Source organism: Platalea leucorodia, assembly GCF_965183815.1.
Source record: "Platalea leucorodia genome assembly, chromosome: 1".
In the NCBI taxonomy this organism is placed as follows: domain Eukaryota; kingdom Metazoa; phylum Chordata; class Aves; order Pelecaniformes; family Threskiornithidae; genus Platalea; species Platalea leucorodia.
The window spans coordinates 52,789,185-52,853,949 of NC_138823.1; the positions used below are offsets into that span (position 1 = coordinate 52,789,185).

General features: G+C 42.0%; 2 protein-coding genes across 5 annotated transcripts; one reads left to right on the forward strand and one right to left on the reverse strand.

Moving 5' to 3' along the window:
* The first annotated feature begins 3,115 nt into the window (after window positions 1-3,115).
* Window positions 3,116-24,367, forward strand: USP14 (ubiquitin specific peptidase 14). Of its 3 annotated transcripts, none has more exons than XM_082326233.1 (17): window positions 3,116-3,345; window positions 5,946-6,091; window positions 6,766-6,798; window positions 8,682-8,786; window positions 10,478-10,581; window positions 12,911-12,969; window positions 14,871-15,001; window positions 15,307-15,393; window positions 16,181-16,260; window positions 17,780-17,894; window positions 19,256-19,321; window positions 19,648-19,740; window positions 20,701-20,829; window positions 21,923-21,983; window positions 23,105-23,212; window positions 23,346-23,523; window positions 24,280-24,367. In XM_082326233.1, exons 1-16 carry the CDS (start codon window positions 3,330-3,332, stop codon window positions 23,495-23,497), a joined length of 1,485 nt encoding a protein of 494 aa, XP_082182359.1. In that variant the 5' UTR covers window positions 3,116-3,329; the 3' UTR covers window positions 23,498-23,523; window positions 24,280-24,367. The 3 variants fall into 3 exon arrangements, 2 of the variants coding, with proteins under 2 accessions (XP_082182359.1, XP_082182360.1); XM_082326234.1 differs by having other exon boundaries at window positions 15,307-15,387; XR_014229686.1 differs by lacking the exons at window positions 21,923-21,983; window positions 24,280-24,367 and having other exon boundaries at window positions 23,346-23,475.
* A 2,715-nt stretch (window positions 24,368-27,082) lies between these two features.
* THOC1 (THO complex subunit 1) lies at window positions 27,083-50,615 on the reverse strand (the record flags this gene model as incomplete). 2 transcript variants are annotated; one of them, XM_082326210.1, is made up of 21 exons in its annotated part: window positions 50,488-50,615; window positions 49,481-49,554; window positions 49,314-49,374; window positions 48,536-48,602; window positions 47,343-47,461; window positions 45,373-45,421; window positions 44,768-44,863; window positions 44,402-44,484; window positions 43,839-43,912; window positions 43,112-43,220; window positions 41,715-41,846; window positions 40,309-40,409; window positions 38,797-38,863; window positions 38,576-38,626; window positions 37,873-37,943; window positions 36,454-36,549; window positions 35,485-35,550; window positions 31,381-31,464; window positions 31,005-31,152; window positions 29,426-29,504; window positions 27,083-27,378 (listed from the first exon to the last, which is right to left on the reverse strand). In XM_082326210.1, exons 1-21 carry the CDS (start codon window positions 50,578-50,580, stop codon window positions 27,083-27,085), a joined length of 2,016 nt encoding a protein of 671 aa, XP_082182336.1. In that variant the 5' UTR covers window positions 50,581-50,615. The 2 variants fall into 2 exon arrangements, with proteins under 2 accessions (XP_082182336.1, XP_082182337.1); XM_082326211.1 differs by lacking the exon at window positions 29,426-29,504 and having other exon boundaries at window positions 27,219-27,378.
* Between the last annotated feature and the right edge of the window lie 14,150 nt (window positions 50,616-64,765).

Genomic DNA, 64,765 nt, shown 5'->3' on the forward strand with positions numbered 1-64,765 from the left:
AGCGCCGGGCCCCCGCGCTGGCTCTAGGAGCCGCTGCCGCCCAGGGCACCACGGGGACCCCCCGGGCCTCGCTCAGCCCCGCGCTGCTGGGAGGGTCGCGCACGCCAGAGCTTTGGTCGAGTATCCCGTTCCTGTTCCTCGTTTCCTGGGAGCTCATTTGGAGACAGCCAAGGTTTGCAGTGCAGGAAAGCGCAATGCTTACCTCTATCACGAAAAAGAACTTCACTTTAAATGTGTAAAGCACTGCAACGTATCAGGACACTGGAAAGTCAGATCTAAAGCACTTAAAACTAGGATTATTTTGAGTTTAATATGCATGGCAATCAGCTGTAAGACCGGAGTGTGATTTGATCCTACTTGTGCTGTTAATGCAGGGTCATTAAAACGTTTAAAGCCTGAAGACACGTAGAAAGGTTCCCAAGAACATTATGTTTCCCATAGAAAATAAAATGTAGGTGAATAAATCACCTGTCAATATATCGGATAACACATCTTCCCCTTTAAAGAAACAGGAAATGTAAATGCAGTATTTTAATTCCTGAGACTGAATATTTAAAATGAAGACTACCTTCTTTGTTCTATCGCAAGCATCACAAAGGTGCCTAAAGCATGCCTGGCAAAGGGCCTGCCTTGCTTCCCCACGCCTTCTGCTGTATCGCAGCACCTGCTTGTACCGTCTGAGGGCACGCTCACTACTTGTGCTCCTCAGAACTGGGCCACGGCAGACTTCACAGAGTAAAAGCCTTTGGCAAACACATCTGGACTCGCTCTGCCCCACCTTTCCGCACCATTCATACGTTCTGCCAGGCCTACTGGCCTGCACGCGGCGCTGTGCTAACGCCACAGCCCCAGCTTTTGCATCCGAGCTGGCTCGCGTCCGGCCAGCTGAGGATGGGAAGCAGCCGTGCTCGGGCGGCCCAGCAAAAGGCCACAGAGATCCAGCCGGGGCAGGCAGTTCCGCTGTCCCCGTGCCCCCCGCGACCCAGCCCAGGGTTCCCTCAGGGCTTGTCTTCGCTAAGAAAAAAGATGCACTTGATAACGTTCAACCAATCTTTTTTACAATTTTAACGTCAAGGTAATCTGTGCTTAATATTTATGCATCAGGTTGCACTCTCTGTCTCTACGCTCCTTATGTGAGTTTGCGTACCATTCAAGGAAACCCCCATCTGTTGATCCCCTCCTTACGGACAAAGGCACAAAGCTGTTACGGCAGGAAGAGGCCTACACCATCCCGGAGGAAAGAAGAGGGAGGTAGTGGTTCTTCACCTTGCGGAGCTCGGGAAGAGTTTTCCCACAGATACAAACCCCGATTCTTCTCTTTCGGCACAGCACCCTCTAGTGCCTTTGCCAGATCCTGGAAACGAATGGTCTGCGATTGCCCAAGAGCCGATCCTCTAAGGGTTAGTCTAAAGGGGAGAATGTATTCGGTGCGGCTTCAGGCTGTAGAGCATTCAGTTTTCATTGAGGAGTCACGAATAAACGGCCTCTATATAGGTCACTGTTGGCATGAAGAGCAAATGGCTGGACTGGAGATACCCTGCACATAGGCTCACGGGCAGACGGCGGCGATCTGCTCTCACTTGAATAGGTCTGAAGGATCTCACCCTAGACCTGGATTAAAGCTTTTCTAGAAAGCTCCTTTAAGCAAGTCAAAGTAACAGAAGATTCATCACCCTTGCTGGTAAGCTTTAAAAACACTTAAATTGCCTTAGTAGTTGGAAACTCCATCTTAATTCAAGACTTAGCTTTGTTTCAGCATATCACCCCTTGGAGCTTCTCTGTGAAGCGTAATCCTTGTTCCCAAAAACTTCCTTTTCACATCTAGGAGCCTACACTAGACAATAAAATCAACTTTTGTTCTTCTTCTCCATGACAAACTGAAAAGACCAAAATTTCTAAACCTTCCATCTTAAGGCTTACTTTCAAGCCCTGGATTATTTTTATAGCCATTTTGTATATCCTTCTTCGACTGTTTGGAATTGAAAATCACATTTGGCGAGCAGCATGTTTATCAAGGAAAGATCCTTCTTGTTTTGGGTATCACTTCTACAGCAAAAGGAGGGCCAGAAGGGCAAATGCAGACAACTAAATGGCAGCAGAAGCTCTTGCAGCTGCAGCTGCCAGAGGAACCAGTGAAGTGGTGGTACCGGGTTTCTAGAGGTGGTAGCTAGGAGGGGTCTGAGGAAGGGATGTTTCTTTCTGGCATTCTCTTCCTTTTTGTATGTTTAAACACTGCTTTAGTTTGTTTAATCACAGCCTAATACCGAGAGCTTTTGTAGAAGTAGCTGAGACTCATGTCTCCGTGTCTACTCTTTTTAGTATCTTTAAAAATGTTTGTTATTGTCCTGAAGGCTCCTGGCCATTGCCATCACACTCATCCTTCAGCACTCCTTATCTGATATTTATCAGCGAGTCTTAAACTAATTGCTGGTAGATTAGTCAGCCCCTCTCCCCTCACTAAAGTTCTCCTGTTGATCATTTTCTCTCTTACTCCACACTCTCCTATAACCCAAATGTATTTCATCCATAACAGCCTGTTCTTTTTTTCTTCCCCCCCATCTCCGTGCCATCGCAGCCTTTGGGCAAACCACCAGAGCGCCTACGGACCCCCCTCAGCTCTGCAGCACCTCGCCCTCTGCACCGGTATTCCCTGCCCCCGGCACCAACAGCGGCTGCCGCCCGTCCTGAGGACCAGGCCCTTCCCGGACCCCACCCCGGGCACCGTAACGCCGCCGGCTCTGCGCCCGGTTTGCACGCAAGCAGGTTTACTCGCACCTGCCACCTAGCCAGCCGCTCACTTTAGGTCGGTTGTATGCTCCCGGGTGAGGGAGAAGTCCGGTATTCAGTCACGCTTTCTCCTGCGCCGCTCTCTCCCGAGAAACTACCGTTGCCCGGGGACAGCCCGCAGCCGGAGCGGTTTCTCTCTCCGGTCTGAGGGGCAGCGCCTACCTCCTTTACCTCCCTCCCCGGGGGCCCCTGCCCTGCCCTGCCCCAGTGCCGGCCGCTGCAGCCGTTCCTCCGCCCAGCAGCCGTTACCGGCCGCCCCGCGCGGGCACCGCCCCCGCCCCGCCCTTCCGGCGCTGCGCGCGCAGCTCGCCCCGCTTCCGTAGAGCGGGCCCCGCTTGCAGCGTCATCCTGAGGGGCCGGTTTGAATGAGACCCTGAGGGAGGGAGGGACGCGCCGCCGCCATCGCCCGCCCGCCCGCTCGCTCCCTCCCCGCTGACGCCGCTCCCCGCCACCGCCGCTCCCCGCCGCTTCCCGCCGCCCTTTCGCTTCCCCGCCGCCACCGCGCCCTCCCAGGACACGGCGCGCCGCCCGCCCCCTCCGCCATGCCGCTCTTCTCAGGTGAGCCGGCCCCGCCGCCCGCGCCCGCCCCGGCCCGCGCCCCTCCGCAGCGTGGGGCGGGGGGGTGGGGGGTGCAGCGGCTGCGGCGGCGGGTGCTGTTGCTTCGGCGACGAGCCCTCCTCGGCGGCCCCGCCGCCCCGGGCCAGGCCCTTCCCGCCGCCGCCGCGCGGGGGGAGGCGGGCGGCGCCTCCCGAGGGGCAGCGGGAGGCTCCTCCGGCGGCCCCGCTGTTCTGCCGCCGGCCTTCCGCACCGCGCCGCCGAGCCCGGCCGCGGACGGCGACGGGAGCTCCCCGGGACGTGCGGCCCGGCCCGGCCCGGCCCGGCCCGGCCCGGTGGCCTGAGGAGGAAGTGTTGGCCTGGCCCGACCGGGGCGAGGGGCGAGGGCGGCGGGTGGCCGGGAGGCCCCTTTGGGCAAGGCTCGGCGTGCGAACGGGTAGCAGCACGCGTATCGCCTGCCATCGTGCCCCAGTGTTGCCCGTTCTTGGTTTATTTCTGCTTTGTACGGAGATGAGTGTTGCTTTCTGTCAACTGAGCCATAATTCTGCGTCCGTGCCTCCAAATTTATTTAGGTGCATGTGCCGCCGCTCTTTTAAATCCATTATTTCCTAGTTGAAACCAGAGGAATTACATTTTTCTTCAATTGCATCACATCCCTCTCACCTACCTTGCAGTGAAGGAAAGTTTCTGGTGAAGACTACCAGAGCAAAACCTCTGACACTTCTAGGACCAGTTACTGACTTGTTTATGTTTCACAGGTCTGGCCTCTTGGGGCTTTTTAGTATGTGAGGAACAGATTGCAGAAGGCCTCAATACACAGTTGTGTCCCTGTTTCTCTGCTGTTTAATTGTGGTTGGCAAACTGGGATCCTGATGTTAGTATAACAGGACTTTTCCTGAACTCTATCACATCTGTATGAGCTGTGTTTTCTGTTCAGTGAGGCAAACATGTCCTTCTTTCTTCGTTTCCATTGTGTTCAAATTAACAGTTTTCTCCTTTAGTTTGGAAACTTTTGGTGGAAATTTCGTTTGTGATCTCTGAAGAAAAGACACTCGTGCTCTTCTGTTTCCTCTTGAGTGCTGAGTTGTCAAAACCAGTGACACTATGGATTAATAATTGCAAACTGTTCTGCATATTTAGCGGTGGATGCATGACGGTTCAAAAATGGAAAACTTAAAAGACTGTGTGGAGCTGACTTGTTCAGTGACTGAGTGGGTTGTCTTCCTGTTAAAATGGGAAAAGACTTGTGCTTGGTAGGTCTTAAATATGCAAAATAATAAATATGTTTTAAAAAAGAGTCAGAAGGTTGGGCAAAAATCAGAAGGTATTTTCTGGTAGAAATACTGAAAAGCCCATCATTTGAGTTGTTTTGTAGGCTAATTTAGACTAGATTGTTCTTCCTTATTGCCCATCACAAGCACTGCATACATCTGAAATCTTAACCTTCTTGGAAGGTTTTTTTTAAATCACGAGAACCTAGAGTTGCTGTAGTATATTTACTTAAAACTGAAGCACAGGTAGAAGGAAGGATATGGCTTTCTTAAGGTATGGTGTTTCAGCCACTTACTGTGCACCTAGGATGTTACTGTGTGCTACGTTTTGCAGATTTTCAGCAGAACTGCAGCTTGCTAAGGTAGCCTTGTGTACCTACGATAGTGATTGGAAGTGATCAAAGATGTGTAACCATTCTTTAGAAACACACTGTTTATTCCAGGCATTCCTGTCTGCTCTTGGTACTAGCTTTACCAAAGTTAATTTAACATGCCTTTGTGTTGTTTTGCCTAACGTTCCTGCTGGTGATCCCATTTCCAGCGTTGAGAGCTACAATTTGCCTGACCAAATTTCACTTCACTTAATTCCAGCCCTGCACCTTTACTGGGATCAGGGCTTCTGGAGCTGCAACCTGTGCTAGGCTGTTGTCCGTATTTACATGCAGGTATATTGTCTGTGTGAACACTGTCAAAACTGAGGAGGGTGGCAGTGATGGTGTTGTAAATGGCGCTGTGAGGGTAACCTTCTGTTGAAAAGAAGCAGAGGTATGCTATTTTATGGGGCTTGTCTTGACACGTGCTGACCTCCTCACGTGGCTCCATGTGAACGATACTGGTAGCCAAAACTATGGCTGTCAAACAGTTGCTTTGCTTTTAAAGAACATGGTATTGTTTGCCGTTGAAGGAGAATGGAAATGCTATGGAAAACTGAACTGGAATTGCATGTCTGAACTTCCTTCAGAAATTTGTTTGCAATGAGCAGTGCCAAGAGATTGGGAGAGTTGCTTTCAAGCTGCTTTTGTGAAGATTTGCCCAGAGAATTTCTGACGCTGTTATACACATTTATTACTTGCAAAGTTTCTCAGTATGTGTGTTGCTTACAATTGTTTTGTAGGATATTTTTAGACTTGTTGGAAATAATATGTTCTGATGGCTGAGACACCTTGTAGAAAAGGTGTCCCTTAGCTTGATTATTGACAAGTTTTAGACTGGATGTTTAACTGAATGTTTTGAGATGGTATAAAGTCTGGAGTTTGAAATACTGGGTTCATCTTGGTAATTACATTCTTGTATATTAGGAAATAATTTAGTTTCAAAACATTTTGTTTGCAGTTAACGTGAAATGGGGAAAAGAGAAATTCGATGGCGTGGAGCTTAACACTGATGAACCTCCAATGGTCTTCAAAGCCCAGTTGTTTGCACTGACCGGAGTTCAGCCAGCTAGACAGAAGGTTATGGTTAAAGGAGGAACTCTGAAGGTAGAAATCCATGGGTTTTTTATATTATTTCTAACTTTATTACATTGTAACATAATGAGCAATGACCATATATCCAAGTGTTCCTTCAGAAGATCTTTCATTGCATGTATTAAACTGACTACACTTTTCAGAAATAATTCTGTATGCTTCGTTGCCTACTACTAGAAAACACCGGCAAAAAGTTTGTTGCTAAATGGTTCCGAGGTACACAGCTGGTTGAAAACACTTCTTCACTCTTTTATACCAAACACTATTCTGCTTGGTGTTGGTGGTTTTTTTTTGGTGTTTTCTTTTGTTTTGTTTTGTTTTCTGTTCCTTTTTAGTGTGCAGAATCTGAATACAACTTTTTGCTTTTTAGCTTGTTTAAGAAAAGCTTCTCTGGCACTTCTTTGCTGGAGACTTATTGGTGTAATGTGATATAGGCAGCTTTCCTACAAAAAGTTGTTTAGATCTAAGCAGTGTTGAACAACAGATGAAGAACCTTATTGAAAAGTCAACTTGGCTGCTTTTTATTTTATTCAGACAAGACTTGATGATGTGTTAATAGTTAATATTGTGGAATCTTGAATGAAACACAATTGTATATTTAGAGATATGTAGTTAATATTAATGAAAATAGTTCCTTGTCTTGCTGAAAGATAATTAACTTGTCTTTTATTTTATTTCAAATACAGGATGATGACTGGGGGAACCTAAAAATAAAGAATGTAAGTTCTGAGGAATAACTAAATTTTACTAAGTTGATTTTTATTTTGGCATTTAAAGAAAGATTTAAAGTTCTTGCTGTTTCTGTTTGAATGGGTAGCTCTTTCTTAAAAATCAGACCTTGATGAAAAATAATTTTATAGTTGTCGTATCTAAGCATTCTTACAAAGTTCTCACCATTGATTTGTAAAAAAAACTTTTATGGCATCAGTAGGGAAATTACGCCATCTTCCTGAAGTACTTGGGAGCATAGATTTCTTTCTTACAAGAAAAGTTCTGGGTCAGACCAGTGGTCCTTCTGTGTTCTATGTCTGTGACTATAATACTAAGCGATGTTATTTAGAGAGAGCTTGTGGACCTGGGCGCTGTCTGTGGTCCGTTGTGCTTGTACATCCTCAGCATGGAAAACCATTGCGTTACAAATGCTGAAGTTACAGCACTGCCTATTTCCTTTTTTATCAACCTGCTGAAATTTGTCGTCTTGTACTAAGTAGCTGCTGTTTAAAAACAAAGCCATTAGTTGTGGTTATTCATACCTTCGACTAGTTCAAAAAGAAAACAGAAAGTGAATGTATTTGTGTTTCTTACCTATATAATATTGTAACAGGGAATCCCAAAGATTTTAGTTGGGGTTTTTTTGGTCATTTCATTTCTGTAGGTATCTTGTAACATCTGTTTGGTACAGGTTTTAATCCAGTTCTTCACTGAGCATATTGAATTAGGTAGCATTACTCTTGCCCTTGTAATTAGTTCACGAGCATCTATTAGCAGCCTGTAGCTGCAGCTATTGTAGCAAAGTCATTCAGCAAAACCCCAGTACATAATATTCTTGTCCTTTTCTGCATACTGTTATGCTAATAGCTGCCTTTATTAATGTTAATAATGTTATATACAAGTTCTAGGGATTTATTTACACTGTCAAAGCAGTTTCTTTCCATTCTGTTGTCCATCCTTTTCCTTAGTGTTGTATTTTTCAAGGCCCCAGATAGCCATTTTCTCCCCCTTTGATAGATCTTATTGTGTAGATGTACTCCTGTTGAATGCTGAAAAACTCCTTTTCCTTATGCTAGTCCAGCAAGCATGGTAACTTGATTGCTTTTTTTTCCCCCCTTGAGTGTTAGTCCTCATGCCTAAACTGACAGGGTCATTTTGGTTATTTTTCACTTTTCGATTAGTTTAATGTCCTCAGAACTTGCCAGACCAAAGGATGGCACTTCCCTTTCCAGATTGCTTTTCAGGTGGAAAAAAACAATTCCAAACTCAGAGCTGTGGTCCTCATTATTACCCACATTTGTCTGAAGTGTTTCCCTAGATTCTAGGCTAAAGTTTAGGGATGTTTTTGTTGTTGTTTAGAGAATTCTGAATTTGAGAACTTGAGACTCTGTCAATTGAGAAGCTCAAATGTTGCAGCTTCTTTCAAATCAGAATTTAGCTGCTCAGTTATCCTTGGTTCCAAGGTTTTTTCTAAGACTTAAGGGAAAAAGGGGTGTTTGCACTGAAGTGTTGAAGATGCTTGATCCCTAGTGGTCCACCAGGAAGGGAGCTTTTCTGAACACTTCGCATTGGGGTATTCCATGAATGTTAAATTTAGTCCCGATTGGAATCTTGCGTTGTCAGCTGCTGGCAAGCTCACCAGGCTCAGTGGAAACGTCTAGCACGGATAATGCAGTGGAATTGTTCTCAATAAGTACTTTGTAGATAACGAGAAAGTTATGCTATACCTATAAGATCTTAACAACAGTGCGGTATCAGTTCTGTAAACTAAGAGAAAGGTTGTGTTCATTTTTGGGGAAATAGCTGAAATATGTCAAGAGATTAACGATTTTTTTTTTAAGCGGAAATAACTGCCCTTAAATACTTATTACTATTTTTACTGTGTTTCAAGGGGATGACCTTATTAATGATGGGTTCCGCAGATGCGCTTCCGGAAGAGCCGATTGCTCGACCCATCTTTGTAGAAGACATGACAGAGGAGCAGTTGGCTTCAGCTGTAAGCATATTTCAAACTTTTGTTTCTTGTAAATCTTTGAATAATGGCAAGTTTTTAAATACTTGCAGTTGCTTAAAGGTGGATTTTGAAACTGTAATATCTCTTTAGCATTTATAACTTCTCAAAGAAATGCAAATTTACCTTGATGACCCAACTGGTAGCAGTGATGAGAAGTCTGGAATTTAATTTAAAAGTCATATAACTAGTGCTGTTTTTTCTTTAAGCAAGCAGCTTAGTAAATTTTCTAAAAATAGCATTGCTGATGTTTTTAAAGAAAAAGCTGTATTGCCCTTGCTGTATCAGTGTCCTGAACTTTGCCTGAATAAGGGTTTTTAGATGTGCAGAATTGTTTCCTGCCTCCTTCATATCTGTGAAGGGAAACTAGGGTTTGTTTGGGGTGGGGTGTGTTTGGGGTTTTGTTTGTCCTTGTTAGTAGTATTAGGTAAACTTTTCTTCCTGAAAAATGAAAATAAGTTTGACATTAGTGGCATAGATTATGTGTTTTCCTTTGTGGGAGTAAAGTCTGGAAGAGTATAATTAATCTGATTTTTTTAATGAAGTAACTTCTGTTTGAGTTTGTTTCCGTTTTTACAATTTGAAAGGCTTAATTTTCTCATCAGTCGTTTGAACTAGGAGCTCTTCGTCACGTTTAAAACAGTTGCATGACTGTTGTCAACTGCGCGTGCAGCATGGGAATACTTTTATGCATGTCCATATGAAAATGGATCTGTAGTTTAGGCCTGCGTTTGTGCTTCAGTGTTTAATGCTTTCCACAGCACCATGCAGTGAAGGATATTTATGTATTTTTGAGACTAACCCTATACACAGACTTTGAGATAACTGAGAGGCAAACAAGGAGATGATTCAGTGTCGTACATTTTGAAAAAGTTGGTCACGTTGCATTTCTCTGATTCAAATTTTGTTATACATCAAAATTCAATTGACTGTACTGCATGTATTCATTAAAAATGGAATACACAGCTAAATGAATTCTCTCTTCCTGAAATCATTAAGTGGTAGTGGTATGCAGTACTACTTCAGTTTCATTTAAACTATGTGCTTTTCCCTGACGACGACTCAAATATGCAGGATTTAAAAAAAATACTATTGTAATTTATAGTTGTTTCTGAAACTGGTTAGTTTAATTATTAGTTGGCCTTCACATTTGTCAAAACTTTAGAAATTCACAAGTTGTCTGAAAGGATCAAATTAATGTTCTGTTGCAGACTTCTGGAGAGGAGTTTGAATAATGCTTTTGTTTCTAACTATGAACTTCATCACATTCAGAGTTTTACTGAAAACTGATTTTAATTAAAACATTAGTGTTTTGTACAAATGTATTCATCTGGAAATTGCATGGAAATAGAATTTTAAGGTCAAAACTTGAATGAGGTTATAATTGAACTTTCTGAATGACTGCCTGCTTGAAGAATATGTTCATTAAACTAAACATGCACAGAAAAAACGCCAGAGCATTCCTGAATGTCCTCTAAAAGCACCAAATGGTGAAATGATTAATATAATCAGAAAATGAATCTGGAAAACTCCATAAAGTTTGACAGAATATTCCAGGTTTTACGCATCTCTGATCATTCCTTTTCTTAGAAGTTGATGTCAAATTATAGCGTTTATACAAAGATGGTTGCATATATCTCTCAGACCTTCAAGCATCCTTGTAAATTTTTTGGTAGATGGAATTACCATGTGGATTGACAAACCTTGGCAACACTTGCTACATGAACGCTACGGTTCAGTGTATCCGCTCAGTGCCAGAAGTGAAAGAGGCCCTTAAAAGGTAGGATTCAGTACAAAAATACCATGACTAAAATGTTTTGTTTAGCTTATGAAATAGATATTTTGTGGAACAGTCGTCTTAATACTGGTGTGGACTATCATAACAATCTGTTATTTTTTAAACCTATTCAAGATTAACATAGTGATCAATTAAAGTTTATCCTGTGGCTGTGCTAGTCTGTACTTTTTAAAGAACTTAAGACTATATATTTGTTGGAACTGGCTTTTAGTGGAGAGAAGGTGTTTTGGCTAGCTAAAAAATAGTTCTTACCAAGACTTGTTTAAAATGCTTAAACAAGCTACTGAACTCCTAACGCTGTTTTCTGGTGTTAGTTTGTATGGTCTTGTTCTGTATAAAAGAATCGTATGGGAGTCCTTTTCCTTTGAGGAATGTTTTTTTCAATGGCTTTATTTCACAATGTATTTTCAGCTATGAAATTCTGACGTTACCAACATTTGGTACTTAGAGGTACAGCAGGAAGCTCTGAGATAGGACGATGGATCTTACTGTGGCGGCAAACTGGAATAAGTTGGAGTTACTGTCGTGTGGATGCATAGGGAATGGAAGGCATGCCCTTATGGAATTTGTTTCATTTGTTCTGATTGTAGAATAACTTCTCTGATTTTGTTGTTGTTGTTGTTGTTGTTATTCTGGACTGAAATGTAAAAACAGCCATTTTTTTTGTGAGAAACTGATGAGAAACTTGAAAATTATGAAGGTTGGAGATAAAAAGAATACATGGCAATGTGAATCTGAATTTGTCCTCCAGATGAATTATAATGAGAAAACCATCAGTATTTAATAAACATGAGGATTAGGTAGAGCATTGCCATCTTAGGGTTAATTCCTTTAAAATACACTGCTTTTTTGATACCTCGGTACCCAACTGGATATTCTAGGTTACTGTAAACACTAGTTATTTAAGTACTTATAATTTTTTTCTTCATTCTCTTAGCAGATGAATGTTAATTATTTAGCCCTGAGAACTATTTGCGAAGTACAGAAACTCTGTTTTAAAGCTTTTTATTGTTTTTCAGTGTTGTCATTTTAGGAAAGTCTGTTTATTTCCATGTAAAGGACTCTGAGTTACTGCACTGAATCAGAGTATTTGACAAACTTAACATACCAAATGTCAAAATGTACCCTATAAAACTGGCAGACTGCAATACAAGATGTGGCCTTATTGTCTGTGGGAAGTCGGATTCACAGGCAGCCTTTATTTGGCCTTCCCTGCTTGACGACAGCACGGAAGGGTATATGGCAGTGGGGCAGAGGTGAAAGGACTCGCATGGGAAAGCTTACTGTTACGGCTTCGTTTCTCACCAGCTGCTCCACTGATCTCTGCAAGGGTACTCTCTGTTTTGTAGCATGTCAGGAGAAAGTTTCCTGCTCATCGTCTAGCAATGGACAGGAAGTTCTCTCTGATTAAAGAATGCATGAGACCCTCCTTTTGCTTGAAGGCTTATCATAGAATCGTAGAATCGTTAAGGTTGGAAAAGACCCTTAAGATCATCGAGTCCAACCGTTAACCTAGCACTGCCAAGTCCACCACTAAACCATGTCCTCAAGCACCACGTCTACCCGTCTTTTAAATACCTCCAGCGATGGGGACTCAACCGCTTCCCTGGGCAGCCTGTTCCAGTGTCTGACTACCCTTTTGGTGAAGAAATTTTTCCTAATATCCAACCTAAACTTCCCCTGGCTTATATGCTTTGAGGAGGCCATGTGTTCCTCATGCAGCTGGTAAATTAAGAAATCATTCAAAGAAGAGTGGTAAGTCCTAGTAATATGGGTGGACTCCCATACTTTTTCAGTGTAGGAAGTATCTCCCCAAGAAAAATGTCTCACCTCTCACTTTTTGCTTCTGCTGTGGAGGGAGGAAGCAAGCCTGCCCTCCATCTCTGCGCATTTTATCTGCCATCTATCCTTGAAGGTGTTTTTTCCCATGTATCTGAAGAAGCTGTGGCAAATGTTTCGGAAATGGGGTAGCTTCTATTCAGACTTTCTCTCAGTTTCTTTAAAAATAGATTGAGTCTTTGAGGCAAATGGATTAGGGAAGCAGCAGTGATGTATCCCATCTTCTCGGTCTGCATTTATTTATTGTGTCAAGGATGCTGGTTTTCCTTTGCTTCCTTGCAGTGCTTGCAAAATAGCTGAGACTTTGAGGTGAGTGTGAGTAAATCTTATCTTCAGTTACTTCTGTTTTGGTGATGGATTTCTTTTGATACATTTAAATAAATGTAGCTGCTGCCTGCTTTATGATTTAAAAACCTGCCTGTTGTTCTTGATTGTGTGTAATTGCATACAAATTCTTTTTCTTCTCTTTTAGGTATGGTGGTGCCTTAAGAGCTTCCGGAGAAATGGCCTCTGCTCAATACATTACTGCAGGTTGGTGTTTAGAGTAGAACACAGGGTTTTACGCTAGTGTGTGATTTCCTGCTAACTGCAGATGAAAATTGCGGTTAGAGCTCTGCTTATTTTTTCTTTAGTGCATATGCCTTAGGAGTTTCAGATCTGCTAGCACTGGAGGATTCATTTTGCTCTGTCGTTAATATCTGACCGTGGCTGCAAAGCATACATCTCTGCATATTGCCTAGCTGCACGCTAGGAAAAATATATTCAAATGTGATCTAGGCTTAGATAGAAATCATTTGTATGTCTTAACCATTTTGCATGTAGGCATAAAGTAATTGGAACTTCCTAAAGCAGACTCCATCTGTCTGTTGATTTGATCATTTTGTGTAGAAATATTTTAGTGTAGTGTTCTTTGTTACACTTAATGGTAGGATAGCACCGTAATCCAAGAATATGTATTTCGTTGGTATTTTTTTATATGATTTATTGGCTGAGCATTATTGTTAAGGTGGTAGCTGATGCTTTATCAGTGGTCTTAGCCTTTACCCTAGAGATCCAGATTTCATAACTGAAATAGAAAGTAGTGTCTTCAAAAGGAAAATTACTCTTTGTTGTGGTGATCTGGGTGCTCACAATGTGGGAGCTCACGATGGCCCCGTATCTCCAAGTTCTAACTAGAATTCTAGTTAGACCCCTTACACTTGAACCAGGGTACTACTTGTCCACTTTTTCTTTTTTTTACTCTATTTCATTGCCCCACTAAGATGCTGGGCCAGGACACTGGGATTTCTACCAGTCCATTTAAGGAAAAACAAAACAATATAAGGAAGGAAAGGTCCAGTTTGTGGGTATGCCTGCTGATCGAATTTTGGGGTGGTAAGTTCAATGGTTACTCTATACAGCCATGCCTGCCCCTCCCCTTTTCACTGCCTTTACTTTGTGTCCCTTGTTTTATTTTTAAGGTGACAGCTCTGCTTTTTAGGAATCTTAGTAGTTTAAGTAATTCGTAGTTAATTCTTTGGTGCTGAGCTGATTAGGAACTCCTGCATGACACTTTGGCATTTTTTTTAATTGCTGTGTCATATCAGTTGTCCCTCTTGTCAAGGTCAGTGAGATATTTCTTAAAGAGAGGAAGCAACTGACCTTGGTTCCTTGTAATCTTGCCTATTCACTTATTCAAGAGTATCATTCATTAGTCTCTCCACTTGTAAATTAGTGACCATGTAGACTGTTGCCTACCTCACAGGGTTGTTGTGAGGATTAACCCATGTCTCTGAAGTGATTTGTGGATTTAAAATACTGTAACCTGGGTAGATAAGACATATATAGTAGTGTGTCTGGAGCAAAAAAGAAAGCCATGTGCATTGTCGTGCAATCAGTAGTGTTCATTGAATTGCACATAGTTATGAACTGTCTGCACGTATGCATACACATACTTGTTTTCCTGGGTCTTAAATTAAGCATGAGTATTTTCTAGATATTTCACTTGGGAAAATGAAAGTTTTTTCCCAGTAGTTGGTGAAACTTAAGCTGCTCTAGCGGATAGATTGTGAATGCCTTCTGGTTTCTCTAGGTGTAGTCCTCTTGTGAAAACCTTATTCCTCAGATGTGTTTCAAATGAAATCTTAACTGCTAAAAAATGTTGTGTTTTTTTTTTTTTTTTTCTTCTGTTAGGAGCCAGGAAAGACAAGGCACTATGTGCCAAACTCTCAGAATTGTCGTCTTTATGTTTGCAAAGTCATGTTCACAAATGAGATCTTAGGTGCACCTGTTATGCCACCTGGAAAATTTGGTTCGGCTTTGGAAAGATCAAGTTAGACACTTAAATGATCAGTTTTTGAATGTTGCTGCTGTTTTACTGTTCTTTTTAAACTTCCTGCCATCTCTGAATTGTTTTTCCCCTTCTCAAAGCATTCACTTACTTTTTCTTCAAGCTCTTAGAGACTTGTTTGATTCCATGGATAAAACTTCCTCCAGTATCCCACCTATCATTCTCCTGCAGTTTTTACATATGGCCTTCCCACAGTTTGCAGAGAAAGGCGATCAAGGCCAGTACCTTCAACAGGTAAAGACCGATTATTAGCTTATTGTTTGAAAATTCTGTAGTGTGCTGGAAATTGAGAACAAGAATATTTTAAAACTGCCCTTCTCCTGTGAAAATAATTTATCCCAGTAAAGTGTGTGCTTTTCTATTGTGTAGAAGAGTTGAATGTAATATCAAGTGCTAGCTCTGAAAATGTATGGTGGAATAGGGAGAAATTCTTAGTTAAGGAATCCTTACATTTAGTTGTATAGTGTAAAGAGTGATGGGTTTAATATTACGTAATCATATTGCTACTAGTAAGATTTAATGTCCTGTTCCCTTCCTAGGATGCAAATGAGTGCTGGGTGCAGATGATGAGGGTACTACAGCAGAAGCTGGAAGGCATAGAAGGTGATACAGTTATGGAGGTAATTGTAGTCTTACTCTAACCAGAGTTAGGATTTATAATGTTGTACCTGTGATTCACATATTTTTTGCTAAGGTTTATCTGGTTTGTGAGTTCTTTATCATGTGCCTGCAGTCCAGTAAGTGAAACTGCTCTCTGATGTACCTGATCAGCATAATGCTGCCTATATCACGTCAGCTATGCTATGGAGTGTACTATAGGAATACTTTCCCATTGGGCTTTGTAAGGCATGTGTTGGACCAGGGTGGTGGTGACTGTGAGTATGCAGCAGCTGGCCCTCATAACCTGTGAATTTAGCACATAAGAAATTTTTTTTCTGAAAAAAACCCCATCCTTGTGCTAGAGCATTCTTGGCTACAAGAATGGTATTTCAAACAGACAGCTAACTTCATCAACCTGATAAGAAATACTTAAAGTTTTTCCCAAGACTTTACCAGACTGACTCTTCTTTCTCTGTAAACTGTTTTCTGGAGAGTCTTGGCAGTGGCAAAAATCTGATAGACTACTCTAAAATTTCAGACAGATTGAAGTTGGGGGGCAGGGAGGTGTGACTTTTTGATTGAAATGTTGCTTGCTGATGTGCTTTGAGGTGGCTTTAACAGCATGTTATAAATGCATTTGTCTCGAAGCTTTTATACAGTGTAAGGAGAATGACTGACTAGGAGAAAATGCACCTATAGAAAGGTGAAGGAATAGGCTTCAAAGAACTTAAATAAATGGGGTTATTTTGTCTGTAAAGAAGACTGTCTTTACATGCTATTTAAAGTTACAACATAAGAAAATTTGTTTTACAGACAGACTCTGGAGCTACAGCAGCAGCTTCTAAAAAGAAGAGTTTAATCGATCAGTTCTTCAGCATTGAATTTGAAACAGCGTATCCTAAAGACTAAGGCAAGACATAAAGAATGATAATTTCACACATAGCAGTTGAGTGCAGGGAGGATGAAAAGCATCGTCCAGAATAGTATAGAAAATAAAGGTGTGTGTTGGGGAAGAGAGGGAATGATGTATTGCAGGAGTACACAGAAGTTAAAGTTAAGATTGGATATACTTTGAGAGAGAGGATGGCATGGGGAGGAAGAATGGTAATGGAAATTTACAGAAAAACCCACTGAATTTAAATTCCAGGTTTCCTTCCCAGAGAAGATTGCCATTTACCTACTTCAAGGATGCTGAGATGTTTTATCCAAATGAAAGTAATTATCTTCCTAAATAGCCTCTTTTTGGCTTGTAAGGGAGTGTTGCTGATAGACGTGGCATACTAAACATGGACAAAAGATATCTTGATTGATTTCTTAAGAAATAGATTGGATGCACACTGTTAGATGAGTAAGAAACTAAGGCAGCTGACAACTTTCTAGTAGCTTTTTTAATAGCAAGAACAAAAAGACCACATGGGGCACACATCTCATGCCAAGTATTACTGTTTTCCCACTTCTCCACCCCAAAGTCCTGTCTGTCATTAAACTGGTCACCACTTTCAGAGAGAATTATACTGGGCTTTTTGCTCGTGTGAAATAAGGAAACATCCCCTTAGATGAGGTACTGTATCTCATAGCTTGGTAGTAATGAAGACTAAAGGCCTTTTTTAAGGTAAGAGTCATGCATCTCTCTCCCTGTACTGTGATGTTTGTTATCCCTGAAATATTTGGGAGGAGCAGTATGAGTAGCTAAGAGGAATAATGCATAGGCTAATGGCAGGAGGAAGAGACTTGGTAGAAAAATCATCTTGCAAGCCTTTGAAGTGTGATTATGGCAGCATTTGTAGAATAGATGCATTCAGAGCAGTCAGAAAAGTACCTCATTAGAAGGAAGCGGATGAGAGAAAAGGATTGGTGGCAGAAGTATGAAAAAGAGAGGTTGGACAGAATGTTTAGAAGAATGTGTAGAAAATAATGAAGAAATTGACTTCATTTCAGCCAAGAGGACAGATACAAGGCAGGGAAAGGAGGCTCTGCGTGTTGAAAGAAACAGGAAGTCCAGCCAGCAGCAGGAATAGAAGAACTTTATTAATTGTGAACAATAACGGAGCATAGTGTTGCAGGACGGCTTCAAGACTTGGTATTGGCAGCCAGTTAGTGTGGTCTGTGTCCTGGGGGGCGTGAGGAGGGAAAAAAGAACAGAGGAGGCCTGACAGGCTTAAATGGTTGTTAAAAATTTACTTTACTTTTCTTCGTATGCTGTCTGCCTCGGCTACCACTTGTCATTAGACACGAAGGAACAGATTGGTTAGAAGGAAGAGCTGTTTCAAATCTTCATTTTTATACTACAAGAAGTACTATTGATGCACAAGCACAGGATTATCTTAGGTTGCCGTGCTGTTCAGCATGTTCTTTTCACTAGAGCAATAGTTCAGCTCTTGGTGCATGATGGTTTTCCTTAATTTTGTGAAGCATGAAATGTACAGAAGCTGAAGAAGAGGAAGTAACTAAAGGAAAGGAGAATCTGCTTCAGCTTAGCTGCTTTATCAATCAAGAAGTGAAATATCTGTTTACAGGACTAAAATTGGTAAGCCATTACAACTTTTTTTTTTATTTAATTGCGATTCTAAATGACCTGTGTTTTTTAATCTGTGACTTGGAATTGACATCTGCTGTGCAAGCTTTACAAAGTTCCAAGGTTTTTTGGGGGTGTTCAATGGGAAGATGGAAGTGAAAATGAATTGTGTGATAATGTAAAGCAGACTTTAACAAAGCGTTTTCTTGACGCTGATGTGGTCTTCCCCATACAGGTAACCAAGTGCAAGCCAATTTGTTACTTGTAATTTGAAACTGTCTGTTGGACTTTCACTTCAGATTGAGTAGTATCATGATTTAAGCATGCCGCAAACGGTTCCCAAAAAGTCCAAAAGTCAGTGTCAGAATAGGGTAGCTTTTTGGTTGCTATGTTCTAATTAAAAAAACAAATGATAAAACACTTAAGCTTAAATTTGATTTTGCAGATTTGAAGGAGGTGCTAAGTCTTGCATGACACATCATCATCTTTAAACTGTTTATTTAAGTACGACTTCTTAAAGTAGTCTGTGCTTTTTATATACACATTTCCAAGTTTTCAGGGTTTTTTGGGGAATCTGAAGGAGCAAGTAGAGGAGCTACTACAAAAATCTCGTTGTAGTAACTGCTCCTGCAGAGTATTGCTGTAAGAGCAGGGATGGAAGCAGAGATATGGTTCGTACAGGACTGGACCAAGTTGCATGGTTCTCAGATAATCTGTGTTTCTGCTTTTTCTGTTTTGACAGAATTTAGAATGAAAAGTAAGATAAAATAGTTAATGCTCACAAATTATAAAGATTATGAAAAAAGAAACCTCACTTTCAGGCCAGAAAGGGCCTTCTAGAACTCTTACGCTGGATTGCCTGTAGCAAGAGAGTCACAACACTAACAACCAGGTCAGTCTTTCCCTGAATTTGGAAAGGTCCCTGGAAGCAGAATATCACCACCTGGCTCCTTATATACGGCTCTGCTTTAGACTGAGAGTTGAGAAACATGCAAATATTCCTGTTACAAGAAACTTGAGATTTTTTTTTTTTTTTTTTTTTCCCACTTATGTTCCAGCCATGACATGACGCATTCGTAACCAAATCCAGATATTTTAAGTTGCAAGTTCTACTCTTGTAGAATAAAATTTTCTGCAGAGAGAAACTTAGCGTTTTCAGGGCTCAGGAATGAGCGTGGAGCTGAACAAGTGAATGGGCATAGCCTTTCTGCCAAGGAATTTCAAAATTCTTTGTGTGTTGTAATGGCTGATAGCAACAGAAGAGATGGGCAAAACAAGATATAGTTGATGGCTTGTTTATCCATGTTGTGCTTTTCTTTGAGCTGTGTTTTATGATGAACGTACGTGTTACTACCTTTTATTTTTTTAAACAGCGTCTTCAAGAGGAAATCACCAAACTCTCTCCAACACTGCAGAGAAATGCACTCTATATCAAATCTGTGAGTGACACTTTTGTTGCTGTCTTTATGATTCTTTTAACTGTTGTCAGTTTTCTGTCCCAAAACACAAAGTTATTGCTCCGACAGCATGTGATTTATATTTATAAAGCATCTGAATATCCACTACCAAGATATTTAACACCAGTTGAAAATTATTTGAGTACACTACTATACAGAGCTTCAAAATAGGAGGCCTTGTTATATTCCTACGTGTTTGTGCACAAACATGTTTCCAGAATAGCCTGTAGTTTAGGATGAGCAGTGTTTAAGGTATAAAAGACATGTGAATATCTAGAGTAATAGCTTTTTATAATTTTTTTTTACAGTCTAAAATTAGTCGCTTGCCAGCGTACCTGACTATTCAGATGGTTAGATTTTTTTACAAAGAGAAAGAATCTGTGAATGCCAAAGTTCTTAAGGTGAGTAAGTTTTCTGCATATTGAAGTTTAATTCGTCTTTATGCTTTTCAATGAGTTTTTATTATAGGTAGACAACTAATACTTGAAGGCTATTTACTAAATTGTTTGCTTTTAAATTGCATTTAAAAACATTAACAATGCAGTTTCTTTGCTTAAGTACAAAGTAGCTTTGTTCTGAGTTGTGATGATGTGTGGCAAACTATGCTACCAAAATAGACTGGGGAAGGAGGTAAGGAACAGAAGTGAATTTGCTCCAATACTGTTAGGATGTTTTTTGGTTTCTGTTCACCAGTGGTTCAGAGGAGAATGTTTAATTGAGGAGAGGGCCATGCTTTCAGAGACTCGACAGTGTTCTAAAGTTGATGAGAAATGTGTATGCTAACAAACACTTCCTGTATTAGTTATTTTGGCTGGCTTTCTAATTGACCAATGCAAGAACGAGCTGCAAACAGCTAAATGTTCCAGTTTTGCTTTCTGTTGGCCTTGGCTGATGGACCTCCTAGGCTGCCCAGGAAGCATCATCATAGATGATGCCTGTTCCTTACAAGAGAAGCAAGGGAATAAAGATTGAAGGCACATGTTGACTATTTTAGAAGATTGTTTGGGTAACACAAATTGACATTTTTGCAAGTGAACAGTCATTCTACATGCATTTTTTTTCCTTAGGCCTGCATAGGTATTTCCAGAGTATAAAAGTATGACAGCTAATAATAAAGAATCTAAGTGTTTATACTGAAAGTGGTAATTTATGACAGTTTGTTTATACTGAATCAGACATTCTTCTGTGAAAGTATTGTAGCCCTTTAGGTAAGTACTGTGAGCAACATTTCAGTAGATCAAGTTGTCATAAATGCAATGAGAATTGCATTTAATTGGACTTAGTGTCATCTTCCCATGGGAGAATGCTTTCATGTGGCGTACCAAATAACGCTAACAATTTTTATGCTTTTTACTTCCTAGGATGTTAAGTTTCCTCTTATGTTGGATGTGTATGAGCTGTGTACGCCAGACCTTCAGGAAAAAATGGTTTCTTATCGATCAAAATTTAAAGATCTAGAAGACAAAAAAGTAAATCAACAGCCAAAGAATGTAAGTCTTCTGGCAATTTCATGGACGTTTTTATTGAATAAGTCATACATCTGAAATTGGGGTACCAATAAGGACTAGAGAAAACTTCCTTAAATATGTTGTTTTCTTATTTAGCATTCAAACTCGTTGGTATTGAGCTTTAGATCTTCTTTGTGTATTTTCATGAAAATACAATATCTGCTTTGGTATGACTGCTTGATGAGAAATGTTAAATGCTGTAGACAAACATGTTGCTTACATTTTTATTTCTAAATGTGTTAAAATGTAGTGCTTCTGCTTCCCAGTGTTATGCCTAGAGGTTTTCTGTGAGTTACACAAAATTATTCTCTTCAAACATTATTGCTTGCTGGCAGGTCACTTGTTCAGTGAACTATAGGTAGCCATTTCCTGCTCACCAACTCGAAAGAGTTGTACAATGGAGTGCTATGTGTCTGACTCATAAAATTTAGAATATACATACTAGTGAGCTAAAAGACTGTACTCTAAAAACTTGATAAATGGCTTCATCTCCTACCCTGTCTACATATTCTAAAACTGACTTCCCTTTCTTCAATGAAGAAAAAAAGTAAATGAGCTAAAACTGTAGCATTTTAGCCTTTTTTTTTAAAGTTTGCTAGTCTTTTCCTGGCCTAACTCCTGGCAGTTTCATTTAAACATTTGAATAAGGCTTGCATCTCTTTTTACACAGTTAGGAGCAAGGAAAGAATGCTATTTTAAAACAGAATGTATTGGCACTTAGAGCCTGTCTCTGGTATTTTCTTGTTGCCGCTTCTGCTGCTAGCAAGTCCCTAACAAGGAATTAAACCTTCAGTTGCAGAATTGTTTTTGTGCTCCAAGCCTGTAAATCTGGTGGGTAAACAGTTTAGGCAATATGTGCCAAAATGGTTATATATTTGCTTTAAAAAGTCGTCTTGTTTAGATTAGGCTTTTGGGTGTCCAGCTAGAAATATGGTAATGGAGCTTGTTTCAAGTTGAACAAAAAATGTTTAGGCTTAGAAACATCTTTAAATGAATGGAGAGTTTGTATGTGATACAATGTGCTAAAGCTTTCTCAAAACCATTCCACATTAATTCAGCATATTCTGTTCTTTAGTCTAGTAAAAGTGATGGTGCACAGAAAGAAGTTAAATATGAGCCATTTTCTTTTCCTGATGGTGAGTACAGGGAAGTAAATCTATTTTAAAGTAACTTTCTGTTTACTCATGTTTAAGTGGACCTGATGGTAGGAGTATTTTGAGAACCCTGGTTATTTTTAATGCCTTTGAAAATTAAGCTTCAGAAACTGACAGAAATTTAAGGACTGGAAAGATTGGGCAAGTCAAAATGCTGTTGAGATAGTCAAAGACATAATTGTCATCCATCTGTCACGTTGATGATACACAGAAGACATGCACATCAAAAGACATTTGCATGTAATGTGCAGTTTTGTACACTTCCTTGTCAGTGGGTGGTAGAAAGCTGAAATCAAAACAAAACTTAAATCGGGCTTTTAAAACTGCTGTGGTGGTGCTAGTGTTGCCTGAATCTGGGGGGCTTGGAGCTTGAATGTCCTAAGCGTTCCCCCTCATGTTGAGGACACTGTGCAGAAATTATTTTGGAGGTCTTGTTTATCCAAACTGTTACCGTTCAGTGCTTCCTGAGGTTTCTGTGTGATGCCCTACATGGGGGGGGGGGGCGTTGACCAGCTCAAGAGCACAGTGAAAACAGGGTATTCCGGAGTGCTGAGAAATGCAGTCAAGACGCGTTGGGGACTGTAACACCCTTCTCGGTACGTTTGCGATTAGCCAGTCTTTTCCATGGAAAAATTGCGTAGCGTAATTGAGCTGACTGCAGAGTGCGTTGATGTACTGTACCGGCGTACTCCCAGCAGCGTTGCTGTACGGCCTGCGCTCAGCCCGTCAGTCCCGGCAGTTTCATGGCTCGCCCCGAATGCAGACACAGCTGATGTTTGATGGAAGTATTGGCCGAACCTGTCCGGAAAGTTTACTTGACCATACGTCATCTTTTTAATGCCTTAAGCTTACTGCACTTGCATTACACCCAGGATACATATGTATGTCATGAAAATCGACAGCATTCCCAGTTTCCTGAGGGGCTGTCCTGGCTGAAAGCTGCTGCTTTTGGTTCACAATGACTTGGAACCACGCTGTAAATGGGGTTTTACACAGCTACGGTGCTGCAGTATGGCTAACGCGTCTTTGGTCTGTGTGCTGTTAAAAACATTAAAACTGTTCATTGAAGACTCGTATAACTTTTTTTTTCCTTCTTCCTTCAGATATTGGTTCTAATAATTGCGGCTATTATGACCTGCAGGCAGTGCTAACACATCAAGGCAGATCAAGTTCCTCTGGGCATTATGTGTCTTGGGTTAAAAGGAAACAAGGTAAAAAAAAAAAAACAAACCACCCTAAAGCACTGTTAACCACCCTTCACAGCTTCTTTCATTTAAGGGGCTGTTAGGCACACTTAGATTTGATGTACCTAAATTACAAATAATCCTCTTGTTTTTCTTGCAGATGAATGGATTAAATTTGATGATGACAAAGTCAGCATTGTTACACCTGAAGATATTTTGAGGTTATCTGGGGGTGGAGACTGGCATATAGCTTATGTTCTACTCTACGGGCCTCGCAGAATCGAAGTAATTGAAGACGAAGCTGAACAGTAGTCTTCGGTCTTAGTCATTCTGCCTAGGTGTGAAATAAATGTTGATTACTGATCACTTCTTTAACCCCAGAGCTTTAGCAAGTGGATAAATAATCTGTTCAAACCTTTTCATATGAAGAGGGGTATTGTTTCAAAACTGATCCATGTACCAATTAGTCACTGCTGGACTGGACTGCCCACTGTGGTGGCGACAATACTTAAAATAGCTTTAATGTCTTGCAGAAGATAATTTTTTTTAAATAAGCCTGTCGTCCCATCCCCCTCCCGCCCCCCCGATGTCATCAAGTATTTATTACACACCTATTCTCACATTTGTTACTCTTGCATGGTTTATACCACAGTTCAATAGCTGTCCATCCTTTGCCTTACCTGGCGGTTTTGTTAGGAAGGTAGAAGAGGAACTGTTGCCTTGTTGCGTAACTCAGTGCTGCTGCCCATAGCCAACAGCCATGGCTACAATCAAGTATTTGTCCAGCCTGACCTGCTGACTCAGTCTGTTCTGTTGCTGGCATCTCATGACTTCAAAATAAATTGTGATCAACAATGTGTCTCCATTAAAAAAAAAGTTCCTGTCTGTCTCGGTAGCGTAGTTAGTATGTGTTTGTTTTCACTTCCTGGGCCACCACTGATGAATGTCTTGAAGAGGCCATGTAATAAAGCCACTTTCCTTTTAAGCTGTAGGGATTTATCTCCTGTCCTGTTACTCTTCACTCAGTAGTCTAGTATGGTGGCTGCAAAACTGGGCTTTGCTTACTCACAGTGACTTCTGTTCCTTCCCTGCAGGAGTACAGCAGCTGTATGCTAGCGGGAAGCTGCAGTAAGAAAGTATTTGTCTTGCCTACGGCCAGAAAAAGCACTAGGCCAGGAACAGAACTCAGCCTCTGGGTAGAGGATCTGATTTTTAATGTGTCCCAGTCCCTCCTGGGAGAGCTGTACTGGTGCTAGTCCATGTTCCTATGAAATACCTTCAGTTGTGTCTGTGACCGTGTGGTGAGTTTAACCGTGCCTCGCTTGCTCAGAAGGGACCCCCCCTCCCCTCCCCTCCCTTGGGGGCACCGGCTTCACCCGTGACCTTCCCAGGTAGTTCGCCGGCCTTACAGCCTGTGGTGCCGGTTATTGCACAGCTTCCCCTGGGAGCACGCCTAAGGGTGTATTTTAAAAAAGTTGGCTGATGCTTAAAGGCAAGTTGCAGCCGTTAAGGAAGCCCCAGTGCAGCACTGGCTCTGGTCCCGTCTACTGCACAGGAAGAGTACAGGCTCCTCTGTTTTTAAAGGCTTGTTCGGTCTCGCGGTAAGGAGAAGAGAGACCGTGCCAGGGCCTGGTTACTGCTGTGTGGAACCGCCTCCTCCCAGTTGTGGTCCTATGGTCAGTGTTTCCTCTCCTGAAGCTGCTGTTGGCAGTTGAAAAGAGCCTTCTGCTCTGAACAATTGCAGAACCCTACACCTGTGAAATAATTAATCTTTTATTACTGCTCACAGCCTGAGAGGTATGAAAAAAGGGTAACTGTTTTTCCTTTCCACAAAGGGTTCCACCCCGTTTCTCTGCTCTTCTTGCTTTTTCCTAATTTTGAGAGGCGTGCATCTGTCACATCTGACAGCTGTACAACAGGTTGTCTCGCTGGGACGAGATGCACTTAATGAATGCTTGGGACACTGAAAACGCTGTAGGAGCAGCAGCAGTTCGGACGTGGGTCTGCGAGCCTGCCATCGCCCGTCCCAGCGGAGGTCCTGCTAGGTCCATCAAATCGCACCCTTTGGTCAGCCCAAGGGCTGGGGGCTGGAGTTGGTGATTGGGATCCTCACTGTCAGGATTTCTCCCCAGGTGGGGTCTAAACTCAAGCCTGTTTGAGGGCCAGAGCAGTGCTGTCACATTTTGATGAGGTCATACTTGTCAGATGATGATGCAGAAAATGCACAAAATGACAGACTGCACTGCGGCTGGGCTGTGAGCTACTTCGGGGGGACAGCTGAGTGCCCAAGTCTCTGGCCTTGAACGCGAGCACGGGGATGATGGCTCGTGACGGAAGCAGCGAGACTGTAACTCACCGGGCACCTTCCCTCGTGGCCGTCCTCACCCCCAGCACCGAGGTGGCAGGAGGCCGCGCTCACTTCACTGCAGCTGCAGCACAGGGTTCTCGTTTTCCCCTTTCGCACAGAAACGGCAAACACCGCTCCCACGCTGTAAGTGCAAACCGCTGTTACGGACGGTGTAAGCTGGTGTTGGTGGCCGCGTTCCCAACAGCAGCAACACCCCTCTCCTCAGAAGAGCTGCTGGTCGTCCCCACACCCCTCAGGTCACAATCTGCTCAAGTCCCTTAATCAACTGTGATCATTACGTCTCCTACCTTCTACCAAATTGTACAGGTAAGACCGAGGCTGTGTTATTTCCAACGGCGCTCCCATACATCGGCCCCTACCAGCTCTCACTGAAGCGCCCAATAACCAAATCCCTCATACAGTTAAACCCAAGGTGGGGGAGCAGGCACAACGCTCTCGTTGGCCGCTCTGCAGGCAGGAACTCGCCTCCCAGCCGGTCGCTAACCAACCGCCCTGGAAGCGCACCCGTACGATGCAATAACCGAAACACCGCTCTGCAGCGTTCTGTGGTATGTCGTTTTCCAAACACTCGGCAATTAGAGAGATTTTACTGAATGACATAAATTCGCCAAGAAATAGCCACAAAACAGGTTGTAGCTAGCTACACCCCTGCAAAAATCTCTCTTGCTGTTTGAGGGAAAATGGATCCAGCTACGTGCAACAGCTCGTACCCACCACTAGAGCCATATCCTTAAAAGGAAACCAGTTATCAATCACCTCACAGTGAACTGGGACAAAAAAATTACCATGTTTATCATGACTCAGGGTTGTTCCCATGTAGCCAAACATATGCAGTGCCTAAAGTTAATAACTACTAATAAAAACAAGCATAAAACGCCCCTGATTATTGACTGTCAGTGTACAGAGAGAAGCCGTTCCTCAGCAGGAGAGCAGGCTGAGCGCAGCACCCCTCCGCGGGCACCGGTTCTTCACTGAAAATGGATGCTCTGCCTTGGGCCTCCGTCACAGCCCTAGCATCTTCTCCAAGTTGCATCGCTCTCAGACAGGTACGTTGTGATGGTCTACAGCTCCCCGCCGCCCCAAACGGTGCCTTCCACGTCCTTCACACCTCCCCTGCTCTGAGAAACCACATGGAGACAGCGGGCGGTTACAGAGACTAGCGCCCGCTCCGGCCAACTGAGCTCTGCCGGCGCCAGACCCTCCTGCTGCAGCCCGCACAGACAGCTGCCTCCGCTCTCCGGCCTCCCTTTTACCTTCCCACCACCCAGACGAAGCTTCCCGTTTCTGCGTCGGGATCACTAATCCTTTTCTCAGAAAATCTGGACAACTGAACAAGATTATTATTAAAAAGTTTTATCATTTATTGAACATAAAATACCTATTAAAAATCTGTTACCTAGCAAGAATAGTAACAATTAACAACAAACGAAACAGTCACAATTAGCAATGGCAACAACAGCCAGAACAGTCACAATTAACAACAACCACCACCGCCACAACCAAACAAGTTCGTTAGCACCTGAAGGGAGTTAGCTGCCGCTTTCAGTGTCATTGGTCAGGCTCTCCGCAAGGTCGCTCAGCCCAGCTTTGGTCAGTGCAGCAATCAGGTTCTCAGGGGTTGCGTGGGCGCCCTCCTGATCCTGCCAGGCAACCAGCAGCTGCTTGGCCCTCATCTTCATGTCCTCACTGTCCGACTCGATCTGCCGTATATCGGAATCCTTCATTTCCAAGTAGGGGGCCAAGGCCTTCCACTGCTCCCCCAGCCTGATGGCAAACGACTCGATTTGTTCGCCCGTCATGGCTTTGTCCCGTTGTACCTCTGGACCTGGGCGGGGGGGAGAAAGAAAGAATCACAGTGAGGCGCCGAGAATGTCTCCGGATACTGCACACGCATCTTCCCTGATCTGCCCCATTTTAAACCTCCTCTTTATTTACTAACAGACTGGCTTACACCTTGCCTTTAGTTGTGAAAACGTACTCAAGAGCGCCGAGAACAGATGGATTTTTACAGATGCATTACCTGGGTTTCAAGAGGACTGTCCCTTATTGCCCATGATAAAGGAAATCTTGGGGTTTACGTATCTCCCGTTTGACTGAGAGAATTGCTAAAGCCTAAAGTACATCAGAACTGCCTCCTCTAAATGAAAACAAGGATTTTGACAGGTAGCCTGCAATTTTAAATACATGAGTCAACTATAACATTAAAATACAGAGTGATCTTTAACATTTAATTTAGTGACTGACTTTAGTCACTTTACATGGAGTTAACCCAGGTAAAAAAATAGTTTGCTTCCCTTTTACTGAGTTACTAAAGCCTCACGTTCCTATGAGCAGCAGGACTGTGAACAGGATAGTAACTTTAATATGTAGTCAGTACTTGAAGGAATTTTCTGTCATTCTGTCATCAAAAAAAAACCCCATAAAAAAAAAATACTATGCTCTGCTGAGAAGCCAAGTGCTGCAGTGATTACACAGGTGGGTTTGGTTGAGCTTATCATGGTCTACAATCTATGGCTTGCCACCTATGTTTAGTGCACACTGTTTTAAAGAAAAAGACCTAAAGACTGCATTACTTATGCACAGAAATTTATCATATTCTTAATTTTTAATAAATATCTCGCCATCATGCCAGAGGCTCTTCTCACCTGAAGAGCCAGCTGGCATGGAGCAGAAGCTCCAACTCTCTCCAGTGCCCATCAGTCACACTCATTTACCTGAACTAAACCCGCTACATCGAGGGGAAAGAATGGGAGATCACAACCAAAACAACAAAAGGACCCAGATCACTTCCCCTGTTTCTAAGCAGAAGGGTGTACAGCGGACCACAGCTCTCCCATCTTTGCTTTAAGACAAGATTTAAAGAAAGATGGAAATTCAACCCCGTGAAGCTCCGAAGGCTGCTTCAGGCAGTGTTAAGCTGAAGAGGAGAGAATTTCTCCACTATTGGCAAGGAGACTGTGGAAAAGGTCAGGTGCTGGATGAAAAGGGGAACAGAAGAGAGATTCACGGAGGCCCCCAGGCGGCTTTCCACTAACAGAAAAGTCTTTCGACAAAATCACGAAGTCCACAGGTAACCCGCAGCACTCAGCGTGCGAGTTCCGCACCCTGCACACCCCATCTGCCCGTGCTGGATCCAAGAGCTCGCCTACAGAGACACGACACGCAAGGGAGGAGGCGCTGTGAGATGAAGGCATGAGTGAGGATGGAAGAAGGCAGATGCACAGACACGGGAGACGGGGAAGGACACTCAGGAGCACGACATGCCAGGGTGACAGGCAAGAGACAAAAATGGAAGGACCGGTTCATGGAGAAGAACAAAGAGATGACATTTGTCAGGGAGGTCGCTCTTCTCACAGAGCAGCTTTTGCCTTTACGATATTTTAAATGAAGAGGAAGTAAAGATCTCAGAGCTGGAACAGATCCATTGCTGAAAGTCCCGTAACGACCCACCCCAGCAGGGGCTAGAGAGGGGCACTGGCCCGTGGCAATTAAAGGGCAGAAAGAACAGGAAAGCGGGGCAAGGAACACTCAGGTAGGTTTTTACACAGCAATGCTGGCGTTTTAGCTATAAACACCTACTAACACTGTAAACATGTGCTATGCAGCGGAAAACGTGGAAGAGGCTCCTAATGAAAGTGCTAACCCAGCTTCACCAAGTTGGACGCTTTCAGCACTGCAGGCCACGAGACCGAGAGGTTGCCACTGGTGCCCTGCGTCCTGAAAAGGCTGCGCTTCTTGGTACGAACGCCGGTTCAAGTTAGAAGCAGTGGGGTAACCAGGACTGGTGACCCTCAGCAGAAACTATGATGAAACACAGCTGCTACAGTACACATCAAGAGAAACTGAAAAGACTGAGAACATGCAAACCTTACTTTCATTGTTTTCTTTTAATAAAGCATCATTATCTTCCTCATCTTCATCTTCACCTGTTTTTATTTCTTCAGAAGGAGGCTACAATGAGAGAACTAAACATCACTGGATGAATTTTGTGTTTAAAGAGAAATTTTACAGCTCTGTGATGGTCCCTGGAATGTGTGTTAGCATGGAAACATCTGACATGATCCCATATGAGAATTAAAAATCCCCCCCTGTCTCTTGTATCCAAAACACCAGTGTTTTAATAAAACATAGCATTAACTAAAAAAACCTAATGAAAGTATCCACTGACTTCCCAGGATTCTCTCCCATTCTTTTCACAATAACTACAACTAAGCATTACATACATAGCTGTAATACTTTTAAAAAAAAAAACAACCAACCCACCCAAACCAAACCCAACTTGTTTAAGACTACACTACTAATGAACATTTTTTTAAAAAAATAATTATTATTCCTCACTAATTTTATTCCTCACTCAGGAATTCCTCAGTCTTCTGTACTTTCAAACTTCTCTGTACACTAGTTAAAGGTAGCAAACAAATAAGCAAAGAACAAACTTGTCACTTTCTGATTTAGCTATTGATCAGCCAAGATGAACAAAAGGCTGCTTCTTTTCCTACGTTTCAATCACAGGCCTTACCTACGTATTTCTTTCTTGCCCTAACATTTGGTACCTGACAGTAGCACCACCAGGAATACTGCATACAGTGATACCGTAATATATTAAACAGCTTTCCCCTCCCAGTATTTTTCCTAAAATTGCTATTAGCATCTAGTTAACTCTGAGGGCTGAACAAACAAAAAAGCTATATATTACGATCCAACCTTGACACCTCAGTGGTTTCACGTTACAGACAAGGAAGGTCTCAAATACAGAAGCATGGGTTCATATCCACAAGAAATTGCTGGGTTGTGCGCTAACTCAAAGGTTTAGAAAATGCTCCCTTCCCCAGCCGTTAGTCTCTCATCCTTGCGTGCAAAGTGATCTGAAAGACCCCTCCCTGGCCTCAAATCTGTACTGTTGAACATGCAAAGGGTTAATGCCTTAGATTTAGAGTTCCATAAAGTCTATTTTTCTTCCCATATTTTAGAAGTCAGGGGGCTGACAGAAGAGCTCTGGTAAATCTTGCTGTAAAGCTCTGGTAACGCTTCAGCTGCATACCCTGCCCCTTTACTACGGGGCTGCCATCCCAGCAGCCACAGCCACCGATAGCCTAACACCAGCTTACACCTTCAATAAAAGCTGTTTGCGCTGCAGCAGGGAACCCAAATCGCTGGGTACAAACATATTCCTGTCTACCCACCCAGCAGAAAAACTTGGCATTGCCACAGCTGCTCGCTCACAGACTACGAGGCAGAGCTCAGCAGTTACTTGGTTAGTCAACGTTATTCACGGTTTAGTGTTACTGGGATCTTCATCGATTAGACTAATTTTACTTGCAATTTTTACTTCACAAGCTTCCCCCCCCGCCCCCCGCGATTTTTTTTGCCCCCTCCCTCCCCATGTACCAAATGGACTGCAGAGAGACAAGCAGGAAGTCAAATGAATTCAGCATTTATTATATTACTTACAGGTAGCTCCTTGGCTAATTTGATTACCATGTTTTCTAGATATTCAGGTAAACTCTTGAATTGTTGGTTTGTTGGCTGGAAGAAGTGGGGACTTCTGCGAGCTAGAAGTCTCAATGCTCTCCAGCCATAGTTAGAATTGTTCACAGCCCTATAAGAAAACACAAGTTTGGTTGGTAATAGCCCGTCATCTATAAAAGCACAGAAGAAGATCTGAGTCATTTCCTAATTAATATTATTCTGTCCAAACTTATAAGTTTCTTGTACATTACGGGAGTCCTGCACAGATACTAGGAATACAGAGAACAGTCTGTTTTCTTTAACAATCCAAACATGAAAGAGATCAAAATAAAGTGAAACACAACAAAGATTGACGTACTTATACTTATTTTCAACCATGTTTTCAGGATCTGCTTGTTCAATAGCTTCTTCAAAGAATTCCTCCAACGTTGGCATATATTCCCTAAAAAATAAAATAAGGAGCTTAATACTCCTCAAAATCTGCTCTAAAATAGCTGGCTTTCAGGTCCTTCATACACATCTCAAGCTTATCCACAGAAGAAAATAATCCCAAAAAACAAACTACTCAAATTTAACAACTGCAAATAAGCAAAGAATCTTTGGCACTACAAATTGCTATAGTGCTAAAGTTGCTATAAAATTTTTTACTACATAACCACTGAGGCGTACCAGTAGTCACTAGCACTGCCTATTATATGTATTTAAACCTTTGGCCATACCGAAAGGCGACATGAACGTCTGCCAATAGCCTTCAGTGAAAAAAGGACTATGGGACCTAAGACAAGGATTCTGGCAAGAAGGAAATAAGACTTTCATAAAAATACCCGTAACAGCTGACTGGCTGTGTTAGAAACATGCTGCCACTTGCACAGCTCACAAGCGCTCGGGCGCCTAAAATGGTTGTCAGGTTTGCGCAGTTTGACAGGGTAAGTAAAACGTGGCTTCTTTACCCCCCCACCTTCCCCATTTCAGTTTCATCTGCTACCAGGGAAAGCATACTATTACTCCCCAATATCAATTATTTATGATCACTAATTTTAGAGGGCAAAAAATATTAGGCAGCTTCACGTTGTACTTAATGATCCCATCTCAGTGGCTCCCCAACTTGCTCAAACACACTGATTTCACCCCCGATGGTGATCCCTGTACCTTCTGCTGAAGGTACTTCAGTTAAAGTACATTCAATACAGGTTTAAGTCTACAGTCGTCAGGAAAATTGATTTATCTGAAGTGGACTGAAAAGCATCTGAACTCCTGGACTCAAAGAGATGCGATCAGTGGCACCAAGTCCAGCTGGAGGCGTGCCACTAGTGCATGCCAGGGCTTGATGCTGGGGCCAGTACTATTTAGCACCTTCATTACTGACCTATTGATGATGGGACAGAGTGCACCCTCAGCAAGCTTGCACACAATGTAAAACTGGGAGGAGTGGCTGATAGACCACTGCCGTTGTTGTGCTGCCGTTCAGAGGGACCTCGACAGACCAGAGGAATTGGCTGACAGGAACCTCACGAAGTTCAGAAAAGGGAAACGCGAAGTCCTGCCCCTCGGGAGGAACAACCCCAGGCACCGGTACATGCTGGGGACTGACTGGCTGGAGAGCAGCTTTGCAGGAAAGGTCTCGGTGGACACCACCACGAACGTGAGCCAGCAATGCACCCTCCTGGCAAAGGCGGCCAGCAGCATCCTGGGCTGCATTCGGAAGAGGGCTGCCAACAGGCAAAGGGAAATGATCCCTCCCTTCTTTTATTCAGCACTGGCGAGATACACCTGGAGTGCTGGGTCCAGTTCCGGGCTTCCCAGCACAAGAGCCACGGGTCCATGCAAAAGGCTGTGCACGGACAGGAACACCCGACATCCAAGGAGGGGCTGAGGGAGCGAGGACTGTTTACCCTGGAGAAGGGAAGGCTCGGGGGCAGTGACGAAGAAAGAAAGAGTCAGACTTGATGCTACTCAGTGAAAGTACAAGCGGCAGCTAGCACAAATTGAAATACTGGAAATTTGACTCAATCATCAGAAAAAAAACCCAAACAAATAGTTTTCTGTGAGGGTGGTCAAACACTGGAACAGGTTGTCCAGGAAGGCTGTGGAGCTTTCACTCTTGGAGAAACATTCAAAGCCCGACTGGAAAAAATCCTAGGCAAATTGCTCTACTTGACCCTGCTTGGAGCAAGGGGGTGGACTAAGCGATCTCTAGAGGTCCCTTCCAACCTCAGCTCTTCTGTGATTTAAAAGACAATATTTGTGGTTCACAGGGGACATATTAAAAAGGCGACTGATATTTCTGTTCTCAGAACAGCTAGTGGTTGCTTCTGAAAGGTATTCAAACCAGTACGTAAGGAACCATAACCTAAAAATATACCAGAAATACTCAAAATGACCGGGACAGTTTGCTGCTTTGAAGATTACAAGCAAGAAATACAGATTACTTAAGAGCTGTAGGTTACTGTGAGCCAAGATTATCAGTGGTGCAAAGCAAGCTCATAATGATCTGTATTTCTCCTACCTAATGTCTGACAGAGACACATCTGCTTCTACAAGGGAACCAGTGATCAGTCGGGGCAGGGAGGAAGCGCACTGGTCTATAAATTCACTTTAGTTTTGTTCTGAAACACATTTTGTCCAGGAAAGCAGTGCCCCATGCATGTTTAAGGGATAATACTAATCACTGACTACTGGAACCAAAGCCAGCATCTTGAAAACCCATCTGATTTGGATCCTGCTATACTTAGCACTATGCAACAACTTAAAAGACAGATTTCATCCCAAGAACAGCTATCTAAAAAGACGACAGGTAAGGCAGTATTACCCCATTTGAACAAAGACACGAGGAATCAAAGCAAAAAGTTACAGTCCCTTGACCACGTTTAGTCACGAAGTCTATAATAAAACTTGGAACGGAATCCAAATCCTCCAGGATCTTCTCTTTCCTGTTTACCATGGCATGCATTTTCTTGGTTTATCTCCATTTGTTTGTTTCAGGTTTGTTTTGTGTGTGTGGTTTTTTTTTTTATTTTTATTTTTTTTTATTCACAGAAGTTGCAGCACAATACAATCATGCAGTGTCGTGGTTTAACCCCAGTCAGCAACTAAGCACCACACAGCCACTCGCTCACCCTCCCCCCCTCAGTGGGATGGGGGAGAGAATTGGGAAAAAAGTAAAACCCGCAGGTTGAGATAAAGACAGTTTTAACAGGACAGCAGAGGAAGAAGTAATAATGACAATAATAATGATAATAATAATAACAACAACAACAACTATACAAAACAAGTGATGCACAATGCAATCGCTCACCACCTGCTAACTGATGCAGCGGTCCCTCCCTCCTGGCCATCTCCCCCATTTATATACTGAGCATGACGCCATATGGTATGGAACAGCCCTGTGGCCAGTCGGGGTCAGCTGTCCTGGCTGTGCCCCCTCCCAGCCTCTTGTGCACCTGGCAGAGCATGGGAAGCTGAAAAGTCCTTGCCTGGTGTAAGTACTGCTCAGCAATAACTAAAACATGAGTGTGTTATCAACATTATTCTCATCCTAAATCCAAAACACAGCACTATACCTGCTACTAGGAAGAAAATTAACTCTATCCCAGCTGAAACCAGGACACACAGGGAATCAAAAGCCTTGGTTCCAAACACAACTCCACCTCTAGCCCTTGGCCTAGTAAAGGCAAGTGTCCTGCACGTCCCAGCCTCACAAGAAAGGAAAGGCACTCCTCTGCAGAGCTCTCAACCTCTGGAAAAGCAATTCCTCCACTCAGGACATCTGCACAGCCAGGACCTCTCCCCAAGCATCCAGCCTTTGCAACCACTACTAGTAAAGTTCTCTTTGGGAACTGTCCCACTCTTTTTCCAAGTTTTCATACTAGGTACCACATCTGCACAAAAGGGGATTACGCTATCTTTAACAAACAGAAAGTTAGGTAGCAAAGTACATTTTCAGTATTTCCTACAATTGTTCAAGCAGCAGCAGCAGAATAACCGATAATTGTATTTTTCTACATCTGCACCACTAGTAGATCCGGTATGCACTGAAACAACGCCTGCTAGCCGATTTCCTCTTATCTGGTATTGTTCAAAGCACATGCCTGCTTGAAAATCATAGCCAAACAGCATGCTAACTTCGTTAGAGCCAGACTTGGCAATCTTCCTTTATTATATAAGGTACTTAATTATACAGTCACACTCTACAAAATGGGAATTTCCATCTGGTTTTTAGCTTAGATTTTACTTCACTAAGCAACAAAAATTACTGACGGCATAAACACTAGTGAAGAAAACTGTAAGATTTTAGACAAAGATTCATACAACCAACTTCTCTCAAGAGAAAAAGTGAAATGGCATACCATGTAAGATCACCTTATATACTTTCCTTATGCCAATATTGTAATAACTGTAATTTTGTGTGCAATTAGAGTGCCAAAAGTTAGCTTTAGACAATGATGCACTATCTTTTACCTACCTACTCTCAGATTTACAGGCTTCCATGTTATCAGGACATAAATTCCAAAGGCGGGTCAGTTCCTCACTGAAAAGAGAAGCATAAACACATATTAAATTCCACTTTCATCATTCTATCATTCCATGCTCCGTCATTCACCAAAGACAGACACAGGAAACAACGCTCCAGAAATTCTGACTCCAGAGCCTTTATAATAAAGCATACTATACAAACTTTGTGATACATACATACACACTAGGAATTACAAGAAGTGACAGAAATCTTATCTGATGTTGCAAATCAGGAAAATTATGTATTAAATTCCTATTATAATCTCTTGCTGATCTACAGTAACAAACTCTCTTTCCAAACTAGCTAAGGTCAGGCTGTTTTGTTTTGATAAATAATTTATCACTTTCTTTTTCAGAAGGCATGTTTTACTAAATGCTCAGTACAAGATCCTGAAGCTCAAGGCAAGGTCAAAATTTCCACATCTAGGTTGGGTGAACTGTTGCAACAAGAAAACTATCATTTCTCCTAAAGAAGGAAGTGGAAAAAGGCAGCACTTTGTATCATGCAAAATATGGCAGTTTTATTGGAGAGGACCTATCAAGAAGAATTCTTTGCTCCAGGGATAAGATACCAGCGGGTGTTATTTTAAAACCCATGGCATAGATACATTTTAAGCAAAAACATAAAGACGGCAAAAGTATAAAAACTGATCCAATGACTACAAACGAGTGATTTTCAGCCTGTAACTTACAGACTATTTAAAAGGGATCTTACAAGAGATGACTATAAGTAAAGGAAGCCTACTGCAAGTTTTAAAAGAACTGACATATCCCTTAGCTGTTCTTTCCTGGCAGTTTCAAAGTGAGGAAGTTAGAAAATTACTGACTAGAAAAAACAGTCAGCAGCAAAAAAACCCAACAAAAAACCACAAACCAACAAAAACCCAGAAACCCTGCAATGAAAAAAAATCCAACATACTTCCCCATAAGGATTTTTTTGTTTGGTCCTTTTCCTAAGAAGTCCTCTGGAGCTGGCCTCTTTCTCACAGGCCTCATTGGCTTAGAATCAGGAGGTCTAAAGAAAAAAAAAAAAAAAAAGCGCTCTTTAGTATAAAACCAGTAACATTTAGAGAACAAAATTAAGCCATTTCACTTCAGCTGGTGTCGAGTTAAATCATAATGAAAGTATTCAGAAGGACTGGAATTCTAGGAGTGGAAGGAGGGAGGGGGGAAGAAGAGAGAGAAGGTAAAGTAAGAATAAGGAAAAAGATTTGCCAGACACCAAAATTAGTTCCCTCACAAATTTAAAGGTCTATCAGACTCCTGATTTAGAAAAAGAAGCAAATCACATTTATGCCAGCAGCACATACTAAGTATGATCTATCCTGCTGCTGGGATCATCTCTTCTATGATTGCAATTTCTCTTTCCCAGGTGCACCTGATTTTATGGGATCAGAGAATGGAGATCCCAGACCACTGAGGTTAGGATAAGACCTACCCAAGCTGAAACTCTGGCTGAGATCTAAAGAAGGAGATAAAACATTTATAAATGTCAAATTTCATAATTTTACTTCTCTCCCCACCCCCCTGCAATAGTAATGTCTCTCTTCTCACAGCCCCCCCTCCCTTTTTTGCAAGCAGATGAAGTCATGAGGAGGTGGCTCCACCTGATCTCTCCATAAAAGGAAATCTGCAGAGAAATAATGACCCAGCTGCTGCTTACTATGAAAAGGCTACAGTCTATGTGTAGAATAAACAAGGATGGAAGGGGAATGTTTGGTCACCACCTCAAGACAGTCAAGTAGACATACGGAGTCAAAGTTCACGTTTTGCCACTAGTTAGTAACTGGTAACACAGGGAACCTTTCAATGGCGAAAGCCACCTAATCGTAATTTCCGTTCAGGTAAGCGATCACCACCAAGCGGCAAACCTCATAAGGTACATAAGAGGAGAACTGTTACACAAAACTCCAGGTATGCTGCCCCGCCAAAGCCATAATGCCAAAGGCTTCATTGGAGGCAATCCAAAGCGCTATATGGAAAAGTCAGGCACTAATTTCTTCAACCTAGGGTCTGCTGACGGCAGGAGGGGAGACAACATGCTTCAGTCTCCTCAGTCACTGGATTCTTGGTATTAAGAGAACAAAACATGGCCATGAGACAGTGAGGAATGCCCTCCTGAGACCCCGCACACGCATAACCACCGCTTCACTAACGTAACAAAGCCTTAAGACTTTTGGCAGAAATCTAGGAGCTTTCTGGACACACAGAAGGGACATTTGACTATACAAATCTCAAAGTTATGTGAATCATTAATGTTCATATACATCGTGGGTACATATTCTGAAGCTGAACCGCCAACAAGCAGCAGCAAGCTTCTACTTCATAATAGAGTTACCTTTCTTTCACAAAGCTTGGGCAGCCCTCATTTTTCCATGAGTTCCAGTTTTCTTCAGTATTTAATATATGCTGGAGAAACATAATATTGCACGTTATTAGGGTCATAATCACCTTTGGAGTTGACCCCAAAGTTTTTAATTAAGCTATTAAAATTAAGGGGAAAACTTTGTTATATTGTGTTTATTTCAGCCTCTATTTTGAAGGTCAGTGTAATGTTAGACAGCTGGTTTACTTTATATAAAAAAAAAAAAGTGTATCTCCTCTCTTCAATAATTGTGGGAAAGGCTTTATTTCTGCTTCTTTAAACAAGAAAATAGATGCAGCCAAAGTAAAGGAAAAAAGGAAAGCAAGATGACAATTTTTTAACTTCACTTGCATCTTATTCCCATGTCTTTGGGCACAGCACTCCTTTCTGCAGAGACTTTTTTAAAAATTTTTTTTCCAGTAACCAATGTCTCCTGTACATACACATGCACATATATGCACATTTCCATTTTTCCCCAGAAGAAGGAAGAAAAGCACATTAATGAAAACATGGGAAAAATATGACTACAAAATAAAAAGATGTTATGAGACCTTTTTTACCGAGATGAGATAAAAGTTCTCTCAGATATTACATCTGTGTTGCAAAACCTAGTTTAAACTGATACTGCTTTTAGTATAGACTCTATAGTTGTTCAGACAGGCACCAAAGTACTTACCTCTACCATTTTCGAGAATCTTTCCCCATCTGGAGGATTTTCTGAAAGAAGCTATGATTGGGAGGGAGAAAAAAAAGTTAACTTTTTGCATTATATTTGTAGCAGAATACATAGAAAAAAACCCAAGAAAATGGTGGTTACTGCTTCAAAGGTCTTTGATACAATATTACATGATAAATACTTTTCCATGTAATTTTTATAGAAGTATCTAGTGTACCAACCTGGTAAACCGCTTTTGTAGTATCTTCAATCCAAAGAGACTGTTCATCTGTTAGAACATAGTTTGAACTGGGAAAAAACCAAAACAAACCAACAAAAAAACAACAAAAGTGTCATTAAATCAGCTCACTTTTTTTTTTTCCCCCTCCCAATTTTAAGAGTTTACTACACATCAAAATAGCGCTGAGGACACATCATTTACACTACACACTTTCTGAGGGGTGTTAGAGGGGATCTGAAGAAAGTAGTCTGAATGTGCTCTGGTCTGGTCCCACGGACTGACTACTTATTAGTCTGCGGAGTTAATTAGATGTGCTTGCGGAATATACCTTCCGGTTTAGCTTCACCCAATAGGAAGTCCATTTGCATGATTCAAGATCACACCTTGATGCTGGACCCAAAGCACAGCAAGTGGGAACAACGGAGAGACTTACTTCAAAAAACCCCCTCTCCTAACACCAGCTAAAGCACTACCGTAGACAAACCATAGTAAAAGAAACAATCTACTGGCTGTATACAGAACACAGATCTTGTATATCTCAAAACATTAATTCTTTTAATGAACTGTTTAATGAATTGTCATTGAAATGACTATCACCTCTACAGGACTGAACTGCAATTCAGGAGACATGAATTCTATTCCTCCTCTGCCTCCAGCCTGCCTCGGTAAATAATACTAAAAGATAATCTATAGAATGAGGATAATGATCCTAATCTACTTTGCAACATTCTTTGAGATGTGTTTATAAAAAGCAGTATTTTGCAGGTGAAAGACAGCTGCCTTGAATGTTAGTCATTATGTGCACATGTGGTCCAGCGCACAAGAAATGAACAGAGAGGTAGCGTTTTTTTCATCATAACTTTAGAGTACAGAGCAGGAAAAGATAGGGTTTTGTTCTGTCCCATCAATTTATAAAAGCAATATCATCATTGTTATTTCTTGCTATTTTAGACAGAATTCTGTAGCGCACCAAGAAAAAACAAATCAGCAACCAATGCGACATCGCAGAGTCAATATAGATTCAAAATGATACCACATAAAAGTAGCTTGCATTGGTCTAACAACTTGCTGATGCCAAACGGAAGGACTCCTTCCCTCTCACGGCTGGCACTCACCTTAAGCAAGCTTTAGTGGCCTCTGCGTCTCTGAGACACCACTCAACTCACCAATTTGGAGAAAACTAACTCTGCAAAGATGAGCAGATTGGGTTTTTGCTGGTTTAGTAAACTACAGAAATTTGAGTAAGTCTAATGAACACTAGAGCCACTGCAACGGAAGAATCATGTTCACGTGATTCATGGCAGAGGATCACACAAAGAGGAGCAGAGGAAGGCAAGAATGAGACCTCCGCTTTCCTGCTGTAAAATAACTTCAGCCACATCCTGTATTTACCAATCCAAAGCTCTGCAAGTTTCACAAAAACCTCAGAAGCAGGCATAAACGTTAAAATATTTTGATTTATCTCCAAGTTCTTAGCTCCCCATCCCCAAAACACAACATATTTCCACATTACCTCTTAAATTTGACCTGTCCCTTTAGATACTGAAATAGTATTAGGTACTGCAACAAGATGTGACGGCGAAAGTTACTGTCACTCAGCTGTAAATCCATCAGCTACACAAAAACAAACAAACAAAAGAAGAATTACATATATATTTTAAAGACACTAAACATGCGTAAGTGAAAAAAATCCAGCAAGTGTTTTCAGATGAACTAGATGGGGACTGTTTTTACAACAAGATGATGGTAAGTCATTACAGAACCTCTATTCAGCATCACCTATCAGGACAGCTCTCCATAAGGTACGAAGATTGGTAAATTGTCACCTAGCACAATTTAGGAAAGACAGTTATCAAAATTTCTAATGAAATCCATTTTTTAAAAGCATGAGGAACCGCTTGTAAAAAGTCAAGAGTGTATCCCTAGATTTTTGTTTAACTAGTGTTATACTGCTAGATTTTACATCATCCACTTTGAAGCAAACAGGAATTTGGAAAAAACAAATACTCAACTTTCTCAGTAACTGAAGGACAGCTGGCTCCTTTCTCCTATGAACTACTAGCTCTAACATAAGGGTTTGGTTACCACAGAAGGGTTCGCTCTCATCAACACTTGCACAGTGATACACTGCTTGGTTTCTGTCCTCTGTGCTGCAGCATGATAGATCATACAAAGGAAACACCTGAAGATTCTTTAAAGAAAAAACCTTTGACTACTGGGTGTTCACTAAACAATTGGTTCTATACCTTCTATACTGTTATTTTAAAATTGTCAATACACAGGTCAAAGGCTTAAGAGGAATTTACCTACTCTTCTACCTCAGAAAGAGAAAACTCATGTTGCATTGAGACTTGCTTTCTGTCATCTACTAATGCATGCATTTAAAAGTTGAAGTTATATGTTATTCCAAAATGAATACAACAATTTTATGATTAAATTCAATAGAATGTTGGATTTTTGAATTAATATTAACAGAACTAAAAACTCTCAAGATCTTTTTAGAAGCAATTTTAAACAAGACCATTATGAGACAGAAAATATAGTTAACATCACCAGCCAAGTTTTGAAAATGTAATTCTAAAGGCAATAAGAAAGCAACAGATATTTAAATATTTACTCTCTTTTAACTTCCCTTTCTAAAGGTAACAATACACATCAAACGCAACAAATTTACTGCAGACCCTTATTCCAGAAATAAACGTCCCTGAATCATCAACTAACAGAGAGAATCCACACATTGTGACAGGATCCCCAGAGAAGCTGCGGAGTCTCTATCTGTGGAGACGTTCAAAACCCAACTGGACATAGTGCTGATCAAGCTGCTCTAGCCGAGAGCTTTGAGCAGGAGGTTGAACTAGACACAGGTTCCTTCCAACCTCAACTAGTTTGCGATTCTGAGAAAAGAAATCACATACATACCTTTTCACTAGTTAGGAACTTTGCAAAATACACGTGTTCTCCTCCTGTTTTTAGTTCTTCCAGCTTTTTTCGGGAAGCCTGAGTGTCATCCAATTTATAACTTTTGAAAACAGCCAGAACTTCTTCTGAGTACTATAAAACAGAGTTATTTACCACATGAAAAAAATACAAAAACTTTGTAGTTAGAGAACTACACTAGATTTAGTGCCAAGCAAGTAAAATCATTTGTAAACTTGCTATCAGTCAGTTGAAACAAGACCCATTTGCCATTGATATGCAGGGCTTCTCTGAACAGCACAAATGGCAGTGAAAGTATTATTTATCATTTCAGAACATCTAATCCTTTGGATTATTTAAAATATGCTAAGAAAAACAGTGTTACAGGCTGTGAACAGTGCACAATTGCTTTGTTGTTTAGAAGTTATGAAGAAAAAAGGTCCACATGATGATAGTGCTATATTCAAACTCAATTTAAGTTGTTCAGAATAGATACCTTTCTTTGTATATAAGTGAGAGTTAAATTTGCAGTGCTGCTCTTAAAAATCAATTCAGGGCCTTAAAGCTGCAATGACAAAAAAGTCAAAAATTTAATCTGAAAGACTTAATCCTGGCCTTGTTCAGTTTCTCTGAACCATATGGGGCGGTGCGGGGAGGGGAGGGGGGGAGTGCTGTTTGTTTTTTTTTGTTGTTGTTTTGTTTTTTGTTTTTTTTTTTTTAAACTTGAGAATGTAGACCTCATTAACTAGATATATATTAGAATGTCTGAGCAGATGTTACCTCTTATTACCAGAACACAGACAATTAAGTGTGAAAACACAGAAAAAAACCCCAGTCTTCTTGCTATTAAATAAACAGTGACTAGCAAATTGTGAAGAAACAGGTAGCTCAGCAATACATCATCCTCAACATCCATACTAAGCAAAATTGAAACAGCTGGCTGAAGGGGCTGTTCGAGTCATTGCTTCTATAAAGAGATTTGTTTCAATAGAAACCTATCATCTTTAGGATCCCACTGGGATCAATATGAGTATTCAAAATAAGATCTAGGACTAGGTAGAAGTATTTTTTTTTCTTGGGGAAAAAAACAAACAAACAAACAAACCCACAAGTTCTGCTTTTTTCAGCTGATGAATCACAAAAAAGGGACTTCTGACTTTGTTTCAACATATGAAGTCTTTCTGTTAGTGACTTAGGAAAGTTTTATTAGGGGATTTACTGTACATCTTAATATACTGTTTATTCACTTGAGAAAACAGCAAAATGCATTTCCTCATGCATGATTATTTTTCAATGGCATTAGTGGTTGAACTCCTCTATGCTTATGCAGTCACTCTTCTACTTGTATAAATGGTTATTTTTACTTAGGCTGAATTCTTGAAAGCATGAACTCAGATTACCTTAAGAAAAGTTTTCCATGAGACCTTCTCATAGCACTGCACAGGATTTCTAAAATAATCTTGAAGTGACCAGAATTTTCTATACAGGTTATAATCTATTGGAATGGAACTGGGGGAAAAAAAAAATATTCAAATGGTTATGAAAATCCATATTGAAAGCGATACACTAAATTCAAGTCCACTCAGGAATGTGCAATCCCAGAAATTAATTTTGTAAGTGAAATAATAAGCCAATAGTGAGCCCTTACAGAGAAATCTGTAATTCAGAATTTGTCCCTCAGAGTTTTCCATCCAGCCTACTGTTACTTTCTCACCATAAAAGCAAAAATAGTGTAAAAGTCTTAAGATCCCTTTTTCTTACTATCTGGGGAATGAGGAGGAACACAGCTCCTAAAAGGATATAAAGCATGTACTCAGAATCACTGAATACATCTTGCCAAAACAAGTTTTGTCAAGATAATTGGGAGAATTGTAAAAAAGAGAGAACAACAGTGGTTCTCAGCCAGGGTATGCAACTTTCCCAAATAATCTGTAGATTTCTTTCCTCTTCCGGGCATCTCCACTTAAACACATTAAGACACAGCTAGCTTGTATCTAATCTTGACAGGACAGGAGGTAAATAGAATTCTGAGTACAACTTTCCAAACAGGCCTTTACTTTCCCAAACAGCACTTTACTTTCACTTTATAAAATTTTGTTTCAACTTTTAGAATTGCTACAAGCTCACCAACTTGTTGGTGCTTCATCATCTCCCATTTCACCTTCTTCTACATCCATTCCTTCTTCTCTCTCCTCCGTGTGCTAAATACAAATACCACCATAGTTTACATACAGTTTTAATGGTGTTCTTTATTTTAAACATTCTATTACACTTTAGATCAGAAAGCTTAAGCTGGTAGTTCAAAAGATCTCTAAAGTATTATTCCAGTAAAATGTGCAACAAATTCCTGTTTTAACACCTTACTACACTTTGCAATGGTGGCCTGACTTCTCCTGAAAAAAAGCTGATGGGACAGCACTATCCTCCATACACTGTGGGGACAACTTGGTACAGTTAAGTGACAGAGCTCATCGCTCACAATCAAGTCGATTTTTCCCCCCCCTCGAAGTCTGCACAGTTTAATGTACCAGGTAACATGCCTATTTCCAGAATCAGCAGCTTGATGTGGAAAAGGGACAACCAAATTATGAACATACAGTTCTGAACATTATGCACAGCAGTGCATTGCTGCGCAAACAGTCTTACACGCTTCCTGCGGAATGAGTGAAAAACGACAAAGGAATTTTCACCTTCTGTCCTAGAGTGCTCTCATGTTCGTTGGTATTGAAAACAGTGACATTTTCCAGGTTAAACTGGCTCTGCAAGTTAAGTCCTGTGAAAAACAAAGGGTCGGTGTTAGAAGCTGTGAAGTTCCTAAGTCTGTTCATTCAGTTGTTTGAGATGCTGATATTAAATTCTCAGAAACAGCATTCAAAACTTGTGTTTGAAATCACAACAAATGAAAGTCACTTACAATATCAAGGGTAGGGACAAGAAGTAAGATACAAGTGCAAAGTAATTTTCTCCAACTGAATTTGGTCTGCAACCATCATAAAAGATTCAGCATATTTAGTCTTTGTTAGATGTTAAGTGGGATGAAACGCAAAAAATCTCACCTGACTTTTCTGAAAGCGGAAATAACCTAGCCAAGAACAGCTGAATTCTTCCACAGAAGACTGTGTTTTGTGACTTAGATAATCTTCTTAGGAGGTCTAAATATTGTAAAAAGTAAAGAATGTTAGTCTTTCAATTTCTCATGCACTAGAATTTAAGACTGGCTAATTACATGACCTATATAGCTAATGAAAGCAAGCTAAGATTTGTAAATTTAAATGCCAGCAACTTCCTCAGATCAGCCGTATTTTTTCCAAATGCATTTTACCAATTCTCCTAACACCTTCAACAGCAATAAAAAATAAGTTCAAATGAATCCTTCTCAAATACAGCCTCTGATATGGGCCTTGCCATTGCTGAGGGATAACTATTTCTCAGATGTTCTGCTGTAACGACCTCACTGATGAAAAGATTTCCCTAAGGTCAGAATGACTTTTACATTAATCAGCAAGACTCATGAATATCTGCTGAGATGAGTGATCTGCCTTTTAACTTTATTACTTATTGAACACATCTGAATGTAAATCAAATTATTAAACTCACTTTCATGTGCTGATATAGGGAGTTCTTTAATTCCCCACCACCCCCCTGAAAAACTACAACTCACCATTGCACATTCGTAGCAAGTAATTTTTCCCTGCAGAGTAAAATGTATTCTGAAATGGAGTAAAGATATTTAGATCATTAGGAGAACACAAAACCTTCATGAGCAGAATTTAAATCAATCACAAGCCATGAGTAAGTATGAGTCATTCCTACTATTAACTCTAAATTTGAGTGTTCCCTTAAATAAGAGGCAGGTCTCACCAAAAAGCAACATAAAACAGCAGTCCCACGAATTCCAAGAAAGCATAAAACATAACATTTAAATCCAGCCTCCATACAGAAAAACAGCATGTGACAATGAACTGTAAGAGCAGCATCCATGTTTTTTTCCTGGAACACACTAATTTTCACACGCATTGCCTTTATCATTCCATGCATTATTTATACACAAACACAAAGAGCAATACAGAAAAGATTTAGAGCATTCACAGTACTAGTCATTTGAGAGCAGGAGAAAGAAATTGATAGGTACTTGAATTAATGATAAAGACCAGTTTGTGAATATACTGGTGGGGACAATGTTATCTGAAACAGAACAGCTTGAATGAAGGCCTATAGGAGGTAGTCCCAGTTAGGAAAACCAGGTTAGGAAAACAGAGAAACTGGAATGCTTTTCAGGTGCTACCTACAGAGCTGCTGACACTTGTGGTCCCAGCAGTACTGCCAAAGAGCAAACCAAGCATACCGAGATCCAAGATTTCTTATGATCTTGGAATAAAATGCAGGCAGCTTAAGAATTCTGACCGAGACACTGAATTCCCTCTTTAATTAACAGCAGCTGCAGCACAAGAAGCTCAGCAGCCTGTCGCAGCAGCTCTTCTTCTGCTACAGCACCATGGCACAGCAAGAGCGTAAAACCCTCCCACAGGCCTCAAAACACCAATTGTTCCTCAAGAGCAGAAACATTTTAGGCCACTATATTCACCATTGCTGTAGTCCTGTAATGGAAAGCTCATTAAGGAAGTGACCAAGACGACTTCTTTTGCTGCAAATTGGAGATCAAGGAATCTCCTGCAGCTCTGAGTAAGAAGCTGAATAATAAGTCAAGAGAGAAGCTACTCATACAAATTGTCCATCAGAAGTTAAACTTTCCATTTCCAAATGTGACAAACACTGTATACTGTAAAGAAAGGAGTTAGAAATAGAATCAAAATTAGGATTTCTTTTATTATTAATTTTCTGACCTTTGCTGCCCAAACATTTTTAAGCCTGTCCTGGTTTCAGCTGGGATAAAGTTAATTTTCTTCTTGGTAGCTGGTATGGGGCTGTGTTTTGGGTTTAGGATGAGAACAATGTCGAGGATACACTGACGTTTTGTTCTTGCTAAGTAGTTGCTAAGTGGCGCTCACAGTGGTAAAGGACTTTTCAACTGCCCATGCTCTGCCGGGTACACAAGAAGCTGGGGGGGGCGGCACAGCCAGGACAGGTGACCCAGACTGGCCAAGGGGCTATTCCATACCATATGACGTCATGCTCAGTATATAAGCTGGGGGAAGAAGAAGGAAAGGGGGACATTGGGTATGATGGTGTTTGTCCTCCCAAGTAACCATTACGCGTGATGGAGCCCTGCTTTCCTGGGGATGGCTGAACACCTGCCTGCCGATGGGAAGTAGTGAATGAATCCCTTGTTTTGTTTTGTTTGCGTGCACGGTTTTTGCTTTGCCTGTTTAACTGTTCTAATTTATTTTACTTCAATTATTAAACTGTTCTTATCTCAGCCCACGAGTTTTCTCCCTTTTACCCTTCTGATTCTCTCCCCCATCCCACTGGGGGGGAGTGAGCGAGCGGCTGCGTGGTGCTTAGTTGCTGGCTGGGGTTAAACCACGACAAAGCCTCAAACCAGAATGTGCTCAATGCTACTACTATTTTAACACAAACAGATACAAAGACATTTAAAAATCTGTTTGTAAAAATGGTTCAGGTAGACAGAAGCTTTGGCACAACTATATCACATTTTGGAAAAATACCTACCGATTTCCATGTAGCAACATTTTTCTCCACAAAAGTGAAAATTTTGTCACACTGATCCAAAGGCAGGCAATCCAGAACATCCCCCAGAAGCACAAAAGGGGTTGATGCAGTGCAGATACCTGTAAGGGACAGGGAATATTTTATTCAGCAAATGTCAACTGCAATGCATAAAGATGCATGGCAGTTGAGGGACATTATGTTAAAAAAGAAGAAAAAAAGTTCTCCTGGGTTTCTACAAATACTGATGAAAAGCTTGGGCTAAAGCGTGAACTTCCATTAAAGCTATTTCTGTATGTACACATATGCAGATGAGCTTTACAAGAGCTTTGCACTAACATAAAACAAATAGTGAAGAATAACTGTTCTAAAAACCTCAAAGTCTGAAACAACGTTGCATCTCTCTGCAGACTGCAAGTGAACTCTTTCAGACTTCTAAACCCACAGTTAGTTACACTACACATACCCATGAAGCCTGAGTTTTTCCTCAAGCAAAGCACCACTAAAGGAGTGCTCCAATTCTGTCTACCCACACTCCATAGTTTGGTTGTGTCTGCATTCCTCATAATCACAGGTCTTGTTATTCTACAGTTCATAAAACACATTGTTGAGCTATACTTACTAAAACAAACAAGTATTTAATGTGTAACGTGAACAAAAAAAGGGAAGAGCGCAGCGCAATGATTTCTGACACAAAAGACAGTTATAGAAACAGATTCAAGTATCTAAAAAACAGCCATGTACTGACAGGTCAGTACTGGGAGACGAGCACAGATACTCAGGAGAAGTTATTTCTGGCTCTGCCAGTGACTGACAGAGAAATCTACAAGTCATTTAACCTCTCTGCCTCAGTGGTCTCATCTCTGAAATTATGACGGGTGACTTCTAAGCATTTTACAGTGCTGGATAAAGATAGAAAATGCTAATTACATTGCAACCAAAATCATGCGGTTTCCTCTATTGAAAAAAAAAAAAAAAAAGAAGATTCCAACACAAATGTCACACATAACTGAATTTAATTATATTATACTTCACTCCTCTTGTGAAACAGACTTAATAACCAGTAGTGTGTAAGGACCACATATTATCAATGCTAACTGCTGTAGATTACTTTAAAAAAAAAAAAAAATCAAGACTTTAAAATTCCCCTAAATGGTCCCTAAAGCAGCCAACAAATTGGAGAGAAAGATGCTCACCTTCTGTGACTCCATTAATAGCAAGAGAAATAATTGCCAGGAGATTTTCACATGGAGCTTTATTTATCTAAACAAACAGAACAGTGTTAAACTTCTCTAATCAGACCTAAATATACTTAACAAAACTAAAATTCTTCTTTCCAAGTAGGCATATTTAAAACAAATATTGACATTCAACTTCCCAAAACTTCAAACAAAATCAGACCTGTCAGTTAACTATATGAAGTTTTTATTAAGTGAGCAACGTTTCTTGACCGCTTGCAGCCATTAAAGACCCTACAATACCTACTGTGTAGAGAGTCATTTACCTCTGAAAATTAATATCCCACATTCAGACTTCATTCAAGTGATACCAACAAAATCATTCTTTGATTCTTTTCATCATTCTATTCAGCTGACAGGCAGCTTTGTTACATGCTAGTAACTGATAACCTACTCCCCCCCACTCTTAAAAGTATCATGGTAGAATAATGCATATTTATGAACTAGAATTTTAAGACAGAGCAGACTTTCATAAGCATTACAAAGAACTGCTGGGAAAGGCTAAGTCAACACCTCTTGCTATAGCATGGTATCTGTAAAATACGGCCATTCTGTCCTACCTACCAATCTCCTTTAATCATTTATATTCAATCTTAATTAGATAACTTTTACATAATTCACGTTTTTAATAAATGGTATTTCCTTACACTAAATTGCCGTTAAATTAATACATTAACTTGCAAAGAGAAATTTGAGCTTTATCAAGAGACAAGCTGTAGCAGTTTAAAGTACTTACTATTTCTTCTTCTACAATAACTCTAAAAGCTTGATCCAAGGTACACTTCTTTTCATTTTCACTGCAAATGCAAACATTCCACATCAGTTTAGTAACAACTATTAGGGATAAGATTACTAAAAATTATCTGAATAGGCACCTTTTAAAATTGCGCGGCATTTACTTACCTCCCAGGAATCTGGTTAAATGCATTCAACAATGGCTTGATACTTTTGTTAATCAGAGCATCTCTGGCAGACGTCTAACAAAATGTAAAGAAAGAAAAGTTACAAAACCAGTCCAAAACCAGACAGATCTCCTCTTTCCTCTACTTGACAGCGGACAGAAATACTAAGGAATCTATTTGCTACACACCACGTGCCAGTTTACAAAGAGAACTTTGTAACTAGTAGGGCAAATAACAAATGCCTAGCAAATTAGGCATGTGAGCTAGCAGAGCATCACACCTCAAACCTGGGCTAACAGTGTGGTAAAAATAGTAGGTCTAAGTGAAACACAGAGGAATACACTGTTGTGACCAACGCTGCACCTACAGCAGCGTGAAGTCCCACGCACACAACTTCACCTGCCTCACAGGCAGGTTATGGTGGCTTGGGACATGACGGTATAAAAATTAGATGGTCTAAAAATCACTACATCACTATAACGAAATCAATCTAATGAGGCAAGCGTGTGCCTCGACCGCTTCTGTGCAAACCCCATCCCCTTGTCTCACAAACCGGGCCGCACACGGCGAGACCCCGAGGCCTGGGCGCGCAGCCAGCCCCACCTGCTCTGCCAAGGGAGAAGCATCGTTCAGCAGAGGCGCACACGACAGAAGCGCAATAAGCTACGGACGCGCTGCTGCGGGGGTGACGCCAGAATTTAATTTCATTTTATTTTACATTAATTTCAGTTAACTAGACAGACCTTGGCGGGCTAGGCTGAGCCAGTACGAAGCCCTGTCCCCACACTTATACCCCTTTATCGCAGCTGCGCTGAAGGCCCGTTAAAGGAGAGCCGCAGCCGCGGCCGGGGGCAGCGGCGGCGCGGCCCGGCCCGGCCGCCCAGGCGGAAGGGGAGAGGGGCGGGCGGCGCGGGCGGGCAGAGCCCTACAGCGGCGCGCAGACGCAGCCTCCCGCCCGCCCCGTCCCCCTCCGAGCGGCGGCGAGGCTGCGGGCCCGGCCGGGCTCACCGTGAAGCGGTGCCGCGCCTCGGGCAGGCTGAAGAGCGGCGGCGACATCGCTCCGACGGAACGGCGCTCCGCGGCGCGCGCCGATGACGCCATACTCCCCCGAAGGGCGCTGCGTACATCCTGGAGACGCCCCCATTGCGCCGGGCGCAGGCGCGCGTGGGGCGGCGGTTGGGGCGCTGTGGTGGAGGCGGGGGCGGGGCGGGAGGCGGCCGCCCCTGGCGTCGGTGGGCGGGCTGTTGCCGGAGGGAAAATGGCTTTAAAAGGTTAACGTGTGTGGGGGTGACAGATGCGGTGGTTGTTTCTTGTGACAGCCACCTCAGAGCCGCAGTCTGCCGCCATCTTCACGGCATCACTGAAGGAAGAATAGTTAGGAATTTTTGTATCATAGGTAAAATCACCTCGGTGCTAACAATTCACAGGTCGAGCAATATCCTATGGATACCTCCTTCCGAGTCACTTTTAATGGGAGTTTAATCATGGCTTCGCTGGTAAATGTGTGAAATAGCCCTGCAGAAATGAATAAATGTTCATTGTCAAATTTATCTTTCTGTGTGGCTCAGCTCCTTTAAAGACCACGTTTTCTAGCTAGCCTAAATAATGGCGGTTCCCAGACTGCGCTGTTGACAGCCTACTTCCAGGCTTGGGATGCCTCATCTTCCATCCCCGTGTCCAAGCCTGCAGCTATGAGTTGGGAACCCTTGCTGTGTTGTGTCCAGCCATAAAACCCTCCCAAATATATTCCTCGTCAGCCGCCTCCTGGGGCTCTCAAGGGCACCTCAAAACTGACTGGAGATACTGTTTTCTCCCACCGCCTCTCAATCCTGCCTTCCTTTTTGCTGTCAAAGCAGAAGCATGTGACTTGCCTTCCTCCTGGAAAAAAAAACCACCCAAAACCAAACAAAAAAACACCACCCCACCTTTTATCTTACCAGTGCTGAAATTCTTTAAGCAATCACTGTCATTAAAAACCCAGCTACCTGGCTGAGCCTGCCAGCCCATCCTGGTGATAAATGGCTCTCAAGATGTGTGACTAGCACTAAACAAACCGGTCTATGTCCGTCTAGACTGCCACCGCGTTCCTGGGTGTGTGGCTGCCCTTAAATCTAAATTCCTCAACACAGCAAATCTGTATTGCAACATCAAATGGATTTATTTGGCCCCCGAAAGACAAAGCTATGTTCTTGGATGAAGTTAGGCTTTCTCCCCCTGTATGTAGAGACCTGCAGATCCCAATCCACTGGGCGGGGAGCACTGGTCTGCCAGAAACCCTGGGAGCTCTGCGAGGGGAAGATCTCTCAACACATGCAGTATTCTTTCTCAGCACCCTTTGACGGTCCATTTCTAGTCGCTTTGGGTTGTGGTTCCCCAAGCAGCTCAACCACTGGTTTCTTACCACCAAAGGGAGAAGTGCACTTAGGTCCTGTTCCACTGGAGATGACTCCTATGAACACGGAGGCCCTCCGTATCATGGATCTTGCTCTTCTCCAGTACCGTAACCTCAGGCTTTGGTCAGTTTTGCCGTCTGAAGCATGACATGTGCAGGCAGCCCTCCTGCCTGTCTCCAGCTCTTCACATGAGTGTTTCAGCAGTTGTCTTCTGCTGTTGTCTCTGAATCCCTGAAGGGAACATGCTCAGCTGGGGTGTCCCCGAGTTATGGCATGCCATAGCCCAGTATATGCTTTGATTTCTATTAACAGGCTAAGAGCAGAAGTCCTTTCCTGCATCCAGCTTTGTGGGCTGGAGGCTCTGGCTTTTCTCCACCGTTCACCAGCAGGCTGGAGCGAGCCCTTACCACCTTGCTGGCAGAGGGGATCGCACATGTGCTTTGAGTTGAGCTGGCTGGGTCAGCGGATTAGCTCACCCACGCCTGCCCAGGGTCTGTGCAAGCTCAGCATGTCTGCATTGCTCCCTGGATCCTTTCCAGCGGCAGAGCAGCCTGGGCCGAGGCAGTGTGGGGTTAAATGTGCATTTTGGAGGGTAGGTGTAGGAAGCAGTGGAAAACTGTTCAGTCAGCAAAGTTGCTTGCAAGGGGGGGGTCTGACCAGAATTATTGGGAGCATTAGAAAATGTCCACCATTGCTAAGTTTTCCTTTTTTTATTTGTTTGTGTAAGGTGAAGGACTGCCATGGCTTCAGCCTGTGTTTTAATTCTGAGAGAAAGCCAAGCCCCAACATGGTTTCCCAGGTCTCCTAAGCACGCTATTTGGTGTCTGGCTGAAAAGCTCAGGTATTGCCCAACTCCTGTTGCTTAGGTGGGAAAAAGTTCAAACATCCAATATCCCGTGCTTATTGGAAGAGGCAAATAATATTAAAATTAAATTTATTGTTATTATTCAAAGCAAATATTTAAAATAACATATGAAAGGATAGATGGGAGCGTTTTTCTGTGTGGTGTGGGAGTTACCAGGAGAGGGAAGTGTTTGCCCAGAAAAGGAAGGCACAGAGTGAGCAACAGCTTGGCCTGTGCTTTGGGGGGCTGGCACCGATGCTGCTCCGCTAATGGGGAGCCGGGAGCACGCCGCCAGCCCAGAGTCTGTCACTTCATCTTTAAATTAAACCATTGTTTGACACTGCCTAAAAAATGTGGGATATGTCAGAGACTGATTTCAAATCATGGGGAAAGGGGCTTCGTAACATTGAAAATAGGCTCCACATGATTTATCATTTTGAATGAGTCACCTGCATGTACTATGAGACATGATGAATATTAGACATTCAGGCTTGGAAGAAAGTTTGCTTGTTTTTTTACAAGGCTTTTTCACCATTTCTCATCTCTTATTTTGCTAAATTAAACCATATTATCAGCTGAATAAATCATTCTAAATAAATCATTTGAGATTATTCTAGCCCCCACCTCTCACTGTATGAAAGAAAAAGAGAAGAGCTCTCTGAATAGGGTAAAAAAAAAGCTTTTGAACTTTTACAAAGATAGTAGAAAGCCAATTACAAGTGTCCTAAGGAGATACTGCCAAAGTAAATGGAGTCTTTTTTAGAATGCAAATATTCCTTAAGCCAAGACTGATGTTGTACGTGAACAGAGTAGGACTGCCAGCATGCTGAAAAGCGGTACAATATAATTGTTAGTGAGAACAGCATATTCAGACATTTTTTTCCTGGGGTAGGAACAGATAAAGAGGAAGAACAATCTTGCCACTGTGATTTAATAGCATTTTATAGCCACTTCTTGTTCGATACTGAATTTTTCCTCTCTGTAGAGCAGTCTTACTTTCCCATAGATCTCATGCAGAGGGGGGATCAACGCTGAGCTGTTAGTGCTCGTGTTGGGATGTCAACAAATGAGTCTAGCAAGCTGGCTGCAGTGACTGAAGGTGTTAGCACCCCAACAGTTGCTGCACACCCCTGGCAGAGATTACTACTGCCACAGCAATGTCAACAGCATGTCGCTTCTGCTTGCCACTTGGTGTTGCCACCGTGCAAAATCTGACAACGTCGCTTAAAGCCATCTTCACCAACTATTTAAGCAGAGATGCCAAACTATGCACTGGACTGGCAGGCAAAAATTGCTCTCTGTTTTGGGGATCAGAAACTCAGTCAGAGTAGTGCTGCGTAACTGTAAGGCAGTAATAAATGAAAATGACACAGCTGTTCTCGATGTGAAGAGGAGTCAGTGTCCTAAATTATCTAGCAATATGTTAGAAAAGTACAGCATCAATTAGGTTATGTCTTCTAGTATGTGCTAGGTGGGAAGCTAAGGGGGGAACAAACAAGTTAATATTACTTTCTTTAAAACTATTGTAAGCAAAATCAGTTTCCAGCCCAGATTTAAATGCTGTCACCAGCTGAAAGCCCAGATTGATCAAAGCAATTAACAAAAACAGTGTCTAAGAACATCTCTGTGCTCAGAGGGCAGTTAATAGAACAGAGATCCTATTACCTTATGTCAATAGGTTGTGTAGTTTGAATGACAAAAAACTTCACCTAAATCAGATGCTATCTTTCCAAAAAAAGTCCTTTTCCAAGACCAGATTGAGTTTCCATTTTAACTTCTGCTGTCATTCCTACAGAAGGGTATACCTGGAGCCTCCGAAGCCTCCCATCTCTGATGGCACTAGTGCTTGGTGCTTCGTTCTCCCTCCTTCGTTGACCTCCCTTGTGCTCAAGAGGTCTTCTTTTCAACCCTCTTCCTCCCTGGACAAGGTTGCACAACATTTAGTGTAGAAGGACTGGCATGAAAGGTGGATAAATTTCCTTATTAGCCTAGTTTAAGTAGCTTACCCATTATTTCCAAACCAGTCATGGGAAGTTGCACAAGATACTTTCATCTTTTAAACAATTACGAAAACAAGCTGTACTACCTTTGGTACTTAATTTTTGGGTGGCATCCTGCCAGCCACTTTAGTTTGATACTGACTGTGAGATACAATTAATAATGTGTGGACTGAAGAAGGAGAAACTAGATTAAGACAAAAACTAGCCCCTCAGGAAAATTTAAATTACATTTAAAAAAAGTGTATAACAGAGAATCTTTCTACCTTTTATTAGTATATTACACTTTTCACCAGAGCATACATGTAACTTTTATGTTTGTTAAATCTCATGATGATGTTCTGCTGCATTTAATACTTTCTGGGTTTCTTCTCGATTTCCTGAATAAATTAACTGGGGAATATACACCGTATGATCCCATTCTGTCATGCCAGTTACACCAGAAATGTTTCACCAATATATTTTGGTGGCATTTTTCGAATAACTTGGTAAGGGTACCTAGAAAGGGTTCATTTACCTGGGTTCACCTAGAAGACTGTTTCAAATGTGTATCTGAGAATGATTGGTCTTTCTACTCCTCATCTTTCATCTGGGACGTGGGACTTACTAGCACAGCTATCCTAGAATACTGCCACTCTGGATATAGACGGAAATACGGTCACAAATGGCAATGGGTCTCGCTCACTAAAGACTTTCATGATCAAGACCAAGGTTTTGACCTTAGAGTAGAATAAAAATGGGAAGTGGAAGCTGAGAGCTTGGAGCATGCTCTTGCAGCATGCTAAAGACACTTAGGGGCTGATTCTGCCCAAATGAGAATCCATTGTCTTCATCTACATTGAGCCAAACTGTACTATTCTGACAAGAGATGATGATCAGACAACGTACAGCAGCTAGATACCTGCAATGGCCCAAAACCCAGGACCTGAGTGACTCTCTTTTTCATCATTGATTCTATGTGATGAGCTAGGAAAAAGGACACTATTTTTTTGGCCTGTGTCTAAACTTTGCACTATTTCTAGATGTTTTATTGTTGTTGTCATAATTATCAACATGCACGATTTTTGTACGCAAATATTAATATTCCACAGAAATAAAAGTCCATGAAATGTTTTCGAATAGTATTATTTGCTACCTTTAAATGTCTCTTTTGTATTTGGCTAATTTATCATCAAGATCTGGGTGTCCTGAGTATCAGTTTGTGAAAGTGGTTACCATATATATGGTTTGTTTTATCCCAATGCAGGGAATGTGTCATTTTTGTTGCCAAAAGAATTTGCTAAAATTCATATCTCTGTGCCACTAATACTACAGAAATCTGGCTTTTTTCAAAAGCAAGGTGTCACACATCTGGCTACTATTCGCAATAACCATGCTATCAACAGCTCCTTCCCTCAGTCAGTAATATTTTTTGGATTATAACCTAATAACACTACTGTGAGTTCAGCAGAGAAGTTGGATTAGTTGGACATTTTTTAGCTAGAATTTCCTTGCAACATACCTCTCATTTTGAGCATACTCTAATATGGAACCCCTTTAATTTTATTCATGAGTGCTTTATAATGTCAGGCTTAGTTATTAAAGAATGCAGGAAGGCATTTTCTGGACCACATACCTATGTTTCTATACCACAAGTGCCTGGGGTTACTTCTTTACTTTTACATCTGCCACTGGTATGAATTCTGAAGCATGCTGTTGTTTTGTGATCATGCTGCTGAAAAATGATACCAGTTTTGCAGGTCTGGTTCCTGTAGATTGCACTGCTGAAGCTCATTCCTTCCTCCTTGTCATCCTCTTTTTGACCTTTCTTGTCAATATTCAGGTAAAATACAGCTCTGCCCCAAAGAACTTGAAGTCTAGTTCAAACATACACATGAAAAAAAAACAAAAGCCAGTGGCAGAGGTAGGCAACTAATGCAGATCGTAAGCTTTTGCAAATGAGCTTTTCTTTGATGATGAATTTGAAGTGAGAGAACAAAGCCGCTCAGGAGTCCAGGCTCGGGGTGGGATGGAAGAAGGCAGGAAAATGAGAATCCCAGAAAGACACTGGCAAAGAGAGTGGGAGTTAGTAAGATGTAAGACGGAGGCAGAGTCAGAGCCATGAAGACCTGGAGGATGAGGCTGGCCTCAATGGAGAGAAGGAACCCTTGGAGGAATAAAAGAGAAGCTAAAGGCAGGGGGAGCGCATCTTAGCTCAAACACTGAGCCTGCTTTGCCCTAAAATGGAAGAAATCCACCATGCTGCAAATGTTTATCCTTTGGCTCTGTGTGGGGGGGCTTGGTTAATGAAGAAATGATCCTTAACCAGTGTTTAGTCCAGTCCAAATAACCTCTTGCTGTCACACGCATAGGCAAGAGGGAAAGAAGGAATCAACTCTTGTAGTTCAAGCTACAGAAATACAGTCTGGAAAAGCCCTGATGATGCTGTGTAGCAGGAATTCATCCAAAAATCTCCCCAAACCAAGGAAAACTATCTGGGCAAAATCTTTAGATCAGAAGTTGTTGCCCTGTCAGCTGCTGCTTCTCTCCCGTGCTTCAGCACAGGACAGAATTTAGGAGAGGGCATCCTCTAGCTTAGGTGTTGCATCATCACTATATGCCGCGCTCATGTGTTGTTTTTCCCCAGCAAAGAATGAAGAAAAGAAAGAATGGAAAACCATGATTTTAAAAACTGTAGTGGAAATCAGTTAAATATGTTAAAATAGGTAAGGTCTACAGCTAACAATTTTATTAAGATACACAAAAAAAGCCCCATGGGGAGGGCCAGAAGGGGCATTGGCAAACTGTGTGTGTCACATCTCCTGGTTCACTTCGCTAGTATGTCCCTTTCTACTTTATCTTGTTCTTTGTATTGTAAAAACCGTAATGTCTCCATGCCCAGATGGAGGTTTGTAAAGTACCTTGCACTTCGTGGACCTGTGTTTCACCTCAGCCTGCTGCTCTCCAAATGTCATTCTAGATCGTCTGTGCCTGGGGGTCTTGTGTCACCCTCTCAGACGGATTGTGGCTGGAAACTGCCAGCTTACGGCAACTGATGACATTCTTTAAGAGCCAGCTGAAGACAAAGTGGAAAATCCAGCTGTGTCCATGTGTACATTCTAGCTAAGGCATGTGTCATTGATAAACTTTGCTATCAGGGCTCTCTGTTATACTTTATTTATATCAACTTAAAGCCTGAAAGAATGTCGCTTTGGCTGCCGTTCAAAACATGAAAGCTGAGCATATGTGGATTCATTGAAAGGGAAATTAGTCACTTATTGCTTTAGAGAATCTAATCACTTTAAAATCCCTGCAACATCAATATGCTTCCCCATGAAATAAATGCCCCAGAGGATTTCTTGTTTTGAACATCGTCTTAATGCAACTCTCTGTCTAACTACTAAAGCACAGTTCACCTACTGAAGTATGGAAAAGCATCTGGAAGTATAGCCTGTTCAATCAAAATGTCTGAACAGACTTAGAATCAGCACAGCGTTTACATTTTTGTCAGTTATCTCCAAGTGCTTGCTGCTAGTAGAAGTCGTCTTTTTTCCAGGCAGCCTCACACGTCACACAGTACTGGAAAAAGCTCGTGAAGAGACCCACTGTCCTTTAACACTGCAAGTAGTAGCTGTTTACTCTCACTGTCACATGCACATGCATCCACAGACTGTTTTCTTAGCTTCGCCAAGGTGAGCTCTTTCTCTAGGTGTAAGAAGACAGTACACTCCCAGAAGAGCCAGTGTTACTGTCATGGTGCAACCCACTATGGTGATGCAGCCCAACTCCTTTCCAAGGGCTCCTCATACTCCGTGTGACCATGACATGTGGCGAACAGGTTGCTGGGACTCCGTTACGGAAAGTCTTCCCCAGTCTCCCAGCAGGTGAATCTGGCTAAGTGACAGCAAAGGACCAAAGAGAATGCTAATACCCACAATGGCAAAATGGCTTTGGTTGATGGCAGAGCTCTCTCTGGCTCCGGGACTGCTCGAAAGATCTCCCTGGTCGTCACTGAGGAGAGTGGCAAACAGGCTGTTTTCCGCTGGGGTCCCTCCTAAATGAAAAGCCTCGAAGCTAGGCTCTTGAGCATCACTCCTACCAAAGATGTGGGAATGGCAGGCTCAGACACGTTGAGAGGAGAGAAGGTGAGGGGTAAAAGACCCACTAATCTGTATTCACTTGTATATCTCACAGCTAGCTCCCTTCCTTCAGTCAGGCCCAGATCCCAGTCGTCTGTGGAGCCTAGGCTGGGAGCACAGCCTTTGTGAGCACCTCTTCTGATAAAACCAAGGGTGATTCAGGTTTTAGGGGGCATGAGTGACGCTGTGGTGGTGTGTTGTCCTTACAGAGAGCCCACGGCAGGTAGGCTTCTCTCTTAGGCACACAGTTAAGTACCATAAATCAGGTGGGATGGATCTGAATGACAGAAATAAGTTAATGATCTCCCCTATTTCTCTTGTGCCGTGTTCCTAACTGGCAAGTGGAGCAGACCAGCCTACCGGCAGGACGATTTTCATTCACTGCGCACACCCACCCTTCCTTCAGGCTGCAGCCTAGCAATAACGGCTAAATTGACTTACTCAAGATTGTCTCAGATCTGCTGCTTTTCCAGATGGCTGCTTGCTTTAGATGCTTCTTACAAAACGAAAGAAAAATCTGATCAGCCTACTCCCTTTTTCTGGGACTTGGTCATGGTCTTGAGACAGAGAATTTCTCACGAAAACTGATAGCAAACTGCATGTATCGAGAAATGTATCTAGCACTGTAGTACCTGGAGTGTCACTGTGATTCCTCTCCTTGGTTTGGTGGCTCCCCAGGCTCTCTCACAAGTCTGGATTCTTTCTGTATTCATGATCGTATTATTCACAATTTCAGTTCCCTCACAACATCTGGTATTGGCTTCATATTTTTCTTCGTAATGAGACTTAAATTCTCTAACTATTCTAATATTTCGGCATAGTTACTGACCACTGGATTTTTTATTGTTGAGGAATTTCACAACCGTATAATTAAAATGAGAGTGTTTGCATAGCAGCATAATAAACTCCGAGCCGCTGAGCTATGGTTGTGGATTTTAAACGAGTCGGTTGAGCTTGTGCTCAGGGCTGTGATAGCAACAGATTCCTAAAAGCAATTCAGGAACAAGGTTTCGCTAGGTCGCTGTTAATAATACAAAGTCCGCTAAGGTTTTTGCTTTGCTCAGAAATAGGCTGAGAAAGCTGAAAAGCTAAAACATGCAACTAAGAGTCTGAAGCAAACCAGCAAACATTTAAGTACCATCTGAAGCGTGCAGGTAGCTCCAGAGAAAAATTCCTAGACAAGTTCCTGTGCTTTGCTGGACCTGGCAGCTGGGTAAGCAGCCGAAGGAGAGCATTTGCTAGGACATGAAAGAGTTCCCTTGGCTCCTGGGGGAAGAACAAGTTTGGGGGGGACTGGAAATAGTTTCACTCTCTTTACTTGCCCTTGACTCTAACTGCCAATTGAAATGACTTTGTGGCACATTTTCTCCTTGTTTTCAAGTTGTTTTTCTCTCACGTCAGAGCAGGTAGAAGAAGACAATGGGGAACTTGTTACATGGAGAAATACACGCAAAGAGCTGCCAAACACACAAAGTCAGTCCACTGAAAAAAAGTGAAAAATATGTTTCCCCCTAATTTCTTTAAAGTAGGATTAGTAATCTGAGGTGCCCCTGTGCTTCACAGCAGCAGGGATGCTCAGATAATAGTGTGGTTTCTAACCTGAAGATAAAATATCCAATGACAAAAAATAAAATCTGACTACAGCTTTCTATCAATCACACCTTTTCTTGTTATATATAACTTACCTACTTAAATTTCACATGCAAATTCCTTCTCTGGGGTACCCAAGGGAACAGTAATAACTTATCAAAGTGTTCACCTGAAGGCTCCTAAGATTATTCAGCTATCTGTTAGGCTCTGGATAGACTAAATATAGCTGCAGGGGGCCTTTCATTAAAATTCAGTGCTGGAAGAGTAATTTCTGTTTTGGCAGCAGCCAGCGGGGCCACCCTCTTGCTGCAGCTCTGGATCTAAAAATGTTTTAAAACCTCTGTGTCTCCTTCACATGAGAAAAGTGTAAATCAGGGAGAGAGGCGTTGCAAGAAAGGCCATCTGAAGCGGAGCAAACAGTATACACAAATCTTATCGCAGCTTTTTGAGCAGGCAGCATTTGGCCCAGGGGATCTCAAGAGGTGCTGGTGAGGAGATCGTCCTTCCTGGAGTAGCGGTGATGCTGTTTACAGCTCGTCAATGTTGCCATATCTCACTACTCCTCTGCCCCTCTTTTCACAGGTAGAAGCTGGTAGACCCTGCCTTAGTTCTACAGTGTACACGGCAATAATGGAAGTTCATCGTTTTCTCTATAGATAGCATAATGGTTTTGCTGCTTTTGCAAAAGGAGGGGTAGGGTGAATCTCAAAGAGTCCTTCTCCTAAATCCAGCCCCATAACTTCTGTCTGCCCACTCAGGATAGGCTCTTCATTCATTGCCTCATCTAAGGAGAAGCTGTAATTGGTTTGGTCAGCTGCTGTCTCTTTGGTAAACGAGGCAAAAGGTAGTTTGAGTTAGTTGATTACAAATACCTGGTGAACTAGTGGAATTTTCTGGGTGTTTATATTTCTAGTCCATCTTCCAGCCAACTTGCTCAAAGTATTTTGCAGGTGTTCCTGCGGGAATACTCACAAAACCTTTCTTTGCTTGGCAAATTTCATCAGCATCTGTAGTGAATAGTGAGAGAAACTGGGGTGAAGAGTCATTGATCAATGGGATCAGTGATGTGTTTAAAGCCAAGCACAAATTTAAGTGATTTACCACACCAGGCCTTCAAATCTTTGCCAAATGTCATCCAGAAAATTGATGGTAGTACCTGTATCTCCTACAGCTCTGCCAGGCTCAGGCTTTAATTATTATAGTAAACTACTGTTTAATTTAGTAAAAAAAATCTGATAAGCTGGGAAGAAAAATGAACTGGTTTTGTGATAGACTGCTGCATGTGGAAATCTTGTGTGACAGCGGGACAAGATGGGACTCAATCTGGTTGACTCCCCTGGAGAAAGGACCCAAGAGACTGAGTGTGCTTGCAGAGAATCTGTGAAGTAGAGGGATGGACATCTTCTGGGCAAATCCGCTGTTGTCAGGCTGTAGAGTTCTTAAAATAAGAGGCAAATTTCGCCTGATTTCCTGAAAGGTGAAAAACATTAAGAAATCTCTAGCTTCTGTTGCCTAAACTGCAATGGCATTCAGTAATTCCCTATTAGTCATGGTACAGTCTATTTTAAAATCAAGACTTTGTTTCATTAAAGCATATCTTTTAATTCAGGGTTGTTCTACACTAGTTTGGGAGAAAGTAAAAGGTAAATGTCAATGAGCAGGACAAAAGAAGCCAATATTCTTGGCAAGTTTTGTTTCGAGTGGCAGCCAGGGCTGTCTGCCCTACAAAGTGCAAAGCAAACCTCGGAGTGGCCATACTGCCTTCAGCTAGCTCAATCTGAATTAGCCCTAATGATGCCCTTAAATACCACAGTGCCTTTAGCTCTTTGAATATGACTCTTGCCTGTTCAGGAAGCCCGGTCCTCGCTGTTAGGTTGGTTCATCAAGAAACGATGGCCTAGGAGTCGGTCTATTGGGTGTAAGTCTGGGTGCCTTTCCTTCCACGTACATCCCTCTAGTCACAAGGGTACCCAGATCTCTCAATTTGCTAGTGAAATTAATATAATTCTAAATCCCCCCTTTTTTCTTCTTCCCCAAAGGAAGAAAGGGCCTTTCCCTGCTCACCCCGTAGCACCTTTTAGGAGTCTGGAGCACATTTTAGTGCTGTCATTTTTCCTGTACCACTGCATGGTGACACTCAGAGTCACTCGCAACCACAGTATGAGCACTACTAAAACAACTGCTTCTCCATTAAATTCAAGAGCTGAAGTTAAGTGTTACAATCAACGCAGTGCTCTTCTCTATTTAAGTTTTTCTCTTCCCTCTCTGGTTGGCATGTAAATGACATAATTTGGCCTGCTATGTTAATTGCAGGATTAGAAGCCAAGTTGAAAATCCTTTAGCTGATGTTTTAATTAATATTTTTTTTCAAGTGCACACTCTTCATGCTCTAGAATTTAATATATTTATGCCGTTACACTCTTATTATTATATGAACCAAAGTAAACCTGGCCAAGGTTGTCTGTGGTGCTGCATGGCGTTAGTGGTGTGTTTGCCGAGCACTCTCTGATGTCACCTAACCACAGGTACTGGATGCTGTGGGGTAGCTGAGATGTTCACACAAGGGTGGCGTATATGACACAGCCTGAGACCATATCCTTGGCAGTGGGAGAAGATGGCCCTCAGCGCTCAGCACCTATGAATAAGTGCCTGAATAAATCTCTTGCTCTCTGGGTTTGTTTTCTCAGGCAGCGATCTCTTTTGAACAGAAGCAATGGGTCTGATTCTGCCCTCCCACTGATATTACACTTTGTGACCCCTCGGATGCGTCGTCTCAAGTGGAGGAGAAGCGCGTAGTGTGTGCTCCTTTCCACTGCTTGTACAGCCCTGATCATGCCGACAATAAATAACAACAAATAATATATTTTCCTTAAGTTTGACTTGTCACATATTTTGGCTAATGATCAAAGAATTAACCTGTTCTAGGTTGTTTGGTTTTTTTTTTTTTTTTCAGCAGAACTTTAGATCCTTCACCTGGTTTCTTCATCTTCCTTTTAATATGTTCAAAAATTAGGGCTGAACCTTGCAAGCTGCTGCACGTGCATTGGGACATAGCTGACCCAGCACTCTCTGGGGTCTCTGGGCATGGAAACACTGCTCGCTGCAGCGTCAGCTGTGGTGGGGGAGCTCCCCCCCAACAGCTGTGGTGCAAGAGCCATGCACTTCTCAGCCGGTGGTTAAACTGTCAAAACAAGGCTTGCTTGGGCTCTGGGAAGCTTGTTCTTGGCTCTCCATGTGGAAGGACTGTCATCCCTCATCCCTTACCCATGGCGTGAGGAGCACGGGACCCTGAGTGTGGCCAGAGTGCTGTGGGAGTCAGCTCCGGATGGATTTGTGCAGCCTGTTACATGGTGTACGCTCTTTTTCACTCTCTCTCTGTGCTTGGAAAGAGAGCGGTATTCCTGGCTTTTTTGCCTGGTTTCACAGACATATATTCATACAGGGTTTTTACCCTGGCTAGTGTGATTACAAAGGAAATAGTGCAGTAGCCCCTCAAATTGAGGGAAAAGAGCAAATCAAAACACACATCAGTCTCCTTAGCCAGAGTGCCAGCTACCACAGAGTTGGGGAAAATGCCGTGCACGTGATTTTGCTGCATGTGAAAATGAAGGGAAGGGAAGGGAAATGAAAAAATATACCACCGTGTCATTTAAAAATGTGTACCTACAGAGTTGAAGCAATCACGAGTGATGCTGTGCAGATGGTTTTTCTCTTGCCAGGGAGAAGTGTAGTGGGGCCAGAGTCTTTTAATCTGTCATATATATAACCTAAGATTTACAGTTGGAATCAGACTTGAAAATGTAAATGGATTTTCAATTGCAGAGTCTGCGCCATCATAATGGCTTTCATTCAGAGCTTTGTCTGGCTAGAACAACAGCTGTTCTGCCTGTGTTTTTTCTTGGTTTATTTTATTTTTAGACTTTTCTCATATGTAAAATGCCAGGAGATGGACGCAGACTGGGAGACCTCGTGGTGGTGTCTGCTAAATAAATAAAGTGCTCCCAGTGATACTTGAGTGAAACTTAGGTTTAAAATGTTTTCTTCCTTATCTAACATTGCAAAACACGCAGAAGGAGAGAGCTGATTTCAGCTAGTGAAGAGCCCTGACCCAGACGTTTGACCACCTTCTTACTCCTAACATGGCTAATCTGGATAAAACAGGATGCAGAGGTCTGATCTGACTTTGAAATCAGCTTTTTGCTTGAAATCACTAGCTGGTGACTGTTGAGAGTCCCCTGGAGGTTCCAGGTTTTGCCCCTTAAAGTCAAAAATGGGGGAAGGCTGGTTTAAAAATGCCGCCTTTAAAATCCCTACCCAAGAAGAGCACTTGGGTATTTGAAGTTG

Bases quoted from the DNA above. Each gene is read 5' to 3' on its own strand.
- USP14 (XM_082326233.1), top strand. The intron at 19,322-19,647 runs GTGAGTGACACT...TTTTTTTTACAG, and splicing joins ATGCACTCTATATCAAATCT to TCTAAAATTAGTCGCTTGCC. The intron at 21,984-23,104 runs GTGAGTACAGGG...TTCTTCCTTCAG, and splicing joins GCCATTTTCTTTTCCTGATG to ATATTGGTTCTAATAATTGC.